Source organism: Malus sylvestris, chromosome 12 (genome assembly GCF_916048215.2).
Source record: "Malus sylvestris chromosome 12, drMalSylv7.2, whole genome shotgun sequence".
Taxonomy (NCBI): domain Eukaryota; kingdom Viridiplantae; phylum Streptophyta; class Magnoliopsida; order Rosales; family Rosaceae; genus Malus; species Malus sylvestris.
This window is the reverse complement of record NC_062271.1, coordinates 16,037,766-16,104,940: the sequence shown is the minus strand read 5'-3', so window position 1 is coordinate 16,104,940 and position 67,175 is coordinate 16,037,766. Positions and strand designations below refer to the sequence as shown.

General features: G+C 42.3%; 2 protein-coding genes across 3 annotated transcripts; one reads left to right on the top strand and one right to left on the bottom strand.

Moving 5' to 3' along the window:
- Positions 1 to 24,938: 24,938 nt before the first annotated feature.
- LOC126592184 (uncharacterized) lies at positions 24,939 to 26,747 on the top strand. Its single transcript, XM_050257917.1, has 2 exons — positions 24,939 to 25,512; positions 25,639 to 26,747. The coding sequence occupies exons 1-2, from the start codon at positions 24,939 to 24,941 to the stop codon at positions 26,745 to 26,747; spliced, it is 1,683 nt and encodes a 560-aa protein (XP_050113874.1).
- A 5,108-nt stretch (positions 26,748 to 31,855) lies between these two features.
- LOC126591747 (protein SHOOT GRAVITROPISM 6-like) lies at positions 31,856 to 44,056 on the bottom strand. Of its 2 annotated transcripts, none has more exons than XM_050257433.1 (15): positions 43,935 to 44,056; positions 43,754 to 43,833; positions 43,573 to 43,627; positions 36,378 to 36,507; positions 36,220 to 36,291; positions 35,203 to 35,293; positions 34,983 to 35,078; positions 34,166 to 34,244; positions 33,986 to 34,049; positions 33,401 to 33,504; positions 33,095 to 33,200; positions 32,686 to 32,775; positions 32,550 to 32,611; positions 32,366 to 32,465; positions 31,856 to 32,286 (listed from the first exon to the last, which is right to left on the bottom strand). In XM_050257433.1, exons 4-14 carry the CDS (start codon positions 36,423 to 36,425, stop codon positions 32,450 to 32,452), a joined length of 828 nt encoding a protein of 275 aa, XP_050113390.1. In that variant the 5' UTR covers positions 36,426 to 36,507; positions 43,573 to 43,627; positions 43,754 to 43,833; positions 43,935 to 44,056; the 3' UTR covers positions 31,856 to 32,286; positions 32,366 to 32,449. The 2 variants fall into 2 exon arrangements, with proteins under 2 accessions (XP_050113390.1, XP_050113389.1); XM_050257432.1 differs by having other exon boundaries at positions 31,856 to 32,283.
- Between the last annotated feature and the right edge of the window lie 23,119 nt (positions 44,057 to 67,175).

Below are 67,175 nucleotides of genomic sequence, written 5' to 3'. Positions count from 1 at the left end.
AATTTACTGGGTATTACCTTTTCCGAAACTTTCGCCCTCCATTATTATTGACGAACAATCACATGAGTCCTCCATCGTGCTTAAATTTAAATAACAACTACAATTGTAATCCGGGAAAAGGTTTGAGAAATATTGACAGTGAAACTGGTTATTTATAGAAAGCTTGGCCACTTTGCCCAGCGAACAATTCGCCGTGCAAAATCCCTCAATAAATGCCGCATTGATTTCTTTGATTCAATGGCATTGAATCCTTTGACTCAGATAACTGACCGTCTAAAGTAAAAAACTTGCGCGACGAACACTTTGTTGTGCCACACTTCAGCGGGAAATGTTTCGTTGCTGCATTGTTTTTTCTGCAAAAAGAAAAAAGAAGAAGAAGAAAAAAAGACTTCCCTGCGTTTTTTCCCGCAGTTTGCGCGACGATGTTTTTTCGTCGTGCAAAGATCTTTTTTGAGATGAAAATTGTCGTCGCACAATGTTTGATAATATTGCGCGATGGTGTCTCGCATTCTTCGCGCTTGACTATTTATAGCGACAAATTTTGCTTCGTCGCATAAAATTCTATTGCGCAAATAATTTTTTCTACCAGTGCCATGACAGTTGATGAAAACCAAAAGCCAAATGTTCCCTTTTCTCTGACAATTTAAAGAGCTGTGTTGGTCATGCAAAAGAAATAGTAAGGGGAAGCCATATTAAGATGTTCATGTGCTGATCATCCTTCCCGCATAACAAGGAAAATAGAAAAATAAAACTGTATCACACTGAAACCTAATGGCACATTCCCAAGCGACAGCGACGACATTGGCGATGCGTTCACTGGCAACAAGGTGGCGTGTGACTGTGCATGACATCCGTACGTCGGTGTGTGGGGACTCAAGACCTACCCTAATGTTTTTCCATGTCCCGAATCATGTGATGTACTACATTCTCACAAATCGGAGGAAATAAACGAGTTTACACTTAGAAAAAACCTTATTTGTTTAGTAAATTGACTAAAGGTGTTATTAAAGGTGCAAGCTCAACTAATCATAACAAAAGGAAGCCACATGTTGTGGAAGAACGATCCAAGTTTCTGTGACTGGATCCCTTTCCAAATGTTTTGATGAACATATTTTGTTAAACTTACATGTTTTTGGTAAGGTCTTGAACCATACTGGATTTGAAATCGTGATGAGTACATGACACTTAATTGATTTATATTTATATTGTGATTTATTTTCACCACATGGTTGTCATTTATTGAGTATAGATCTATCTACGACGCAGGATAATTAAATTTTTAATATATCTAGTAAATGCTAGATACACAAGTAGACACCTTGTACAGACATGTGCATGTATTTGCACTAGTAGATGCTAGTAATGTATTGCAGTTCCTCAGACAAGGGTGGATGGAAATAGGGACCAAATTTTTGGTACATATCTCTTTTTTTCTTACTAAATGTTTAATGTAATGCATGTTAGGCATATTTTGATAGCTTGCTTCAGTAGCACTTGATAAATTCTCTTTATATCACTTATTAGATTACTTTGGCATATGCCAATATATGTTGACATGTGCACAACATAGTTTAGCTGACGACAACAAGTCAATCAAGTGTTTGACGAAATGCCTCAACGAATAAACTAATTTTTTTTTTTTTTTTGTGTGCTCACGCTCTGTTCTTATAGAGAACACTTGTATTTAACACTGAGGCTCCCAAGGTTCAATCCTGGATTTGCCACTATTATCGGGCATGATTTTTTATTTATGACCGACTGTATTTTCTATATTATGGTTGAAACAATTATGTAGTTTTAAACTATGAGTTTTCAAAAATGGGGGTTAGTCAATTGAATTTTTTTTACTTGAAAAATGTTTATTATCCACTTACACTTCACCAGATAAATGTTTATCTAATTGTACTAATAAATAACCAAACTTACGGTTATAGTTAAACATCACTATTGCGAATACTGTTCGATTTACTGCTGCTATATGCGCAACTAATATGACAAGTAATAAAAGAGAAAAACCTTACAGAGTCTCCTGGGGGAGGTTATTTGTAGTTTGACTTTCCTTGCAAGATAATTTTAGTTATTTTAATAAATTGAGCTCGTTGGTTCTAATTGTCACACAGTTTTTAATCTTTACCTATGGCTTCATCACTACTTTTGTGATGGCTGGCACATCTAGTTTGACGGCTAATCGGGTTAGGGTGTCTCAAACACCCTTTGAATATTTTTTGGCCGCATCTAACAATTGGATGAGTAGATTGCCCACGCACACATCTTCATGAGGATCAAACCGTTGTAATCCATCTTAAAATTAAGGTATGGATCGATGATGAGTAAGAGTGATAAGCTAGAGCACTCTTGCTCAAGAGGGCTGTTGGCGAGTTTTGGTGGTGGTGGTGGTGTTTAGTCTTCTCTCATTGAAAACTAAAACTCAATCTCTTCACTCTAAGGATGAGTACTCTTCACTATAAAGAAGAGTGCTCTCATTCTCTCACTTTTCTTTCTCTTGGTTAGAGAAAATGCATGTGAGGATTGGATGTATATAACCAACCTTGAACTTGTCGAGGAAGTTTTATATTCTCCAAAGGATGAGTTACAAGGTGTAAACGGGAAAATGAGATTAAATCGAGTTTCAGGGAGCATAACAAAAAATAAGTGTTGCATACACTCTTGGTGGGCGAAACGAAAACGATCGTTAATGGCAAAACAAAAATGATCGGTCACGGTGAAACGAAAACAATCGGTAAAGGATGACGAAACGATCGGTAATGAACGGCGAAACCATTGGTAACGGCTTAATATAGAGGTACATTAAAGAAAAAAATGTGGCATAGGTAGATAAACACGAACAATTTCGCCATGATTTTCATTACGAATCAAGCAAGGATTAACTGCATATTTTTTAAAAATAAATAAACAAGGGAAACAAAGAAAGAAAAATCACCCTAATTAACTAAACGTACGGCAACCAACATAAGTTATAACCACATCTCTACTTGAAATGGACTGATATCGGATCATCCACGCATGCCCCCGACTGATCCATCGTTGTCAATGTCCCGGTCCAATTACCCGGTGAAAACCCGAACTCGACCCAGCTACAGAACACCCCAAACTCTAAGCTACGCCTAGTCAAATACCACCGCGTAGTGTTGACGTACCTATAATAACCTAGCATGCCGAACACGAATTTCACCGATCCACGAGCTCTCCCTTCGGAGATTTGATTGGCCACGTTATCGCCTACATAAGCGGACACCGTTTCCATCTTGAAGCTGTGAGCGGTCGAGGTTTCTGTATTTAAAGGCGAAGGAGGAGGAGGCACCGGCTTCGTTGTGAGCAAGACGTCTCTGCCTTTGTCGCCGGTGTCCGTTTTGTACGAGATGGTGACTTGCAGGCTGTCGAAGGAGATGGCAAGCACGCGATTAGGGTTCACCGCGACGACCGTCATGTCCCACGTGGCGGTTAACTCGGAGCCACTCGACTTGAGTTTGCACACGGTGGAAGAGTCGAGCCGTAAATAGGGCTCTACGGGAGTCAACTTATATTGGTCGTGGAAAAACAGGATTCCCAGCACCCAGATAGGGATACAGACGATGATAGCTATGATGTCAACTTTTCGGCACTGTTTGAGTCGAGAACAGACTCGTGTAGCCATTTTATATCTTTGATTAATGATCAATTGACTAGGGTGCATCTATTTATGGGTTTTGATTTTTGAATTTTGAGAAGGAGAAGAGGATGTGTTGGATTAGGCTATACAATAATTAACCTATAAGGGAACCAAATTTGTAGGAGTTGTTCTTATCGGAAACGGTTTGTAACTCCCTAACTTTTTTCTAATCCTTGGTTTTTAATTTTAATTTTAATTTTTTTATTTCCTGGTTATCCTTTTATTTTCCTGGCAGACATCACTTCTTTTTGGTGTGTTTTAGATAGAGGGATTGGGGTTTAGGCTATACAATGAAATAACGCAACATCAGAGGCTCTCTGATTCATATCGGAGCCCTCTTAGATTTGACATCATACCTACACGTTGAAATAAAGCGTACGCAGAGATTGGAGCCTTGAAATTCGATGGTTCCCGGCTATTTTTTGCCTATTCCGGCCAATCTCTCCGAATTTGGGTCTCGACTCAAGAGGGAAAATTACTCCTCTCTTGATGGGCTTCTAGAATATCTAAGTGGATATTCCAAATTCCAAGTTTCCAATTTTTTGAAAAGTTTGAGAGTCAAGCCTTTTAATTCGGATTTTGATTTGTATGTGAGAGACCTTTGTTCATAGTGAAAACGCAGAGGAAGTCGCAGGCTAGAGCAGCTAAGGTGTAGTGTGGATTGGAGACGTTGAGATAAAAATCGGAGAAAAACCCTAAACCCGTTAATTTTAAGAATTATTTACCTTGGCTGTGATTTTTGTCAAGTGACGTTGGAAGTTGTTAGTTAATTTTAAATAGTTGGCAGATTTATTGTTGTTGTGGATTTTGAAAATATGAACTTCTATGTGGGAATTGAGTGTATGCAGATGCTTTATGATAGGAGCATATTTATGCGACTTAATTGGCTTGTTCTTGTGCGTTTACGTTGTGTTTCTTTAGTTATTTTAGTGTTTAAAGCCATTTTCATTTGTTTGTAGGTCTTAATAACAACCTTGGCAAGAAAAGTGCATTTTGGTGCATGTTGGATCAATATTGGGCTCAAATGGATTGCATGCATGAGGATGGACGTTTTGGGCATATGTGTGTGCAAGTGTGTGTGTGTAATTGCAAGGATAAACAATGACAAATCATACACATGCAAAGAAGCCCACATGAAAAGTGAAAGACTCTAAGTACAAAGTATGCAAGAAGATGCATTTTGGAGGCCTTTGGAGCATGTTTCGGGCTTCGAATGGATAGCAAATGCATGGGCCAAAGTGGATGGACGAATTTGAGAACTAAAGAGGCCAAGAATGTGAAGAATTAGTGTCCAAAAGATAAAGAATTCAGCCCAAAAATTTGTCACTCCAAGTTGCACACTCCTTGCCATGCAAAACACATAGAATTCCCTTTGGATTCCCATGCCATGCTTGATCACTCTTGTCCCCTACATAATTTCTGATTTCATGCTTTAATTCATTTAATTATTTCACTCAATTGCTTGATACCTCTTGTTCCCTTCACCCATTAGATTTTAGACAACCTTTACATCCATTACATGCACCAATTGATGCTCCATCATTCACATTTGGAATCCAAGGGCATGTGTCACACATGTTGTTGCACCTTTGACCCATTTGTTGACACATTTCACCTCCCTTTCCATCTCTATGCAATGTACACAATCATTCATGCTCCCTAGCTGCAACACCACTCCATTTTACCCTTCACACTTTGCATCATCACTTCATTTTCACCCTTGGACCATTGCACACCACACACACCAACTTGCCATGCATTTCATCCCTAGCCTAACCTGATTTTCTAAGGTTTTTGGGGCCTATAAATACATGTTTACACCCCTTGGCCAAAGAACAATCCCCCATATTCATCATTTTATCACAGAAATTCGTCCATACCCTAGGAAGCAAAACACCCCAAAAACACCATTCTAGTGCCTAGAAAACATAACAGCCACTCCACCTTCTTCCACCCTCTTTGCCTAGTTCTCCACCACCTTCCAACCATCAAACACTCTTCCACACTCACCCTAAACCCCTCCATATCATTCCCCATCCATTCTACACCATAAATCCACCCAAAAATCTGTCCACAAGCTTCATGCCGCAACAAGGAGGAAGGGAGATCCATTGATGCACTTGCTTTCCAAGTTGGAGCATTTTAGGTGTTTTCTTTCCTTTGATTTTAATGTCTAATTTTATGTATCTTTGTATTGCAAGAATGAGGAACTAAACCCCCTTAGTTGGGGGGTGATTCGAAACCATGTACATGCTTGCAATATGATTTGATTACATTCAGTTGTTATTTCATAAGTTGCGGATTCAATTCGTTCATCTACTTGATTGATAACTTATTTGTGTATGTTGATTGAGAGTGCACGCTTAGTTTTCATGCATGAATATGATGCTAGATTATGAGGGAGTTTCACCTAATAGTTACAATCTTATAATCACAAGTAGTGAAGGTCGCTTGAAAACGATCGCGTTGAATGAATTCTTGGCACTAGTTTCATGCTCATCATAGTAACGAATGCCTCGTCAACACTTATAGTTCTCATTGTGCTTCATGATTCTTGATTGTATCTTTATTGTGCTCATCACGTAAGGAACCTTTGAGGAATGCTTTGAATTGTTGTATGCGCTTTTCCATCCAATTCATTAACTTAAGGAGAACTTGAAGGTTAATTTAAGCGTATCTAATTAACGTGGGGTGTTGAGTTTCATAATTTATTGAAAGAACAACTGAAAATCATTTTGTTTGCAAGTGTGTCATGTGTGGAGAAGAACCTCCTAACTAGCCTTTTATCCATCCTTTTCATCCAAAAACGTTTTACAATCTGTTTTGTTTTAAAGTTTCTGTTTTGTTTTCAATTTTCGTCCAAAACAAATCCCCCTTTATTTTGAAGTCTTAGATTAGTTAGAAAGTGTTTTGATTTGTGTTTCTAAGTGTTTTGATTCAAGTTTTCATCCAACTTCGTCCAAGTTCTTGTTAGGTTCTCAAAACTGCCCAGAAAGTGGTTTTTAGGCAGTTTTGAGTCATTAGGTTGCTGTTTTGAGTTTTATGTTTGTTTAAGTATTTTAAAGTATAGTTTTGCATTCTTTGAGTCTAGTTTAGTGTTTTAAATTTTGTTTTTATGTTTTTAAGTCAGTTTTCAAGTGTTTAGCAATCCCTCCTAATCCCCGGCCTAGAACGATCCCTACTTACATACTTTACTACATTTGATAAAAAGAGGGTTTAATTTTGTGTGTTAACTTATTTTACGCATCACTTTACGATAACGGAAAGGAAGTGCTAAGAAAAAGGGCAGATTCTTCCCATTGTCATTTCATTTCGTTTTGGGAATAACGCAAGTAGCTTACGTTGAAATTCTCTTATAGAAGGTGAGCTACAATTGGCTTTATCCATTCACAAAGTACGTAAGCAGTTTAACTTGAAAATTAGATGCAACCTGTTGACCCTAGAAACTACCAAGCCTACGTGGCGCGCAGGCTGAGTAATTAATGAGCTAACTACGTCCTTCGGTGAATGCGGGGCATGCCAACTCGTCGGCCGAGCTCGGCCGAGGAGTAAATTTGTTGATGTTGCGTTGGGTCGCGCTATTGACTTCTGCATCTTGCGATTGCGGCCGAGAAAGGAACACGTCTCGGCCTCTTGGGCTCTCGAACCTGAAGACAAGGTTACTATTCTTACGAAGTTCAATATCAAATTCGGCTTTCAATGTGCCGAATGTAATAACTGTAACACCTCACTTCGCCGAGAAGGCTGATGAGAGGACCTCGACCAATAAGGATTTAGAAACCCTTCTCGGCCGAGACTTGGATAGGTAATCAATCGTTCTCGCCGCAGTGCTGTTGATGCCAACAGAAGATACTGCGAGACCGACTGATTCTACGGTGACAGAGCTATCTATGTTGACTTAAGATATCACCGGTTGCTTCCACAGTGCTGTTGATGCCAACAGAAGATGTGTCAGCGAAAAAGGAAAAAGAAAAATCACAAGTTGTGAGAGTTTGCGCAGGGCAATTTTGTATTGATCTGCAGGGGCTTCGAATGATGTGCAACCTCTTCTATTTATAGCAATGGCTCCCCCCAAGGTCGAGTTAGAGACCTACTCGGACTAGGTTTTCTTCCCCTGATCAGCATCAACTCGACCAGTCCTACCTTCACTAAGACTGTGAACCTAGTCCTTAACTGAGCCAGATTCGCTTCCGGGTCCTGCCGAGACTCCTTATGGCACTAGGATTCGACCTCTTGTGTTACGACCTAGCCAACCTAGGTTTGGAGGCCCACGTACTGAACGATCAATGGTATTCTTGCCGCAAGGCCTTCCGGGCCGAGAATGACCCTACATTCGGCCCAAACTGTTATTTTGGGCCCAAACATTGCCCCCTCGCTTCTGAGGCCCTCGGCCTGAGTTCTTTGGCCGAGTTTCAGCCTTGAAGAAGCGAATCTACCACCCAGAACCCTAATGCCCGAGTTCCAAGGTGCATTTATTGAACACGATTGCACGATCCTGATCCTGCTAACCAAACTTGCCACGTGGCGTCCTTTAATACGGCCAACCCCAATGATGACGTCCAAGGCGTGCGGCTGCCTGAACCGTCGACATTATGACCACTATCTCAATCCGCGAGCCACTTTCTCAGTTCGTGAGCCCACTTGTCATCGTGCAGGCGTCGAAACATCTTCCGCCATTAATTTCGCCGTCACACGCAATCGTGCGCCCCCAATATCTGAAACCTTCGGTCTTCTCAACTGCATTTCCCAAATGTTCATCATGATCAACGATTCTTTCGGTCGATTTGGCCCCTTTGTTTTGAATTTCAAACGATTACCCTTCCTGCCAAAAGCCTATAAATACTGAAAATCTCTCATTCGCACTTTACGCTCCCAAAACTTTCTGAAAAAACTCTCGCTCTTATTCTCCAGCACCTTTCTTTTTCAAGTCTTCGTCTTCAAATCTTTGTTTTCAGATTTCCAAACCCAGAAAAACTCCATTCGCGTCGTGCTTTTCAATCTTCCTACAATGGCTTCCTTTATTTCCAAATTCTCCAAGGAATGCGACCAGTGCCAAAAAATTCTTGACCGAAGCTCAATCAAAACTATACGGTTTGAAAGTGACATGAGCACCATTCACCAAATCCTGGGCCCTCTCTTCAAAGCAACCGTACCATCAACTATCACCGAGCTTCTCCAGGAACACTGCTTGTCACCCTTGTTCCAAGGGTTTGAATGGTCAAGATGGGAGGCAGCGAAACCCCAAGGCTTCTGGCCTTCGACCACTACAACCTGGGCAGCCTGGGTCGTTCGAATGGAGAAGCTCTTCGGCGAGCAATGGAAAGTCCTCGGCATTTACGACGCCATTCTTCTTTCGTCTATGGACATCGTTCTCGACAAGGAGCTTCTCCTAGCCGCCCTATGCTTCTGGTGTTCGACCACCAACACCATGGTTCTCCCTCTTGGTCCTATCGGCCCCACCATTCTTGATGTTACTGCTATCTTGGGGACTTCAGCAACTGGAATCCCCATCGATGCTGCCCTCTCCGGATATCGGTCGAATCTCGACCTGAAGACGCTCTTCGACCGACGGGCTTTTGAGACGTTGAGCCGTGAGGGTCATATCCCCTCAAAAGAAGACGTTCAGAAACTCCACAAGAACTTCTTCAACTACAACACCCTCTATCTCCATTTCGCTGGCCGAGGAGAAGAGGCCCTGCGAGAAGGGGAACATGAAGCTTTCCTTTTCTACTGGTACAACAAGTACATTTGTTGTACCAAATCGAACAAATGCCTGGTCGAGAATATGCCAGTGGCCGAGGCCCTGGCTAGCGGTCACGTCCTGGCACTTGGCCCCAACATCTTGGCCCATCTCTTCCGTTGCCTGGCTGAGACGACCCTGCACAAAATTGACCCATACCAGAATGGTCCTCTCTAGGTCTTCCAACTCTGGCTCCAAGTGTATTTCGCCTCCCTTCGGCCCGCCATCGTCGATTTCTCACCCACAGAGGCGCTTGGACCTCAGCTGGCCTCTCGACCAATACCCCCTCACCGAGCTGAAGAAATATTTAAATTCTTTTTCGCCCTCGACGATCTCTCCAACGATGAGTTCCTGATATGTCGTCGTCGGGAATATCCTTCCTCTGTCAGGCTACCTATATCGGCGTGGAGCGCAGATGAAGACGCCGACCTTCGTCAGTCCTAAGGGTCATTCGTGCTTGCTCGCGACCTCCCCCTCGGCTGCGATGGAAAACGAGCGGGCTGGGAAGTGTATCATCCCAACTTCCTTGCTCGGCAGCTTGGCTACCTCCAAGGTTGCCCAGTCCCCCTTCTCTCCTCTCGGTCCGTCCTAAGTCGCGGACGCGAACCTGGCTCCTCAAAAAAGGAGTGCGCCGACGCCAAGAAGGAGTTCCAGGAACGGTGCCAGAAATTTCACCTTCGACCGGCCACTCCAGAAACCCTTTGCACCGACACCTTCGGTGATTGGTGGGACAGTTATACCCAACGGTTTTTTGGGGTCTCGGTCAATACCATTGTGGACACACTTTTTGGTGGTCGACCTAAAAAGTCTTCTGCCCCCCAAACCCAAGGTAATGGTTTATTTCTACCTTTTTCTTTCAATTTTGAACTACTGATCTACCTTGCTGACTTGCTTTTATCTTCTCAGGTAGTCGGCATTCGAGAAAAACAGAGGCTCTCACCGCGGCCACGGTCGAGAAAAAATCAGCCGTGGTTAAAAGGGATAAGGCTGCTGGTCGGGCCGTGCTGACCAAACGCCCTCGCCAAGAGGCCGAGCCGGTCGTCGAACCTCCGCCGCCTGCCAAGCGGGTAAAACAGCTGGCCAAGAAGGGCGCACGAGAGATCCACGTCATCTCCAGCCAAACTACAGGGGCGACGACTCCTAGTGTTTCCCTTTCTCCTGCCGTTGTTCAACCCTCGGTCGAGAAACAGCCCGCCCCGGCCGCTGCGACAGTTCGAACGCAGCCCATATCTGGGACTGGTACACCAGTTGTGCCTCCCTCCGTCAAGGAAACACCTGCTCCAAAAAAAATGGTTTCTGCCACCGAGGGAACCACCCTTGGAAATCCAAAACCCTCGGTCTTCATTCTGGAAGAGAGTGAGGGGAGGGACGAGGTCCCGCTGGCAGATCGTCCTCACTCTCGTTGGCAACCTCTCCCAAGGTCTGAGATGGTGGTTCAAACCGGCCCCTCCACGGCTGATCGTGGCAAGCGCCCGGTCGAGGAACCGACGGCGGTGGCCGAACCCTTCGCTCATTCTCAGGACCAGGATGTCCCTGCCTCCTCCGAAACGGCTGCCCCGGTCGGCCCATTTGCAGCAGACCGTGGCAAACACCCGCTCGAGGAGCCCGACGCAACGGCGGAATCGCCCGTTCATCCCCAAGACCAGGGCTTCCATATTCCTCCACAAGAGGTTACCTCGGCCTTCGTAAGTACCTTCGACCATCTTTCCTTGATTGCTTTTTTTTCTAGAATTCTAAACGAGGAAAATACTAAATGTCAGGTGCCTGTACATTCTTTTCACCGACAATTCTTCGCGCCGAAGGGCGTTATCTACATTTCTTGGCCGCCTCAGTGGCCATCAAACGTAGATAATCTCCATCGGCCGCGTGAACTGAGAAGCAATCTGAAACACTGGGCTCGGCCATTAAGTTCTTTAGGTTCGAGCAACGATCCTGGAGACATGGCCGAGGTCTCCTCTCGGCAGGTTAAAAAAAACACGAAACCTTCTTGCTATTCTTGTCACGACTTCTTTTAAACTTAACCTGATTTGTATGTGCAGGCTTCATGGGAGGTCGAATTCAAAGCCCTACTCTCCAGCACAACTGCAGAGTCCGGTCCTTCGGCTGCTACAACTGAAACTGCCAATCCAAGCGCCCTTACCCAGTTGCGAGAAGTCTTGTCGCTTTCAACATCGCAAGTACTTGAGCGCAACGGTCTTGATCTGCTCGGCGTATGCCTGAACGACCTTGGAGCCGACGGTCGCCTGAGCGGAGATGCCATAGTTCGGGCATCGTCTGCCTTGGAGCGTGTTCGGGAGACATTTAGTATCTTCCAGACCGCTCTAAAGGCCGAACAGGACCTACAAGCCGCCATGGCCGTTCAAGACACCCTCCGTCCGAAGATCGACGATCTACGGGCAAAAGGAGAAGCGTTAGCCGAGCTCGACCGTCAGATGGCCGAACTAGCAAAACGTCGGTTGGCCATTGCTTCCGAGCTCGCTAAAGACTTCGAGTCAGGCGGCAAGGATCGCTTAACTGAGTATGCGGCAACCAAAAAAGGGTCGAGCAGCTGAAGCTGGACAAAAAGAATCGGCAGGCCGACGTGCGGTGGTTGGAATTGAAAGCCCTGCTCAGCACTCTTCTACCCTCCTCTCCTTGAACGACTTTGAATGTAAACCAATCGACCCACTTATTTGTAAATGCTTATCAATCGTAATGGACTGGTTTTCTATTCCCGCATTTCCCATGTGACCGGATAGTATTTCTTCAAAAACTTCCCATTGATCGGTAATCTGTGAACTACACCGGTTCGGTCTTTAAGATGATACGCCCCTTTTCCGTATACTTTATGCACAATGAACGGCCCTTCCCAATTCGGCGACCACTTACCGAACCTAGGATCTTTTAGCCCTACGGGCAGCACCGTTTGCCACACTAATTCACCCTCGCCGAATGTTTTCTGTCGCACCTTTTTATTATAGGCCCGCTCAGCAATCTGTTTTTGTGCCACCAACAAGTTGTAAGCGTCAAGCCGCGCTTCTTCCAAATCTTCTAGTTCCTGTCTCATGGACTGATTATATTCGGCGCTAAACAAACTACTTTGTTCAATTAATCGCAACGAATTTATGCTCAACTCGACTGGTAACATTGCATCGTGTCCGTAGGTTAATGCGTATGGGGTTGTCGCGGTCGCCGACCGAGGCGTCGTTCGGTATGCCCATAATGCCTCGTTCAACTTCAAATGCCACATGCTAGGTCTTTCTTTTATTATTTTTTCGAGGATGCCGATCAACACTTTATTACTTGCCTCGGCCTGCCCATTCGCCTGTGGATAATACGGTGTGGACTGTTCCAGCCGAATTTTCAAATTTGCCGTGTATTCTTTAAACCTTTCGGCTGTGAAGATTGTTCCATTGTCGGTTATGATCGTTTCTGGTACACCGAACCGGGTCACAATGTGTTCCTCCACGAAGTCGCAAACCTCTTTAGATGTTAACTCGGCATATGATTTTACTTCGACCCATTTAGTAAAGTAATCAGTTGCGACTATTATCCATGCATGCTTAGCAGCTCCAGAAGTCGGCGTGATTTTGCCGATTACGTCCATGGCCCATCCTCTAAACGGCCACGGCTTAATGACCGAATGTAGTGACTCGGCCGGGACCCTTTGTATAGGCCCATGGATTTGGCACTGTATGCATCCTCGTGCAAACTCGATACAATCTTTCAGTATTCTCGGCCAAAAATAGCCGTGTCGTCGGAGTAGCCATCGCATTTTCCGTCCGGATTGATGAGCTCCGCATACCCCTTTCATGAACCTCTGCGATCGCCTGAGCATTCTCTTGGGGGCCGAGGCATAGTAATAACAAACCATCTTCACCCTTTCGGTATAACTCGTTCTGGTACGTGACATAGTTCGTGGCGTGAACCCGTGTCCTGCGACTATGTTTCCCGTTAGGATTGTCCAGGTACTGCATAATGGGTGTTCTCCAATCATCCGGTATCACCTCAGTCGTGCAAATCTCGACAGAGTCCTGCCGATCTAACAACGAAGGTAAGGACATAACCCTGGTGCGTATCACGTCGTCCCGTCGGAGGATTTGCTGGTTAAGCAAGGCTGGGTATAACTGCCGTATCACTGGTATCTCTTGGCCTAGTTTGCCCCCCAGGAGTTGTGCGCCGGAGGCAATTTGAGCCAATTCATCCGCGTCGGTATTATGACACCGGGAAATATGTTGAAATGTAATACCGTCGAAGGATTCGGCCAAATAGCTGGCGACCATATGGTAAGGTGCCAGGGTACAACTCATGCAACGAAAGGAACCATTAAGTTGGTTAATCACAAGCTCGGAGTCACCGAGGACGAGGGCGCGGGTTGCCCGCAGTTCATGGAGAATTCCAAGGCCGATGATTAGGGCTTCATATTCGGCCTGATTGTTGGTGCAGTCGAAGTCCAACTTAAGCGAAAAGAACCAATGATCGTGATTCGGGGATTGAATGACAATTCCCACGCCCGCCGAAGACGACGTACTGGAGCCGTCAAAATACATCGTCCAGTGGTTGTCGTGCGTCTGAACCATGCCGATGTCAACGTCGTTGCCCCCAAAACCGTATGGGGAGGGATGTTGAGCAAGGAAATCAGCCAATGCTTGGCCCTTGACGGCTTTCTGAGCTACATATTGCAAGCTAAACTCGGACAGTGCCATGGTCCATTTCCCAATGCGACCTTTTACGATCGGTCGAGTGAGCATGTAGCGGATGACGTCGGTCTACGCAATAACCTGGGTAACCGATGTGAGCATATAATGCCGAAGCTTGGAAGCGGTGAAAAAAATGGCTAGGCACAGCTTCTCGACGGCTGAATAATTGATCTCTGGTCGACTGAGATTGCGGCTGAGATAAAAAACAGCCTGTTCCCGTCCGGCGTCGTTATCTTGCGCGATGAGGCAGCCGATGGACTCTTCGACCGCCGAGATATAGAGCTTTAGAGGCTTATCGCGCCGGGGAAGAACCAAGACAGCCGGGTTCGTGAGGGAGACTTTGATTTGCGTAAACGCCGCCTGATGCGCGTCGTTCCACACAAATTTATCTGAGTCCTTGAGTTTTAAGAGTGTGGAAAACGCTTTCATTTTTCCTGCCGAGTTGGCAATAAATCGGCGGAGGAAATTGATCTGTCCGAGTAAAGACTGGAGCTGTTTCTTCGTCGTTGGGGGTGGGGCAGTGATGATTGCGCGTGCCTTATTTTCATCGACTTCAATCCCACGATGATGTACGAGGAAACCAAGAAAATTCCCGGCCGATACACCGAAGGCACACTTGGCAGGATTCATCTTGAGGTTGTGCTGACGCATGCGAAGGAAAGCCTGTCGGAGATCGTCCAGATGTGTCTGTCGGCGCTTAGATTTGACGACAACATCGTCGATGTAAACTTCGACGATGGTGCCAATTAACTCATGGAAGATGGTGTTCATCGCCCGTTGGTACGTGGCGCCGGCATTCTTGAGGCCGAATGGCATGACAACCCATTCGTAAGTGCCGAGTGCCCCCGAGCAACGGAAAGCAGTTTTGTGCACATCGGCTTCGGCAATAAATATTTGGTTGTACCCGGCATGTCCATACATAAAGGATAAGATCGCATGATTGGCCGCGGCATCGATTAACAGATCTGAAATCGGCATTGTATACTCATCTTTGGGAGTTGCCAAATTCAGATTTCGAAAATCGGTGCAGATGCGCAGTGCACCATTTTTCTTTAATACAGGAACGATATTCGCCAGCCATTCGACATATCGAGCTGTCCGAATGAATCCGGCTTTCAAAAGCCGAACTAGTTCGTCCTTGATACTGAGTTGTACTTCGGTCGAGAATCGACGAGGTGGCTGACGGAAAGGTTTTAATCCGGGCTTAATACGTAATTCATGCTCGACCAGAGTACGATCTAAGTCGGGCATTTCATGATAACTCCAAGCAAAACAATCTTTGAATTCCGTAAGCAAGGTACGAAACTCATCTTTCATTCGTTGGGGAAGTAAAGCACTAATAAACAAAAGCCGTGGGTCATCGGCCGTCCCAACATTAATTTTTTCTAAAGGGTCCTTAACGAGGGGCCGATGATCCTCGAGCTCGGCCGGGGCGGCTCGAATTTTATCAAAAGATAATACAGGCCCATTATCTCCCTCAGCAAGGAACTTGACGAGGTTGACGCCCGAATTTGGTTGTTTAGATATCGTATACCAATGGGCCAGCAGTCGTTCCATAGTAGTTGAAACCGCGGCCCTACGTGCTTCCCGATCGGTGTCAAACATCAGCTTCGGGGAGAAAGTTAGCTAATCCGAGTCTTGCCGAATCCTGCTGGACAGTCTCGGCGCCAACCTCGATAGCTTTCTGAACGGAAATCCGAGTCGGCCGTCCCTCTTCATTGAAGCCTTGCAAAGTAATGTAGCCGACGTGATCGTCATAATACCGTGCTTGGATCATGTTAGCTTCGAAGGGCTGGCTATCGGCCGGATGAACAATGACCGATTTGCCGTCCCAAAAGACAAGCACTTGGTACAATGAGGAAGGAATACAACTGGTTTGATGAATCCAATCTCGGCCGAGCAGTGCATTCTACTCGGTTTTGGAATCAACCACGAAAAAGGCGGTCATGTGGGTGCGACCGGCAATATTCACAGTTAACGGAAGTACACCTTTGGTGTGGGATTTGTCACCGATAAAACTACTCATTGTGATTCCTGACGGAATAAGCTCGTCATTTGAACGGCGTAAGACCTTCATGATGTTCAGAGGCATGATATTGACGGTAGCTCCACAGTCGACAAAAACTTTAGAAACTGGATATCCCTCGATGTGGGCCGTCACATACAATGGCTTTAAATGGTGGAGCTTGGCCGACGATGAACGAGGGAACAATTCGGCCAAAGCGGCCTTTAGACTATCATTTTTTGTTGTTGACTCACCTTCAGCAATCGATACAAAATCAACATGGCCGGGTTCCTCGGCAACCACATCTCCATCAAGGAAATTTGGTTGAGCCGTGCTTGATTGAAAATCGGCAGGTAACACATGGACCATACTGATTTTCATATTGTCCAGGACTGACGGGCCCATCTGGTCAAGACCCTCCTCATTCGGTTGATCGGCGACTACGGACTCAGTTGTCGCCAAAGTCGGACAACGAGACTCTTCTGTCCCTTCTTCAATAACATCACTCGGCGGAGCTGCTTCGGCGACTTGTTGGTTCTGCGTGACCGCCTCAGGTAGGGTTGAGATTGACAATGTACTTGGGATCAGGACCTGAACCTGCTCCTGGTAATATAGCCGAGCATCCCTAGTGTCGAGATAAGCATCCAGACGGGTAATACGTGCGATTTCATCGGTCGTAAGGCCGAAGAGAGAAACCGCCGAAAATACTTCAAAGTGATATCGTAAATACTGAAGGTCCTCCAGCGAGAAAGGAAGGTCGGCTGCATTGATATCGGTGTACGGGTCGACTTCAAATCCAAGGACACGGGCTTCTCGTATGTGCTGGAACCTTGCTTTCAATCCTGGATCTGAGGTCTTCTGGATGATCCGCTCAGCATCCGGACAAGTCAGGACCGGATCAATGGTGTCCTGGCATGCCTTCGGCAAACCATACATATCGTTGGCCGAATGTTTCTTATGAAACTCTCGCATATACTCCAAAGACTCCCCAAGGAACGGGGGATGCAAATTCCGTCGAATTTTGACCAAAGGTTCTTGTATAGCCAGCGGGGATAATTTGCTTTCGGCCTCTTGCCTGAAATGTTCAAGGCGTGCCTTCATTTCCCCTGGTCGAATGAGAAGTTTGATCCGTTTATCAGCTTCTTCAAACATGGTCTCGACATCTTGATCGACCAGCCGTTTCCCTTGAGCCAACTCTGTCATAATTGCTGGAGGTGGTCGCTCATCATCAATGGCAACTGTGTCCTTCGGCCGCCACTTAGGGGCCGAAGTTTCTTGGGCTGCTCGTCGGCGAGCCATGCAATCTATCCGTTGATGCCGGCGTTTCTGAGATTTGGACAACGCGGTGTAGACGCCCTTCGAAGAATGGTATGTATACCAACGTTGATCTCTGGGCTCGGGAGGCTTGAAGGTCTTTTGGCTCCGCGATGATTCTGAACTGCTAGAATTACGCTTATAGTAATCATCGTCATAGAATGAAGCATCAAAATCGAGGCGCCGCCTGACCGGGGGTGTCTCTTCCATCCGTACTTTATGACCGAGCCTCCCAAAAACCCCGGGGTGTTGGCCTTCATTGGCTACCCTTTGCCGAGTTGCAGCCACAGGTTGCGAAGAGGGCTTCTCCTCTAGTTCACTGTCGACCTTCGCTCTACATTTCCTGCACAAAACCGTAGTCCCACTGTCTTCGTCGGTGCTGTAATCCATCATAGGTTTGACAATAGCGGGCCCCGTTAAAGCTGTAGGTGGTTTATTTGAACGAAAATCGGCCATGAACCGTGGCCGAAAATTCTGATTCCGCGGGCGTTGTGTCTCAACCACTTCGGCCTTGCCTTTTCCTTTGTCCTTGGGTAGGTACGCGTCGACCATATTTACTGTTGCCGTGGGGAACGGATCAGTATCAACACTCATCCTCTTCTCGGGAAACTTCAGTTTGCCATTATCAATCCAGCTTTGGACGTTATCGCGAAATACAACGCAATTGTTTGTCGTATGTTTGCTCGAATTGTGGTATTTGCAATACACCTTTCCTTTAAGCTCTTCGGCCTTAGGAATGTTATGACCAGGCCGAAGCTTAATGATTCTTGCTGATAACAGTTGGTCAAAAATTGCGTCGGCCTTGGTAATATCAAAAGTATAAACCTTTGACGGTTTCAATGCTCCTTCAGTGGCCGAGCGACTTTTGGCTTCTCTAGAATCAACCTGAGTCAATGCCTTGCAAACATATGGCTTATCTATCACTATCTCAGCCGCATCCACACTAACGCATTCATCCTCGGTTGATGCATAATTGACAGTAGGGTTCTTGTAAATCGTTCCCCGAGTTGGAGTCTTCGAAGTTTTTTCCTCGCGGAGCAAATAATCATACTGCTCAACATGTTGGGCTAATTCGTACATATCCCGAAAATTTGCCCCCAAGAATTTCTTTTTGTATTCGACGTCAAGGCCGTTCAAAGCAAGCCTAACAAATTCGACTTCGGGTAAAGGCACTCGGCACCAATTCCTAGCTGATTTGAACCTGGTAAGATAATCCATTGGTGATTCATCAGATGCTTGAGCCATTCGTGCTAATGAAGAGACCGACATCGCCATCCCCGGCCGATAAAACTGCTCGTGGAATTTCTCGACCAACTCCTCCCAGTTTTGGACGGAATTAGGAGGGAGATTGATGTACCAGGCAAATGCCGAGCCGGTCAATGAAAAGTTGAACAGCCGTAACTTATGGAAATCACTATTAACATCTCCGCATTGCGCGGTGAAATAGGCCACGTGCTCCAACGAGGACATGGACGATTCACCGGCAAAAAGACTAAAATCTGGGATCTTGAAACCCTTCGGGTATCCAAACGTTTCCACGTAAGCTGGGTACGGATGAATAAACTTGGGAAACTTCGGCCCTTTCTTCATGGCCGAGTCGATCATCCGCTGAACTTCGGTCATATCAACAGGTGCTGCTTCGATCCTCTGGTCGGTCCCGTCTAACCTACTATTCGACCCTCCTCCTTTTTCCAAGTTAATTGGTTTGAGCGGAGCAGGAATAGGCTCGGCCGATACAATCGGCACCGGGTTGTTTCCTGGTGGACAATGTTGGAGAAGATCGAAAGGCCTGCTGCCACCAACTTTACTAACCAGCATTTCGAGTAACCTGGTTTGTCGATCATTGGAACTGAGTATCGCGTCATGTAGCTTGTCAATGCCTCGGCTGAACGTCTGCTCGACTGACCGAGACTGCTCGTCTAGTCGCTTTCGGAGAAACGACCTCGTTGGTGGGTCAGATCCTTCACCACCATCCTCGTCACACTCCTCTACTATTCCTTCATTGAGAACGCATGTGTTTCTGTTAGGGATTTCTAAACCACAGGGTTGACCGCCGAGATTAACTTCTCTCTCTCGGCGAGTCGCACTCGTGGACTCAGGTGTCGTAGTGCTAAGGGGATTCTGCGCCTGTGGCACACTCTGTCCTATGCTCTGACTCGGCAAATCGGCTGTCGACTTTCCCATAGTTGTTTTCTTTTTTACCGATCGTGTTTCAATTGGCATGAACTTCGTAGTTTAGCACTGGGTCCCACCGGGCGTGCCAAAATGTTGACCCTAGAAACTACCAAGCCTACGTGGCGCGCAGGCCGAGTAATTAATGAGCTAACTACGTCCTTCGGTAAATGCGGGGCGTGCCAACTCGTCGGCCGAGCTCGACCGAGGAGTAAATTTGTTGATGTTGCATTGGGTCGCGCTACTGACTTCTGCGTCTTGCGATTGCGGCCGAGAAAGGAACACGTCTCGGCCTCTTGGGCTCTCGAACCTGAAGACAAGGTTACTATTCTTACGAAGTTCAATATCAAATTCGGCTTTCAATGTGCCGAATGTAATAACTGTAACACCTCACTTCGCCGAGAAGGCTGATGAGAGGACCTCGACCAATAAGGATTTAGAAACCCTTCTCGGCCGAGACTTGGATAGGTAATCAATCGTTCTCGCCGCAGTGCTGTTGATGCCAACGGAAGATACTGTGAGACCGACTGATTCTACGGTGACAGAGCTATCTATGCCGACTTAAGATATCACCGGTTGCTTCCACAGTACTGTTGATGCCAACAGAAGATGTGTCAGCGAAAAAGGAAAAAGAAAAATCACAAGTTGTGAGAGTTTGCGCAGGGCAATTTTGTATTGATTTGCAGGGGCTTCGAATGATGTGCAACCTCTTCTATTTATAGCAATGGCTCCCCCCAAGGTCGAGTTAGAGACCTACTCGAACTAGGTTTTCTTCCCCTGATCAGCATCAACTCGACCAGTCCTACCTTCACTAGGACTGTGAACTTAGTCCTTAACTGAGCCAGATTCGCTTCCGGGTCCTGCCGAGACTCCTTATGGCACTAGGATTCGACCTCTTGTGTTACGACCTAGCCAACCTAGGTTTGGAGGCCCACGTACTGAACGATCAATGGTATTCTTGCCGCAAGGCCTTCCGGGCCGAGAATGACCCTACATTCGGCCCAAACTGTTATTTTGGGCCCAAACACAACCATAAAATTAAATAAAATTAAATGGTGTATCAGGTTTCCGAATTCAGGACGTGATATTATTATGATTCAGTCTAGATACAAAGTTAACCAAGATTGGTAAAGACTAGGCTATCAAGCGAGAGCTAGCTGGAGGTGAGTGGAAATTTAATTTCAAAAATGGTTTTCATTATATACATATATAAATGATTTTAAATATGATTATGATCATTCCTATACTTGGTTTACTGTTGGAAACATGATTTAGCTGATGAATTTTTATAAAAACGATTCTTTGAGATACTGCTTTCACTACTAGGCATGATCATGTATTTGGTAATCGTTTTGGATTATGATCTTATACATTACTTCGTAGGCATATGTACTCACATCATAGCACCTTACTCGTACGGCCGTATACATTATTGTCATGACGTACGTTAAATTTCAAACTCAACTATTATTTAGGGTTAGAGTCCCAACTTATTCATGTTTTGGGTTAGAATCCCAACTTATTCATGTTTTGGGTTAGAATCCCAACTTATTCATGTTTTGGGTTAGAGTCTCAACTTATTCATGTTTTGGTTTATAGTCCGAACTATTTTGTATTATGGCTTCAAGTTCCAACATTTCAGGTTAGAGTCCCAGCAAGGTACATATCATTAGGTTCGAGTCCTAAACCGTATCGAGTAGGACTACTCCCTAAAGTGCTTTTTGTTTGTATGAATGTCCATTCATGATAGGATGAGAGTTTCAGATTTCTTTGCACCTTCACCTCTTCCGTTTTTGTTGTAAAACATATGCCATGCTCTGAACAACTTATCATGCAAAGTAGTGGACGGTTGATAACCCATTCGATGTGGCCCTTAGGGGATGTTGTGTTAAAGTAATTATAATATTTTAAGCAGGTTTTAAATTTAGGCCAGAACCAAATTTCAAAGCAAACTCTACCGAATTTTTAGTAAATTATTCAAAGTTATTTTATTATTGTATTGACAGCATGTTGTGGCTACGTCAGATTCTGGGTGATGGTCATTACGCTTGGATTTTGGTGTTCACCTGGACATCGGGGTCAGGGTGTGTCATTGATAATTGATTTTTATGATCCTTAAAATAGACATGGGAATCCACCATTTTACATGACTAAGAGCCAGTTTGGAATTGCTATGCTTTAAAAAAAATTAAAAAATTAAAAAAAAACTGTTTCTATTGTGTTTTAAGAATAATCAACTGCAAAATGAAACAGTTGACCGTTTGATAACTGTATTTCTAAATGTTTTGTTTTGTTTTGTTTTGTTTCTTTTCTGGTTATCCTTTTATTTTCCTGGCAAACGTCACTTCTTTTAGGTGTGTTTAATTTAGAGTGTTACTAGTCCCATTCCATTGTCCTATTTTTCCACCCACCTTATAATTTCACCCATCATAAAAGTTAAAAATGAAAAACTCTCTTTTCCCACCCTCCCTTATTCCTAATATAACATTTTATATATCTCTAAATTCTGTTAAATTTTATTTGTTAGAATATATAGGATATATACATATACATATATATATATATATATATTTGTATATCTCTTTAACAAAAAAAAATGATAAAAATCTGTTAACCATCCCAATTCCAAAACCATCGAAGCAACAAACCTCCAAACCCCATTTGCACCACGATTCCCCAATACGGCAGCTGCACCAACATCCAGGCCTCACCCCATCCAACCTTCGCAGCACCACCATGGCCTCAAAACTGCCCACCTCCATCAGTTTACCCATCTTCCTTCGTTGTACACAATCTTTTTCACTGCCGGAATTGGATTGAGATTGGACACTATCATGAGAGAAAGGGAAAAGGGCGGAGTTGAAGAGAAGGTAGCCATCATCGAAGCCGTCGTGGGGGAGGCGTGTGGTTGTGCACTTATCGTGGTTATAATCAAGGTTCTAAAAAACGCTAGGCGCTAGTCGGGCGGCGGGCTAGCGCCTAGCGCCTAGGCGGCCTAGGCGGATTTAGGTAAATTTCTTATATATTTTATGAATTAATTAAATTTACTATATCAAATATAAATAATTATTGATTAATATGTTATTTCTTATTAAAGAACATATATATGTGAATGTTTTATGTACATATATGATATGCTTTCTTAGAAAAAAAATTATCTAAATAATTTATAATTTATATAAAATTTATATACACACACAATATATATAACAAATTTTTAAAAATATAAAAAACCCACGTGGTGGTTTTTATTATTAAAACCATCAACCTTTTCGCATCACATGTCCACATGTCCACATGTCCACCTTGGGTGGTTTTCATTATTAAAACCACTACAGTCCATGGTTTTCTTCATTAAAACCATCAGCTTTTGGCTGTAAACTTGGATTTGAGATCCACTCCCCGCACCACTACATTTGAAATGTCTCTCTCTCTCTCTCTCTCTCTCTCTCTCTCTTCGCACTTTCTCCTCTCATCTTCACAGATGAGCTCCACTTCTCTGATTGCTCTGCCAGCAACATTTTTTCTTCCTTCATCTTCAGTTCACAGAGACGAGCTCCACTTCTTCGATTGCTCCGCCCAATTCTCCATCGTCTTCTCCGCCTAATTCCCCATCTTCTTGTCCTGCAAAATTTCCCAAAACATATTCTAGCACAGCGAAGATCCTTGAAAACGTTGCTGGCTCCGGTGAAGAAATCCGAAGAGTCCAGGTCAAATTTTTCGTTTTTTTTTCCAGCAATTGCCTAGTTCACCGCCGAGACCGCCGAGACCGCCTAGCTCGCCGCCGCGACCGCCCAGCCCGCCCAGCACGCCCAGTCGGCATCCTAGACACCGCCTAATACCCTTGCCGATTTATTGAACGTTTTTGGAAAAATCGCGGCGGCGGTCCGACGCCCAGTGCCTAGGCGGCCGCCTTGACCGCGTTTTAGAACACTGGTTATAATAGTGAGAACGGGGTGGGGATTTTCTGATTTTTTTCGTTTTTTCTTTTTCTGCTATTTTTGTTTTTAATGAAAAAATCTAATGCTTACATGTCAAAATACAATTGGTTATTGTTTAGGTCCTTACGGTCATTCTCTAATACCTCATTTGACAGCTCGAACTGTACTGACTATTTCAGTCGGATATGATAATTTGTTATCGGATAGTACTGACTATTTAGTCGAGCATACTGACTATTTAATCGGGCATTTGGTGCAGTACCGGATTAAAAACTCAATTCATCAAAGATTATCATGTTCATTTACTTCCTCAAAAGGAGATTGAAGAACATTTATGGCACTGTGTTTCATAATTTAAAACTAGCAAGAGAGATGGAAAAAGAGCCAATTTGATTTTGTTTTCAGCGACCCGACTAATTAATACCTACGATTTGGAGTGTATAAGTTATCCGGTGTACGTCATATAAAATAGGCCGGACCGCATAAATAATATGGTGCTAATTTAATAAGGAATGGCACCAAACACTAGATAGTATTAAATAGTACTATCCAGTGTGTTATCCGGCATGCCAAACACGCCCTAAATTGACATAGTTGTCAATGGATTTTCACATTTAAGTGGGGTGGGGAAATAAGAAAAGGGGGTGGGTTTAACACTCCTCTTAATTTATTGTCTATTTTTATGTGTTTTAGGTAGAGGGATTGGGGTTTGGCTCATACTTGATAGTATTGTGCTTAGTATTCTAGCTTTCATTGCTAGAGTTTTAGTTTTTCACCTTTTCAAAATTTAGTTTGTTGGCTAATTTGGTTTGTTTGTTGCATACAGGGGCAGATCTATTAAGGGACCAGGGTGGTCCCGGGACCACCCGAAGCTCGAAAAAATGGCTGTGAGGATCTTCAAGGACCACCCAAGTCTGGGCAGTGATGGAGAAGAACAGCAGCCATGGCTGCTCTGGTCGCTGTGCATTTCTGAATGAGGAAGAAGAAAGCCAAATTTTTTTTTAAAATGACTTGGCCAAAACGACGTCGTTTTGAGCCAAGTCATTAAAAAAAATTTAAAACCTCACTGCTCACTCACATGAGAACCCTCAGACTCAGCTCCTTCACATAGCAATCAGAACTTCACTTTACCAAATCGTTCAACTCTCTTCGTTCTCGTTACCAAATATTTCACACAACAAGGTCCGGTCTCGTTCCTCTCTTCGTTCTCGTTACCAAATCTTTCACAAACAAGGTCCACTCTACTCTCGTTCCTTACGGCGTCGACATCAATCAACTTTCTTCTGCACTGCACTCTAGTTTCTGAATCTGAATCTGATTGCTTGCACTGCACCGCAATTAGAACTTCACTCTCTTCTCGCTCTCGTTCCTTTAGGTTTGTACTCTACTCTCTGCTCTCTTTAACTCTGTCCATTAAATGATTTTGCCATCCACTATCCATTACAAGCGAAAATCATCATCGATTAGTTCAGACAATCATATTCCAAATAGTTCATCTCCAAACTTGGATGGTTCCAATCCTATTCCGAACAATTCCCCTCCAATTCTAAGTAGTTCTAATCCAATTGGGGGTAATTCCACTCCACAACAAAATGAGTTAAAAGTTGATTTGGATAATCTTGAGAGAGATCCCGGAAAGAGAACTCCAATGAAGGATTATCCTCCAGATATTCGAGATGAGGTCCGAATAGCATATATATTAATGGAGCCTTTTAGAGCTAAAGATCATGATTTTCCCTTCACTTTGCATTCGAATAAAAAGCGACGGTTCGTTGATAATTGGTTGAAGGAATTTCATTGGTTGGAATATAATATATCTAAAGATGCTACATTTTGCTTTTATTGCTATCTATTCAAAGTCAACTTTGAACAATCAGGCAGTGACGTCTGTACTAAGGTAGGCTTTCAAAATTGGAAGCATGCAAGAGCCTGTTTTGAAAAACATGTGGGAGTGGTTGGTAGCTTTCACAATAAAGCTGTTGAAGCTGCTGGTAATCTAATGAATCAAAAGACACATATTGAAACAGTTTTGGTCAAACAGTCAGAAGAAGCTCGTATGGCTTATCGCACTTGCTTGAATGCGTCAATTGATTGCACTAAGTTTTTGTTGTGATAAGGTCTTTCATTTCGTGGTCATGATGAAAGTGACACTTCAAACAATAGAGGTAACTATTTGGAGCTCTTGCAATTCCTTGCAGATCATGATGAGAAAATAAAGGCCGTTGTGTTAGATAAAGCTCCGGGAAATCTCAAGCTAATAGCTCCTTCAATTCAAAAAGATCTTGTTCATTCATGTTCTATTGAAACCATTAAAACTATCATAAGTGATATGAAGAATGCTAGGTTCTTTTCTCTATTGGTTGATGAGGCACGTGATGTTTCTATAAAGGAGCAAATGGCGGTGGTTTTGCGTTATGTGGACAAAAATGGGAAAGTCATTGAAAGGTTTGTAGGAGTTCAACATGTTCCCGACACCACTTCAAACACATTAAAGGAGTCTATTGATGCCTTCTTTCATTTCAATGAGTTAAGCTTCTCCAATTTACGAGGGCAAGGTTATGATAGTGCTAGTAATATGAAAGGTGAGTTCAATGGACTCGAGACAAAGATTTTGAATGATCAACCTTGTGCATTCTATGTTCATTGCTTTGCTCATCAACTCCAATTAGCTCTTGTTGCCGTAACAAAGAATAATGTTGATGTTAACACATTCTTTCTATTGGCTAATAATGTGGTAAATAATATTGGAGCTTCATGTAAGCGTCGTGATGCGCTTAGAGAGATGCAACAAAAAGAACTTATGAAAGCTCTTGAAAATGATTCTCTTATGACGAGACAAGGCTTAAATCAAGAAACTAGTCTCAAATGTGCCGGAGCTACAAGATGGAATTCACATTATGGTACTTTGATTAGTTTGATTACTATGTTCTCATCTGTGGTCAATGTGCTTGAAATGATTGTTGATGATAATACCAACGATAGTGTGGCCAAAGCAAATAGGTTATTGAAAGACATACAATCTTTTGAGTTTGTGTTTCTCTTATTTTTTATGAAATCTATATTAGGAATCACGAATGATTTATCACAAGTATTACAAAGGGATGATCAAGAGATTGTGAATGCAATGGCTTTAGTCAACACATGTAAAGAACAACTACTCTACATGAGGAATGATGAGGGGTTTGACCTTTTGGTTGACAAAGTATTGTCATTTTGTGTCCATTGAGGTTATTAACATGGATGAGACATATGTAGCTCATGGGAGGTCACGGCGTAATACCCACAAAAAGACCAATCGTCATCGTTACAAAGTGGAGCTATTTTTTGTTGTCATTAATTCCCAACTTACAGAGTTAAATGATCGCTTCAATGAAACAAGTACCGAATTGCTCATTTGTTTGGCTAGTTTGAGTACAAATGATTCTTTTGTAGCTTTTGACAAAGAAAAGCTATTTCGCCTTGCTCAATTGTACCCTCAAGATTTTACGAAGCAAGACCTATTGGCACTTGAAGATCAACTCGATATTTATATTCATTCTATGCATTCGAGAAGTGACTTTTCTCAGTTGCAAAGCATTAGTGATCTTGCTAAGAAAATGGTCGAAAAAAGGTTGCATCGAGTATTTCATTATGTGTATTTACTTATTGAATTGGCTTTGGTTTTACCTATTGCAACTGCTTCAGTGGAGAGAGCATTTTCTGCCATGAATATCATTAAGTGTCCACTCTGCAACAGAATGGGGGATCAATGGTTAAATGATAGCTTAGTTGTTTATATTGAGAAAGATGTTTTTTCTTGTATTGACAATGAAACTATAATGACACGTTTTCAAAGTATGAGATCCCGTCGTGGACAAATTTAGTATTTCTAGCTTGTTTAGCACAAAGATTATGAATGAAATTTGTAGTTTGCCATTTATTTGTTCAATGATATTTTCGTCTTGTTTTTTTTTTTTTTTTTTGGGTCTTTTATATTGGGACCATCCTAAGTTAAAATCCTGGATCCGCCACTGGTTGCATATATAGTATTGTTTTTTTCTTCTTTGTTTTGTGTACATTTTATTTCATCTACTAACTTGGTTTATCCCTTTGCCGCATGTCTTAACAATATGTTGAGTAAACATTGAGGATGTTGTTATTGGTGCTTATGTCAAGATACCTCTGAGATGCCACGTAGGCTTTCCACATGGACCTCAATTTTTCTTTCACCTTTTTCAGTCTTATTTTACTATTTACGACTAGTACTCATTTTTACGAACACGTGGCTGCAGACGGAACTCAATTTAAAGTTATAACGAACCAGTTATGTCTGAAACTGTGTAAAACTACCGGGATAATTTCAAAATTTGAACTATGGCTTCATGCAGTAGGCTGCCTTGGTCTTGTCTGTCTGATGACCCTCGTGCAGACTAATGGCATGCAAGGGTTTGAAAAATTGAACATCACATGGGTTCAAGTGTGCTATTAAAATAATATTTATTTTGGGTTTTAGAAACCCACATTTGTTCCATCAGACGTATTACTTCATCATTTTCCTTCTTTTTAGTCTATCACCTCACATCTCTCATTCTCTCTCTCGTTGCTCCCTTTCTCTCTCACTTTTCACTTCATTCACATCTCTCTCTGCACATTCAGCTCTCCACATCACCTCTCTCAGTCACTTTCAATTCACTCCACTCACTTTCCTTCCCTTACCTTTATATCACTTCTCTCTTTCCTTCAAACTCTCTCTCTGTGCAGCACAGAGTAGCTGAGCACCAACACCACTCACTGCCTTCTCCGGTGAGCTTCGCCATACCACCACCATAACTCTCTATCTCTTAACCCTCTGTTTCTCCATCACTCATCCAAGCTCTCCGCTCATTTTCTGCCATTTGTTTTCTATCATCCCTCACTCCACCTTTCTCTCTCCTGTAAAACTCCTTTTCCTTTCTTCAGCTGCATGCATGCTTCATGATCATCATCATTCAGCACTCGCCATCTCAGTCAATACCAGCATTCAAACCTGAAACCAAATGGAATCATGTTTATGCAATTGTCCACCAGGCTAGGAAGAAACCCAGTGACGCGGGAACCACCATCACCACCTTGCTATTGCGACTCCGGCGAGTTACTCCACTCGATGACCCAGGCCGGCACCACCTTCGTCGTTTTCTCCCCCATGTCGAACCAGCACCACTCATTCTTTTACCTTGAAGCCACTATTCATGTTTTTCTTTTCCGATGACATTCATAGCGAGTTCTTGTCGTTCACGACGAAGGTAAGGTTCAAAAACCCCAAAATCTTCGTAGACCATGTTTTGTAGTACGATTAGGGTAAATTTTAGGGATTTTGGTGACATTGAACTCAGGAACTAACTGGGGAAATTTTTTTCCAGATTTTTTGGCGAGAAACCCGGCCTTTGCAGGCTTTTTCGATCGATCCTAACCTCGTCTCAACCTTAGTTTGGTATGCCCTAGTTCATAATCTCCCAAGCTTCAATTTGACGTTTATTTCATGAAAAATAGTTAAGAATCGAGCTCGAACGGAGCTCAGGGTGTTTCCTGGCCAAACTTGCCGGTTTCGGCTTTCTTCTTTGAAGAAACCGGTAACTGAATCTGAGGAAAAAAAAAGCCCAAACCCCAATCCATGAATAGGCCCAAACCCATGACATGTTCACTCTAACACGGATTCGACCCAGATCCGCGAGACCGACCTGCGAGTCCTAACGGGTCAACCCGACCAGGTATAGAAATAGAAAAAAAAAAAAAAAAAAAAGGCCTAAGCCCAAGTTCCTAAAAGGATTTGGAATATTCTGAGAATATTTTTTTTAATATTGTTTGGAATATTCTTGGAATATTCATTGTGTTGACTTTAACGAAATTTTCTCGGAAACCCTTCTAACCTAATCGACGTCTCGAGTCTTTTTTTTACATCCATTTAGTGAAATTCCTAAGTTTTAAAATAGTTGACCAACTCGGCGTCTTGGTTGACTTTTTAGGGTTGGCCGTTGACTTTTTGTTGACTTTTTACAAAATTTGCCTGGGACCCCTCTTAGCGTATTTCAACACTCTAATTCCAAATCCACACTCTGTTTTCCCAAATTTAATCGTTTAAGTTAAGTTTTACTAATAGGTCTCAATATTATGCTTAGGTGTGATTACTATCAGAGACTCCGCTTTTCCCAACTCGAATGGTTGTGACATCGCAAATATTTGTGAGTAGGTCTTTTCATTTTTTACACACACACACCCACACACACACACACACACACACATATATATATGTATATGTGATTTTGTCCCAACAACTGCTTTTATATACTATAATGTGACATGACATGTGTAGCTTTACAAATAAACTTTCCATACACTTTATGTTTATTATATTATTTGTGAGCATAAACTTATGGCATGACATCCTTACATTTTATCTGCTCATTATTACATGTTTGCACAGTGTCTCTTAGTTATTTGTATTGTCCTGGACCAAAAACCAACTTAACTTGTAGTTCACATGCACCATTTACATTCGCTTTGGATCCAGAGTTAAGTGACAACCTGTCCTTTTGTATGATGTGTTGGACTAGTATGTGCTGCGACCATGGTCTAAAATATCCATAATATCTCGATATTTCCATTGAAATTTCCGTGTTTTTGGACTACCGATATTTCCGATATCATCGATATTTTGGACATTGCCAAGTCACTCATGTATCTTACCATGCAATGTATAAAGTGTAAAATATTGTACTAATTCATTATATATAAATGATTATGGTGTGTTTAAACTTCTTTCATTAATTACTACATATTTTCTACACTCAATGTTTGCCAACTCGCTATATAATCAATTTAAATAAGTTATATCTATCATGCAATGCATTTCCTTCAAATTTTTTGTGATAAACTAATAGATAATTGACTAAATAAACATCCTTCAAAGTTTCAATAAAAAATTTCAAGTTTTTCTTACAATTTCCGTGGTTTTTATTCAATTTTTATCGATATCGATAATATCCCGATATTTCCATTGAAATTTCTATGTTTTTGGACTACTGATATTTCCGATATCATTGATATTTTATACCTTGGCTGCGACTAGTGCAGCTCATGTAATGTAGGACTAGAATGTAAAACCTACACTCAGCCTGTTCTATTGTCTGAATATCTCTAAAATGGACTTGTGTGGCTACATAAATTAATGAGCAGTGATTTCTTATAATATCGATTCAAGATTTAATGTTGAGGAAACTTGTTGTTGTACTCTACATCTTTTAACTCACTTTTGTTGCAGGGTACCGTATTACATACTAGTATTATAGTATTTTTTTAGGAAACTATATACTTGTTTTACTATAAGGGGTTACACCTTTCGAAAATATGTTACAAAACTTTATTTGTTAGGCCCACTCATTCTTGTTTTTCGCCCCTTTAGGATTTTAGTGGCAGAGGTTTCGTGACGACGAGGATTGTTGGCAAAAGCTATTATGTAGGAGACTTCTCCTTTTAGTATAAATGTCATTACCCTTCTTTTATTGCAATGTAGCTATGCTCTGACATCACTTGTGTAATATGGGTTCAATCCTCACTTACCTGCGCACTCTAAATTAGTCACTTTGAGGTTTTAATTTATTTACATTTTCCACATCACCACACTTTATGACTTCATCACCTTCTAGGTGTCGGCTAGCATATCGCGATTTAGGTGTCTGGGTGGTTGGTGAGATTTTATGTCATGAAAAGCCGCATAATATGCTTTTTATTAGTAAAAGCAAAAACATATCTCTCAATGTAAACAACATGCTACCACTCAACCATTTATCTCTCATTTTGTTATACATTGGTGTTTTCACAATATTGAAACCGACAACCCCGAAAGCCAATTAAAAAGCTTATACACATACTTGTAGCTTTCACTCATCTTGATCTTCCCAATTCTTTTCAAAGATCAATAATTCTTTTCAATGATGAAACTCACTATGCATCTTCATATCATGCTTATAATTGTCAAGTTGAATTAGAAGATTCATGAAATCCACACAATCATCTTAAGGATAAAATTTGGCAAAATGAACTTTTTTTCTTTTTTTCTTTTTTTTTTTTTGTCAAAAGGTGCAAATTTGTAGACCAGACTCAAACATCCATACACAGAAGTAAGTCGGTGTTCACCTCACTGAAGTAACCATTCAATTTTTTTAGATGCATATGATAATAATTGACGTTTGCAAGTCTTTTAGCTTTATGATTTGATTTTTTGGGTGCGAAATAGAAATATTCGATGTTAGGAACATTAATATCATTTTCCGCATAAAACGTTTATACATTATGAAACAAATCCTCAAAGTCATCATCTTTTAAGGATTGTAGTCTTTGTTTGCATTCCACTAACACAATTGCTTTCACAACGTCTCGGCCTTTCTTTTGTAATTCTTGTGATAACTCAATTGTAATTCCCAATATAAATCTCATAAAAAAAGATGAAACACAAACCAAAAGTTTGTAGGTCGTTGAACAACCTATTTGCTTCATCTAGATTATCTTGGTTGTGATAACCAATAATTCATTGAAGCACCTCCACCATAGGTTGAAACATTGGCCGCAAGCTTGCAAAACGTAATGCAGCAAAGCAGCACAACAATGACAATAGACTTGAATTTCATTCAAGCATTTCGTCAAATACCTTTCGTGTCGGTTCAGAGAGGTGGATTCCTTGCTCTGCATGGGGTTTTCCAACGGCCAAAGGGGCAGCTGCCCCTACTTGTACTACCATGTCTTCGGCACTGCTTCAAACAATAATAAACAATGTTAAGAGAGAAAGATGTACTTAAGTTACAAAGAAAACCATAAGTTCACACGACATACCTCTGAAAGTGCCTTTCGGACACCTAAATTTTGCTCATCTATCAAGAACAGTACAGCTTCAACAAGAAAAGGCCGTTTACTGTGCTAAGCTTCAGACAACCTCCAAATAAAATCATAAGAATGTTAGATCATGTAAGTCTGCCCAGAATGGAAACAACTCAAACATTGAGAAAAAGTAGAATACCAAATTAACAATGGAGTGCTGAAACGGTTAGCCATCAACATCTGCATACAACTACAGAAACTCTATGGACAAAGTCCATGAATCAAAATGCAGGAACTTGTGTTATTTGAACAAAAAATAAGGAACACATTTTAACCTTCAGTCCAACTGACGAATCTGAGTGTTCTTTGTTGTCATTATTGATGCAAACCACCAGCAGGAGTGTTGATAAAATAATTGTAAGCTCCTGAAAACCACCATGAGTACAAAACAACACAAAATAAACAATACTAGCATCGAAAAGAATATTAGTAGTATTCCGAAAGTAACTAAAGGTAATTCGGCCTATAGTGAATAATATGGCCATACTGATGGCCTCACTTTAACACAGATTAGGTGTTTCATTCCTTTAAAATTGTTCACAAGGTTGAATAGGAAAAAAAGCAGCAGTTATTAAAGATTAAAACCATCAACAAGCTCAACTTTTCTGAACAAGAACAATTTCTAAAACTTCAGCACCAACAAACTAAATAAGAAAAAAAAGAACACAATATGTTTTTCATTACCTCAAAATCAAGTAAAGGAGGACCACTTTCTGACAGTATAGAAGCATTTAAGAGACTGTGAAGACTGCATGTTGCCAAAAAGGTAATATCTTGATCTCTTTTATACCTGGTCGGCGGGATAAAGAAAAAGCTACAAACGTTACTGACGTGTAAAAAATTTAGTGAAGGTGTGTATATCCATGCATGCCTTTGAAAATATACAAGTGCAATACGGGTTTAGGAACTGTATCATCAAAGACTTGTCTACAGAACATTTATTTATAGTGCAGGAGCAGGAAGTACTGTTTCATGATAAATCAATCTTACAGTTCCAATATCGTGGGGACAAGTCTGGGTAAAGCCGCCTTTAATTGTGCCCGGGTAATAAGGCCAACCATCTGTCCTAATGCATCTACAGATGACATGCGAACCTATTCAAGAAAGAGTTTATTAAATTTATAGAAACCAGATTCCAATGCCATTAGTTCTCATGTCTATAAAAAAGAAAAAGTGTAAAGTATCATACATCCAGCAAGAAAGAGAGAGAGAGAATCAGAAACAAGGAATACACGACACTCATTACGTAGGAGTGTTACACTTCACCTAAGCATACAGTTAGGAAGAGAAAAATATACCACTAGGAAAACTCTTCACAAATTTATGCCTAACTAAGCATAGAAACATGATTCATCTTAAAGAAAATAGAAGGCAATTAAAACAATGAGGCGCCATTAAAGTGAAATAAGAAAGAAGACTAAAATGTGTTTCCCAAAATGAAGTATTTGACTGAGTTTAACTTTATTGTAATAACAACTACCTAGATGTAGTTGCAATTAAAGGTTGTAGGAAAACAAAATCACCATGGAAAATAGAAATTACAATAAGAAATAGAAACAACAATATTTTTCAAACCTTTAGATCGCGTGAAGCAGCCCAAACTTTCAATAAAAACTCAAAAACAGAATTCAAAAATGACCTGCACTAAATGATATTCATTCATTAAGACAAGAAGTATAAAATAGGCATAGGAATAAGAAAAGAACCAGGACTGAAGAAACTGTAATGCTAAGAACAACTAATAGTTTATCTCACATGATGTCAGCATCCAAAGGTGAATGCGAAGGGATATCCAGGCTATACTGCCAAACAGCCTGACACCAGCACTTAATAGCTGAAAAGAACAGGAAAGATGGTAAACATCGTCAGCAAACTTATTGAGTAAATTAGTATAATATATTTTATTGAACCTGTGTCAAAAAATAAGGGAAGAGAGAGAGAGAGAGAGAGAGAGAGAGAGAGAGAGAGAGAGACCGAGAGGTAAAAATATGTGCCTAATTGCAACTTCGAAACAAAACCATTTTACACATGAAGACACACAGATAGTTGAGAAGAGTTTATCCACATTTAAAAATGGAAGCATTGCCAGTATTTTAAAAGATCTTGGGCATCTCTATCCATTGCCAATTGGTTTTTGGTTGAATACTCTAATCCTATCATGGAAGTGTGTGGTAATTAACAGGTGACGAATGGCCAGAATTTCTCTGGAGACACTATTAATACAAACTTCCATAACCTTCTCAAGTCACTCTGAAATGTCAAATGAACAAATGTGTTAAGGGTTTGATTTGGTTAATCAATGTGGCAGCCAACACACAAACCTATTTTCCTTTGTTCTTGATTTTAGATGAAAGTATGAAATGGAACCAGTCTTTAAAGTTTGTAAGTTATACAGTGTGTTTTGATACAAACTTTCTTATGCAACTTTGACCGTGTTTGCTACAGCATTTAACAAATAGTTCCACAGTCTACCAAATAATCAAAACCTATTTACTCCAATTTCACTTCACAATATTAGAGGCAAAGATCAATTGAACAAGAAGGGAAAGAGGTCAATATCAATTCAGCATACCATTAGCAAAAATAGGCCGATGGGCATCTCGTACATTTCCAAGAATAGGTACAACCCGTGAAAGCACACCTTTCAATCGTGGGGTGAACTGCAATGCTTCAACAAAATTAAAGCAAAAAAGGTATGGCACATTTTAGTTTAATCCAAAATATAAAACCAAGTAACATGTGGGATCCCAAGGTGGAAGAGAAGCACAAAGAAAGGAAAGTTTAACACTAACCATCAGCATGAGCAAAGTCTGCTAGTATCTGAACCATAGCTGGTAAAGCTGAGTTTGGCCCAGGCAAATGAAGAAAAATTTCTTCCATCATCTGCCAAATCAAGAAAAGAAAAGAAAAAACCAAGTAAAAGAAGAGTTAATTAAGAATATCATGGAGAACTGGGAAGGAGCGAGGTAGGGAGGATGGGTAGAGGGAGAGGTAGTGTGTATGTGAAATCATAGTATAAGTGTAAATAGTCCATTTCTGCTAAAGATTGGGGTTGGCCCAACATCCCACAATCCAAAGAAAAGGGATGTGATCAGTCAAACAGAAATATGTGCTAATAAAATATTACATTATCAGCTTTACACAGAATTACTGAATGCTTCTCAATTATTTAAAAAATGGAAAAAGCCTGACAAAGCCCCACCTTAAACAATAAATAATACTGTAGATTTGGTTAATGCAAGAACTTTCTAAGAATATTGAGATAGCTTGCCCTAAACGGTAAACATCCAGGATCATTTAAGTCTGGGAAGACAATCATATTCAAAATGCAGAGGCAGTCAACCCTAACTAAGCCTCTTGTTATTTCTTTGCAAGGTCATTTTCTCCTTAAAAAACTGCCCAGCAAACAGCAAAAAGTATCCATACAAACCATTTTTACCATTTTATAGCCAAAATTGAAATTTTTACAAAAAAATAATTGCTAAATCCGTATCCTATAACATGGCATTCTAGTGTTAGATTTTAGTTACTTTGGTGAGTGACAACCAAGATTATGGAGAAACCATTTTTCCCATTGTACAATCTAAGCCTGAAAGGGGGCTTTGTAGATAAGTACCTTGGCAGTCAAGTCATGCATGATATTTCTGATTAAAACAAAATGTCACCTCTCACGGGCGCTTGAAAGAAAAAAAGAGAATATACTACTATTTTTCAGTTTATCCTAAGAGGTGTTGTAATAAAAAAGAAAGATAATTGGTTCTAAGATGTAAATGAAAACGTAAAGTTTGTTGTAAAACAACAAAACTTACTAGGTCTGGCAAATGTCTGCCGATTGAAACAAGAACGGCTGACGCAGCTCTTTGCCAGTCTGCATTGAGCTCCTAAATCAAAGAGAACAATTCAATCATGCAAGTAGTTCTACTATGAGATCAACAGAGCATCATCAGGACGAAGAACACAAAAGTACCTTCGAGGATATGATTTCGGCCGTTGCAATCTTAGCAAGCTTAGCCATGAAAGGAGGGTCGACATCATTCTTGTCCAAGGCTCGAACATCATATCATTACTTGGAAAACCCCAGCCATGCTACCAAAACGCTGAAACAAACATACAAAAGAAACCGAACGAAAACCTAAATCTCACTACACATTCAAATTGATACAACAACAACAAAGCCTTTTCCCACTAAGTGGGGTCGGCTATATGAATCCTAGAACGTCATTGCGCTCGGTTTTGTGTCATGTCCTCCGTTAGATCCAAGTACTCTAAGTCTTTTCTTAGGGTCTCTTCCAAAGTTTTCCTAGGTCTTCCTCTACCCCTTCAGCCCCAAACCTCTGTCCCGTAGTCACATCTTCGAACCGGAGCGTCAGTAGGCCTTCTTTGCACATGTCCAAACCACCGTAACCGATTTTCTCTCATCTTTCCTTCAACTTCGGCTACTCCTACTTTACCTCGGATATCCTCATTCCCAATCTTATCCTTTCTCGTGTGCCCACACATCCCACGAAGTACCTTATCTCCGCTACACTCATTTTGTGTACGTGTTGATGCTTCACCGCCCAACATTCTGTGCCATACAACATCGTTGGCCTTATTGCCGTCCTATAAAATTTTTCCTTGAGCTTCAGTGGCCTACGACGGTCACACAACACGCCGGATGCACTCTTACACTTCATCCATCCAGCTTGTATTCTATGGTTGAGATCTCCATCTAATTCTCCGTTCTCTTGCAAGATAGATCCTAGGTAGCGAAAACGGTCGCTTTTTGTGATCTTCGCTAGATTGCTCCGGTCATTAGTGTGGATAAGTATATAAATGGATAGAGATAGGAAAGCAAACAAAAGATGTATGTGGTTCACCCATATTGGCTACGTCCACGGAATAGAGGAGTTCTCATTAATTGTGAAGGGTTTACACAAGTACATAGGTTCAAGCTATCCTTTAGTGAGTACAAGTGAATGATTTAGTACAAATGACATTAGGAAATATTGTGGGAGAATGATCTCGTAATCACGAAACTTTTAAGTACCGGAGTGTGGTATCGTCTTGACTTGCCTTATCTGGGTGGTATCTTTAACTGGTGGAGATGCACAAGGTAATGTATCAATTTCACTTGAAGCTTACTTGTAGTTTCAGGCTTGGTCAAACGCGATACAAACCATGTAGTAGGAATCCCCTAAGTCGCCGAGCTAGAGGATCTGCTGAAAGAGGTGACAGACAAGGTAAGCAATCAGAGCTCCAAGCAATCAGTCCTAGATCAGAACTTTGATTTCGAGTTCCGGCTGATTGTTCACATTCTCCCTATCTTGCAGGCAGCATGAAGGATAAAGAGAAGAAAAATGAGAAGAGATGATATGGGATACTTTTGCTTTTGAAGAAGTAACTTTCCACAGGCTTATTCTTGAACTGGGCTGGAGGATTTTCTGGTTTCCTCCAGAGTATAAGGCCGACTGAAGAATTTGAGGGTCAAAACAAGTCCATCAAATCTATAGTACGTTCGACCTTGCTGATATGGGATACTTTTGCTTTTGACAGAGTAGTGGATGTATCGGCACGTGTGCTGTTACGCTTGTCTCCACATGCTTCCTTGTATCCTTCTCACTTGCCCTATCTGTTCCTCAGGCAGATGCGGTATCTTCCCTGGAAGCATAAGATGTTGAAGATGAGTACTCGAGAGCAATGCCAGGTAAGTAATCAAGTAAGGGGTTCCAGGCAGTCAGTTCCTGACTGGAAGCTTGATTCCAAGTGCTGACTGATTGCTCTCTTTCTCCTTGTCTTGCAGGTAAGAACAAGGCCAAAGGAAAAGACAGGAAAAAAGCATGATATGGGATACTCTTGCTTTTAACCCTGATGATATGAGATATTCTTGCTCTAGTATAGCTTGTTTGCAGAGGTATTATCGGGGGGAAAGAAAGCTGAATATTTCGAAAGGCTTCGTTGGGAGTGCCCTCTCAGATATGAGGAAAGGTTGAGCATTTTTGCAGGTCTGCCTGTCCGTTGGGGATGGAGGTCGACATATATAGGAGTCTCCCTAACAACAAGTAGTAATGCCATTCCTTTACCCTGCTTGGTCATAGCACGGTAGTCTGTCAGAGCACTTTGAAAAAGTGGTCTGTGGTATCTGGAAAGCTGATGTTGCGTGTGAAGATTACAGACAAGCTTTATCCAAGGAGATCCGGCTCTTGAAGTTGGGAAAGTGGTGCCTCTTCGGTTTTCGAACAAGCGATCCTGTCGGAGATCTGGCTCTCGAGATTCGGAAAACGATGCCTTTTCGATTTTTGAGAAAGCAATCCTGCTAGGGGTCTGGCTCTCGAGATTCGGAGAGCGGTGTCTCTTCGATTTTTGAGAAAGTAATCATGTTGGGAGTCTGGCTCTCGAGATTCGGAGGGCGGTGCCTCTTCGATTTTGGAGCAAGCAATCTTGTTGGGAGTGTTTTCTCGAATGTGAGAAAAGGTTGGGCATGTTTGCTAGTCTACCTTGCCACGAAGCACAGAGGTTGACACACAAGGACTTTCCAATTATCCAGCAGTGGTACTGTTCCTTTACCCTTGTGGATAATAATATGGTAACTAGACCTTCAAAATTTATGTGTCTAAACTTTGTTAGTGCTGTTTCTTTGCTATTCTTTTACCCTTCTTGGTCAGAGCGATGTAGTAGGAGCTGCAAGCTTCACGTGTCTCAACTTTGTCAGAGAACTTTGGCAAAGTTATCTGTGGTACCCATGAGCTAATGTTGCATGTGGGAAGTGGGTGATTGAACAATAAGATTCATGTGCTTTCTACTTCACCAGAAATCTTCGACATAATGCCCATAATTTCCGCAAAGCTGAGTGTGCATGTGACAGGTGCTGATAAGGCTGGAAAAGTAGGTGCTTCTTCGATTTCTGAGATCGGCCCTCGTGGTCTCTGAGCAGCCCAGCTTTTGAGAAAGCAAGCGCCTCTTCGATTTCTGAGATCGGCCTTCGTGGTCTTTGAGCAACCCAACTTTTGAGAAAGTAAACGTCTCTTCGATTTCTGAGATCGACCCTCGTGGTCTCTGAGCAGCCCAGCTTTTGAGAAAGCAAACGCCTCTTCGATTTCTGAAGCTCCGTCGAGTGCAGATTTTTATAGAGGCTGGCATTAAGTTCCAAAGCACACTTGAATCTCCACTAGTAAAGCTCCATTCTTGCACTTCTAAGATCTTGATTTGTCCGACCTTTTCTCTCTTCAACACCTTTGAAAATGTCTGGCCCCTCCGACCGTCGTTTTGACTTGAACCTTATTGAAGAGGCAGCCACGCCTTCTCCAGACAACATATGGCGCCCATCCTTCGTCTCCCCTACTGGTCCTCTTACCGTTGGAGATTTCGTGATGAAGAATGATATGACCGCTGCGGTAGTGGCCAGGAACCTTCTCACTCCCAAAGATAACAGACTACTTTCCAAACGGTCTGATGAGTTGGCTGTTAAGGATTCTCTAGCTCTCAATGTTCAGTGTGCAGGTTCTGTGTCTAACATGGCCCAACGCCTATTTGCTCGAACCCGCCAAGTTGAATCATTGGCGGCTGAAGTGATGAGTCTCAAACAGGAGATTAGAGGGCTCAAGCATGAGAATAAACAGTTGCACCGGCTCGCACATGACTATGCTACAAACATGAAGAGGAAGCTTGACCAAATGAAGGAATCTGATGGTCAGGTTTTACTTGATCATCAGAGATTTGTGGGTTTGTTCCAAAGGCATTTATTGCCTTCGTCTTCTGGGGCTGTACCGCATAATGAAGCTCCAAATGATCAACCTCTGCTGCCTCCTTCTTCTAGGGTTCTGTCCAGTACTGAGGCTCCAAATGATCCCCCTCCAGTGCCTGCTCTTTCTGGGGCTCTACCGACTGCTGAGACTTCTCCTAAGCAACCTTTGTGAAGGCTCCCTCTTGTTTGTTTATTTTGACTCATGTATATGTACATATTTATAACTTATCGGGGATATCAATAAATAGCTTTCTTTCATTTCAACGTATTGTGTTAAATACACCAAAGCCTTCTTCGCTAAGTTCTTTGAATTTTCTTTTGTTGAAGCTTGTATGTTAAAGCTTTGTGAGTGGAGCATGTAGGTTGAGGTAATATTCCCTTAATTTCCCGAGTGAGGAAAACTTCTCGGTTGGAGACTTGGAAAATCCAAGTCACTGAGTGGGATCGGCTATATGAATCTTTGAACGCCATTGTGCTCGGTCCTGTGTCATGTCCTCCGTTAGATCCAAGTACTCTAAGTCTTTTCTTAGAGTCTCTTCCAAAGTTTTCCTAGGTCTTCCTCTACCCCTTCGGCCTTGAACCTCTGTCTCATAGTCACATCTTCTAATCGGAGCGTCAGTAAGCCTTCTTTGCACATGTCCAAACCACCGTAACCGATTTTCTCTCATCTTTCCTTTAATTTCGGCTACTCCTACTTTACCCCGGATATCATCATTCCTAATCTTATCCTTTCTTGTGTGCCCACACATCCAACGAAGCATCCTCATCTCCGCTACACCCATTTTGTGTACGTGTTGATGCTTCACCGCCTAACATTATGTGCCATACAGCATCGCCGGCCTTATTGCCGTCCTATAAAAATTTCCCTTGAGCTTCAGTGGCATATGGCGGTCACACAACACGCCGGATGCACTCTTCCACTTCAACCATCCAGCTTGTATTCTATGGTTGAGATCTCCATCTAATTCTCCGTTCTTTTACAAGATAGATCCTAGGTAACGAAAATGGTCGCTCTTTGGTATTTCTTGATCTCCGATCCTCACCCCTAACTCGCTTTGGCCTCCATTTGCACTGAACTTGCACTCCATATATTCTGTCTTTGATCGGCTTAGGCGAAGACCTTTAGATTCCAACACTTCTCTCCAAAGGTTAAGCTTTGCATTTACCCCTTCTGGGTTTCATCTATCAACACTATATCGTCTGCGAAAAGCATACACCAAGGAATATCATCTTGAATATGTCATGTTAACTCATCCATTACCAACGCAAAAAGGTAAGGACTTAAGGATGAGCCTTGATGTAATCCTACAGTTATGGGAAAGCTTTCAGTTTGTCCTTCATGAGTTCTTACGGCAGTCTTTGCTCCTTCATACATATCCTTTATAGCTTGGATATATGCTACTCGTACTTCTTTCTTCTCTAAAATCCTCCAAAGAATGTCTCTTGAGACCCTATTATACCCTTTTTCCCATCTCTATATCTTTCCATCAATCTTCGTAAGAGATAGATTGCCTCCATGGTTGAGCGCCCTGGCATGAACCCGAATTGGTTGTCCAAAACTCGTGTCTCTTGCCTCAATCTATGCTCAATGACTCTCTCCCAGAGCTTCATTGTATGACTCATTAGCTTAATACCCCTATAGTTCATGCAATTTTGTACGTCGCCCTTATTCTTGTAGATAGGCACCAAAGTGCTCGTTCGCCACTCATTTGGCATCTTCTTCGTTTTCAAAATCCTATTGAAAAGGTCAATGAGCCATGTTATACCTGTCTCTCCCAAAACTTTCCACACTTCAATTGGTATATCGTCTGGGCCTACTGCTTTTCTATGCTTCATCTTCTTCAAAGCTACAACCACTTCTTCCTTTCGGATTCGACGATAAAAATAGTAGTTTCTATACTCTTCTGAGTTACTCAACTCCCCTAAAGAAGCACTCATTTCATGTCCTTCATTGAAAAGATTATGAAAATAACCTCTCCATCTGTCTTTAACCGCGTTCTCTGTAGCAAGAACCTTTCCATCCTCATCCTTGATGCACCTCACTTGGTTTAGGTCCCTTGTCTTCTTTTCCCTTACTCTAGCTAGTTTATAGATATCCAACTCTCCTTCTTTGGTATCTAGTCGCATATACATATCGTCATAAGCCGCTAACTTAGCTTCTCTCACAGCTTTCTTCGCCTCTTGCTTCGCCTTTCTATATCTTTCACCATTTTCATCGGTCCTATCCTTGTATAAGGCTTTACAACATTCCTTCTTAGCCTTCACCTTTGTTTGTACCTCCTCATTCCACCACCAAGATTCCTTTTGGTGTGGGGCAAAACCCTTGGACTCTCCTAATACCTCTTTTGCTACTTTTCGGATACAACTAGCCATGGAATCCCACATTTGGCTAGCTTCCCCCTCTCTATCCCACACACACTGGGTGATTACTTTCTCTTTGAAAATGGCTTGTTTTTCTTCTTTTAGATTCCACCATCTAGTCATTGGGCACTTCCAAGTCTTGTTCTTTTTTCTCACTCTTTTGATATGTACATCCATCACCAACAAGCGATGTTGATTAGCCACGCTCTCTCCTGGTATAACTTTGCAATTCTTACAAGTTATACGATCCCCTTTCCTCATTAGAAGAAAATCTATTTGTGTTTTTGACGACCCACTCTTGTAGGTGATCACATGTTCTTCTCTCTTCTTAAAGAAGGTGTTGGCTAAGAAGAGATCATATGCCATTGCAAAATCCAAGATAGCTTCCCCATCCTCGTTTCTCTCCCCAAAACCATGGCCACCATGAAAACCTCCATAGTTGCCTGTCTCCCTGCCCACGTGTCCATTTAAATCTCCTCTTATAAATAACTTCTTTGTCTGAGCAATTCCTTGCACCAAGTCTCCAAGGTCTTCCCAAAATTTCTCCTTCGAACTCATATCCAACCCTACTTGAGGTGCGTACGCACTAATCACATTGATAAGTTCTTGTTCTATTACAATCTTGATTGCCATGATTCTATCTCCTACCCTCTTGACATCTACAACATCTTGTGTCAAGGTCTTGTCCACGATGATGCCAACACCGTTTCTCGTTCTATTTGTGCCCGAATACCAAAGTTTAAACCCTGAGTTTTCTAGATCATTTGCCTTACGACCAACCCACTTAGTTTATTGTAGGTACATAATATTTATCCTTCTCCTCACCATAACTTCCACTACTTGCATAGATTTTCCCGTTAAGGTTCCTATATTCCACGTTCCTAAGCGCATTTTGCTCTCTTGAACTCTACCCTTCTGTCCTAGCTTCTTCACCTTCCCCCGTCTAATAGGATCAAAGTACTTATTTTGTGTGTCCCGTGTAAAGTTGATAGGAGCATATGCTCCCAAACAACTTTATAAAAACAAACCATAACAAATGCAATTCCAAAAAAAATAGACACAAAGGACTGAACTTTACCTGACGCCCTCCTCTCAAAATGGCCGAGCAACAATCAAGCACTAGAAGAGGGTTTCTGCAAAATATCAATTGCAGTTCAATATATATATCAGTGTACACATATAAACTCAACATACATACATACATACATACATACATACATACATATATATATATATATATATATACAGAGAGAGAGTACAGGGTAACAACGTCCTTGAGGGAGGCAATGGAAGATGGGAGATTCATCAGCGAGTAACGAAACCAAAACTTGAACAGCCTCTGAGATCAGAGCTCACCAAACAGTCAAAATTACAATATCAGAGAGTCTCAATTCGGAGAAAAATTTAATATTTGATTGTTCAATTGGCAACTGAAAGTACCTGAAGCGGGAATTGAACTTCCAGAGCTCGAAGACGCCATTGAAGAAGCAGAAGAAGAAGGGGAAAAAATAGGGATGGATGTTCGAGAAGAATACAGAGAGTTTTAAGAGCCTGTGGCAATTTTATTTCCCCCACAAATTTTTGAACGTAAACGGTAAATTGTTTTGCCGCACCAGATCTAAACTCCAGTCGGTGACACTTTTCGTTACGTGAAAAGGTAGCTGTGGGCTTTTTTTTACTCAATCGTCGACGTAAACGAGCCCAATGGTATGTGTGTGTATAACAAAGGAGACCCACATTGCAAATTGAATCTAGCTCAGAGCTGATTTTCACACGCCTATTTTCTCTTTTTTATACGTTTTTATTTTTTATTTTTTATATTATGACCATCAAATTTGATAGATCAAACAAATTAACGGAACAATATTTAGCAAGCGTTTGTGAGTAGCTGAAAATAAAATATTTACCATTTTTCATGCAACTATCTAAAGTTTTCAGCAACTATCTAAAGTTTTCAGCATCAATCTGCCATAACTTTTGGCATGATTCTACCGAAGTAGTGTTTCAGTAAGTGCTTACAGAAATTCTTTAAACATTAGTAGATACCAAAGGAAAAAAACCTCCACCTTTTCGGTAAATCTACAGAACCATGCTTGGTTTTTTTTTTAAGAGGTATTCATCAATTTCCCCCTGAACTTGTGATTATTGGCCAATTCCCCCCCTCAACTTTAATTTGGCCAATTTCCCCCCTCAACTCTCATAATTAGTCAATTTGCAGCATACTGTTAATTTTTTAATTTGATTATAATTAAACAAGTAACTCCGCCTATGTCTTACATGGCCGGTCCCAAGCCCGGATAAAGGAGGAGGGGGAGGGCGTCAGGTAGTCGACAGCCGGCACTCCATGATCACGTCGAATCCTTATGAAAATGAATCCAGAACAAAATCGCGCTAAAGCTAGGGCGTCACCCGTAAGTGGCGGGCTGTGTGGCCTGAGCACAGTGATAAGTGAGCAAGGGTCGCTGTATCTCCATCGGCACCCAGATGCAGTGTTAAATGAGCAAGGGGGCCATAGAAACTTCTTTTCGAACGACTCCACTCAAAGTTGTTTGGGAGCATATGCTCCTATCAACTTTACCCGGGACACACAAAAGAAGTACTTTGATCCTATTAGACGGGGGAGGGTGAAGAAGCTAGGACAGAAGGGTAGAGTTCAAGAGAGCAAAATGCGTTTAGGAACGTGGAATATAGGAACCTTAACGGGAAAATCTATGGAAGTAGTGGAAGTTATGGTGAGGAGAAGGATAAATATTATGTGCCTACAAGAAACTAAGTGGGTTGGTAGTAAGGCAAAGGATCTAGAAAACTCAGGGTTTAAACTTTGGTATTCGGGCACAAATAGAACGAGAAACGGTGTTGGCATCATCGTGGACAAGACCTTGGTACAAGATGTTGTAGATGTCAAGAGGGTAGGAGATAGAATCATGGCAATCAAGATTGTAATAGGACAAGAACTTATCAATGTGATTAGTGCGTACGCACCTCAAGTAGGGTTGGATACGAGTTCGAAGGAGAAATTTTGGGAAGATCTTGGAGACTTGGTGCAAGGAATTGCTCAGACGGAGAAGTTATTTATAGGAGGAGATTTAAATGGACACGTGGGCAGGGAGACAGGCAACTATGGAGGTTTTCATGGTGGCCATGGTTTTGGGGAGAGAAACGAGGATGGGGAAGCTATCTTGGATTTTGCAATGGCATATGATCTCTTCTTAGCCAACACCTTCTTTAAGAAGAGAGAAGAACATGTGATCACCTACAAGAGTGGGTCGTCAAAAACACAAATAGATTTTCTTCTAATGAGGAAAGGGGATCGTATAACTTGTAAGGATTGCAAAGTTATACCAGGAGAGAGCGTGGCTAATCAACATCGCTTGTTGGTGATGGATGTACATATCAAAAGAGTAAGACAAAAGAACAAGACTTGGAAGTGCCCAAGGACTAGATGGTGGAATCTAAAAGAAGAAAAACAAATCTATCTCTTACGAAGATTAATGGAAAGATATAGAGATGGGAAAAAGGATTTACACATGGTCTTTATAGATTTGGAAAAAGCGTATGATAGGGTCCCAAGAGACATTCTTTGGAGGATTTTAGAGAAGAAAGGAGTACGAGTAGCATATATCCAAGCTATAAAGGATATGTATGAAGGAGCAAAGACTGCCGTAAGAACTCATGAAGGACAAACCGAAAGCTTTCCCATAACTGTAGGATTAGATCAAGGCTCATCCTTAAGTCCTTACCTTTTTGCGTTGGTAATGGATGAGTTAACACGACATATTCAAGATGATATTCCTTGGTGTATGCTTTTCGCAGACGATATAGTGTTGATAGATGAAACTCAGGAAATGGTAAATGCAAAGCTTAACCTTTGGAGAGAAGTGTTGGAATCTAAAGGTCTTCGCCTAAGCCGATCAAAGACAAAATATATGGAGTGCAAGTTCAGTGCAAATGGAGGCCAAAACGAGTTAGGGGTGAGGATCGGAGATCAAGAAATACCAAAGAGCGACCGTTTTCGTTACCTAGGATCTATCTTGCAAAAGAACGGAGAATTAGATGGAGATCTCAACCATAGAATACAAGCTGGATGGATGAAGTGGAAGAGTGCATCCGGCGTGTTGTGTGACCGCCGTATGCCACTGAAGCTCAAGGGAAAATTTTATAGGACGGCAATAAGGCCGGCGATGCTGTATGGCACAGAATGTTGGGCGGTGAAACATCAACACGTACACAAAATGGGTGTAGCGGAGATGAGGATGCTTCGTTGGATGTGTGGGCACACGAGAAAGGATAAGATTAGGAATGAGGATATTCGGGGTAAAGTAGGAGTAGCCGAAATTGAAGGAAAGATGAGAGAAAATCGGTTACGGTGGTTTGGACATGTGCAAAGAAGGCCTACTGACGTTCCGATTAGAAGATGCGACTATGGGACAGAGGTTCAGGGCCGAAGGGGTAGAGGAAGACCTAGGAAAACTTTGGAAGAGACTCTAAGAAAAGACTTAGAGTACTTGGATCTAACGAAGGACATGACACAGGATCGAGCACAATGGCGTTCTAAGATTCATATAGCCGATCCCACTCAGTGACTTGGATTTTCCAAGTCTCCAACCGAGAAGTTTTCCTCATTCGGGAAATTAAGAGAACACTACCCCAACCTATATGCTCCACTCAGAAAGCTTCAACATACAAGCTTTAACAAAAGAAAATTCAAAGAACTTAGCGAAGAAGGCTTTGGTGTATTTAACACAATACGTTGAAATGAAGGAAAGCTTATTTATTGATATCCCCGATAAGCTACAAATATGTACATATACATGAGTCAAAATAAGCACACAAGAGGGAGCCTTCACAAAGGTTGCTTAGGAGAAGTCTCAGCAGTCGGTAGAGCCCCAGAAAGAGAAGGCACCGGAGGGGGATCATTTGGAGCCTCAGTACTGGACAGAACCCTAGAAGGAGGAGGCATCAGAGGTTGATCATTTGGAGCTTCATTACGCGGTACAACCCCAGAAGACGAAGGCAATAAATGCCTTTGGAACAAACCCACAAATCTCTGATGATCAAGTAAAACCTGACCATCAGTTTCCTTCATCTGGTCAAGCTTCCTCTTCATGTTTGTAGCATAGTCATGTGCGAGCCGGTGCAACTGTTTATTCTCATGCTTGAGCCCTCTAATCTCCTGTTTGAGACTCATCACTTCAGCCGCCAATGATTCAACTTGGCGGGTTCGAGCAAATAGGCGTTGGGCCATATTAGACACAGAACCTGCACACTGAACACTGAGAGCCAGCGAATCCTTAACAGCTAACTCATCAGACCGTTTGGAAAGTAGTCTGTTATCTTTGGGAGTGAGAAGGTTCCTGGCCACCACCGCAGCGGTCATATCATTCTTCATCACGGAATCCCCAACGGTAAGAGGACCAGTAGGGGAGACGAAGGATGGGCGCCATATGTTGTCTGGAGAAGGCGGGGCTGCCTCTTCAACAAGGTTCAAGTCAAAACGACGGTCGGAGGGGCCAGACATTTTCAAAGGTGTTGAAGAGAGAAGAGGTCGGACATATCAAGATCTTAGAAGTGCAAGAATGAAGCTTCTACTGGTGGAGATTCAAGTGTGCTTTGGAACTTAATGCCAGCCCCTATAAAAATCTGCACTCGACGAAGCTTCAGAAATCGAAGAGGCGCCTGCTCAGAAATCGAAGAGGCGTTTGCTTTCTCAAAAGCTGGGCTGCTTAGAGATCACGAGGGTTGATCTCAGAAATCGAAAAGGCGTTTGCTTTCTCAAAAGTTGGGCTGCTCAAAGACCACGAAGGCCGATCTCAAAAATCGAAGAGGCGCTCGCTTTCTCAAAAGCTGGGCTCCCCAGAGACCACGAGGGCCGATATCAGAAATCGAAGAGGCACCTACTTTTCCAGCCTTTTCCAGCCTTGTCAGCACCTGTCACACGCACACTCAGTTTTGCGGAAATTATGGGCATTCTGTCAAAGACTTCTGGGGAAGTAGAAAACACATGAATCTTACTATTCAATCACCCACTTCCCACACGCAACAATAGCTCATGGGTACCACAGATAACTTTGCCAAAGTTCTCTGCCAAAGTTGAGCACGTGAAGCTTGCAGCTCCCACTACATCGCTCTGACCAAGAAGGGTAAAAGAATAGCAAAGAAACAGCACTAACAAAGTTTAGACCCATAAATTTTGAAGGTCTAGCTACCATATTATTACCCACAAGGGTAAAGGAACAGTACCACTGCTGGATAATTGGAAAGTCCCTGTGTGTCAACCTCTGTGCTTCGTGGCAAGGTAGACTAGCAAACATGCCCAACCTTTACTCACATTCGAGAAAACACTCCCAATAAGATTGCTTGCTCCAAAATCGAAGAGGCACCGTCCTCCGAATCTCGAGAGCCAGACTCCCAACATGACTACTTTCTTAAAAATCGAAGAGAGGGTAAAGGAACAGTACCATTGCTGGATAATTGGAAAGTCCCTGTGTGTCAACCTCTGTGCTTCGTGGCAAGGTAGACTAGCAAACATGCCCAACCTTTACTCACATTCGAGAAAACACTCCCAACAAGATTGCTTGCTCCAAAATCGAAGAGGCACCGCCCTCCGAATCTCGAGAGCCAGACTCCCAACATGATTACTTTCTAAAAAATCGAAGAGACACTGCTCCCCGAATCTCGAGAGCCAGACCCCAGCATGATTGCTTTCTCAAAAATCGATGAGGCATCGTTCTCCGAATCAATCGAAGAGGCGCTCGCTTTCTCAAAAGCTGGGCTGCTCAGAGACCACGAGGGCCGATCTCAGAAATCGAAGAGGCACCTACTTTTCTAGCCTTGTCAACACCTGTCACACGCACACTCAGCTTTGCAGAAATTATGGGCATTCTGTCGAAGACTTTTGGTGAAGTAGAAAGCACATGAATCTTACTGTTCAATCACCCACTTCCCAGACGCAACAATAGCTCATGGGTACCACAAATAACTTTGCCAAAGTTCTCTGCCAAAGTTGAGCACGTGAAGCTTGCAGCTCCCACTACATCGCTCTGACCAAGAAAGGTAAAAGAATAGCAAAGAAACAGCACTAACAAAAGTTTAGACACATAAATTTTGAAGGTCTAGCTACCATATTATTACCCACAACTGTAAAGGAACAGTACCACTGCTGGATAATTGGAAAGTCCCTGTGTGTCAACCTCTGTGCTTCGTGGCAAGGTAGACTAGCAAACATGCCCAACCTTTACTCACATTCGAGAAAACACTCCCAATAAGATTGCTTGCTCCAAAATCGAAGAGGCACCGTCCTCCGAATCTCGAGAGCCAGACTCCCAACATGACTACTTTCTCAAAATCGAAGAGAGGGTAAAGGAACTGTACCATTGCTGGATAATTGGAAAGTCCCTGTGTGTCAACCTTTGTGCTTCGTGGCAAGGTAGACTAGCAAACATGCCCAACCTTTACTCACATTCGAGACAACACTCCCAACAAGATTGCTTGCTCCAAAATCGAAGAGGCACCACCCTCCGAATCTCGAGAGCCAGACTCCCAACATGATTAATTCCTCAAAAATCGAAGAGACACTGCTCTCCGAATCTCGAGAGTCATACCCCCAGCATGATTGCTTTCTCAAAAATCGAAGAGGCATCGTTCTCCGAATCTCGAGAGCCAGATACCACAGACCACTTTTTCAAAGTGCTCTGACAGAGTTAAAACATGTGAAACTGGCAGCTCCCACTACCGTGCTATGACCAAGCAGGGTAAAGGAATAGCATTACTACTTGTTGTTAGGGAGACTCCTATATATGTCGACCTCCATCCCCAACGGACAGGCATACCTACAAAAATGCTCAACCCTTCATCATATCTGAGAGGGCACTCCCAACGAAGCCTTTTGAAATATTCAGCTTTCTTTCCCCCCGATAATACCTCTGCAAACAAGCTATACTAGAGCAAGAATATCTCATATCATCAGGGTTAAAAGCAAGAGTATCCCATATCATGCTTTTTCCCTGTCTTTTCTTTTGGCCTTGTTTTTACCTGCAAGACAAGGAGAAAGAGAGCAATCAGTCAGCACTTGGAATCAAGCTTCCAGCCAGGAACTGACCGCCTGGAACCCCTTACCTGATTACTTACCTGGCATTGCTCTTGAGTACTCATCTTCAACATCTTATGTTTCCAGGGAAGATTCCGCATCTGCTTAAGGAACAGATAGGGCAAGTGCGAAGGATACAAGGAAGCATGTGGAGACAAGCGTAACAGCACACGTGCCGATACATTCATTACTCTGTCAAAAGCAAAAGTATCCCATATCAGCAGGGTGGAACGTACTCTAGATTTGATGGACTTGTTTTGACCCTCAAATTCTTCAGTCGGCCTTATACTCTGGAGGAAACCAGAAAACCCTTCAGCTCAGTTCAAGAATAAGCCTGTGGAAAGTTACTTCTTCAAAAGCAAAAGTATCTCATATCATCTCTTCTCATTTTTCTTCTCTTTATCCTTCATGCTGCTGCAAGATGGGGAGAAGGTGAACAATCAGTCGGAGCTCTGATTGCTTACCTTGTCTGTCACCTCTTTCAGCAGACCCCCTAGCTCGGCGACTTGGGGGACTCCTACTACATGGTTTGTATCGCGCTTGACCAAGCCTGAAACTACAAGTAAGCTTCAAGTGAAATTGATACATTACCTTGTGCATCTCCACCAGTTAAAGATACCACCCCTGGATGGAGGAAGAGTACTTCCAGAGAAGATGCCACATCTACCTATGAGACAGATAAGGCAAGTCAAGACGACACCATACTCCGATACTTAGAAGTTTCGTGATTACGAGATCATTCTCCCACAATATTTCCTAATGTCATTTGTACTAAATCATTCACTTGTACTCACTAAATGAGAGCTTGAACCTATGTACTTGTGTAAACCCTTCACAATTAATGAGAACTCTTCTATTCCGTGGACGTAGCCAATCTGGGTGAACCACGTACATCTTGTGTTTGCTTTCCTATCTCTATCCATTTATATACTTATCCACACTAATGACCGGAGCAATCTAGCGAAGATCACAAAAAGCGATCGTTTTCGCTACCTAGGATCTATCTTGCAAGAGAACGGAGAATTAGATGGAGATCTCAACCATAGAATACGAGCTGGATGGAAAGAGTGCATCCGGCATGTTGTGTGACCGTCGTAGGCCACTGAAGCTCAAGGGAAAATTTTATAGGACGGCAATAAGGCTAGCGATGTTGTATGGCACAGAATGTTGGGTGGTGAAGCATCAACACGTACACAAAATGGGTGTAGCGGAGATGAGGATACTTCGTGGGATGTGTGGGCACACGAGAAAGGATAAGATTGGGAATGAGGATATCCGAGGTAAAGTAGGAGTAGCCGAAATTGTAGGAAAGATGAGAGAAAATCGGCTCCGGTGATTTTGAACATGTGCAAAGAAGGCCGACTGACGCTCCGGTTCGAAGATGTGACTACGGGACAGAGGTTCAGGGCCGAAGGGGTAGAGGAAGACCTAGGACAACTTTGGAAGAGACTCTAAGAAAAGACTTAGAGTACTTGGATCTAACGGAGGACATGACACAAAACCGAGCGCAATGGCATTCTAGGATTCATATAGCCGACCCCACTTAGTGGGAAAAGGCTTTGTTGTTGTTGTTGTTGTTGTTGTTGTTGTTGATTATAATTAAACAAGTGTGTGTAAGAAACTAAATAAGATGTATGTTAATCATTTTCCTATGTCTTTATCCTATTACAAATAGATTAAAATTTAGAATTTTACAATTTATCATAGATAGTATTATTAGTCCAAATAAATCAGTATGGAGTAATTTTATTTGATTTTTTTTACTATACAAAATTGATAACGAAAAGGATTGATGTGTTCATTTTTGTATGTGAATACAATTTTCTTTATAAAAGTGAAAGCTAAGTTCAAGTAAATTGCAGAGAATCGAGCTTTAGTGCAAAAATGGCTAGTCAATTCATAATTTTCGACTCCTTATTAAGAATAACCCATTTTATTGAAATAGGTCTGATCCATGAGTTTAGGATTATTATTTCTTCTTCTACATGCTTTAAACCCGATTCATAACTTTTTCTTATAATCAACCCATATCACATACTAATTGTATTATGTTTTTGTACATTTTACCCTATATTATGCAGATGAGTTTATGTTAATTTTAGTACTTTGTTGGAAGTTATTAGAAAGATTGAAAGAAAAAACAAAGAATAGATGGAAAATTAAAAAAAATTAACAGTAGGGTGCAAATTGACTAATTATGAGAGTTAAGGAGGGAAATTGGCCAAATTAAAGTTCAGGGGGGAAATTGACTAATTATGAGAGTTGAGGGGGGAAATTGACCAAAATTAAAGTTGATGGGGGAAATTGGCCAATGGTCACAAGTTCAGGGGGGGGAATTGATGAATACCTCTTTTTTTAAACATCTGTTGGACATTTAATAATGTTATTTTAGCATTAAATTTATTAATTGAATGGGAATTAGAAGTGGTGCCTTTTGGTGAAAGATATGTCTATCCTAAAATGAAATTCATATGAAAAGTTGCAACTTTTGACTTATGAATAGTCACATACTTTTCAAAAAGACGTCTCAACTTTTATAAATAGGAAAGCTCTCTTATAGTTGTAGATTCACTTTTTCGTCATTTGCATAATCATACATGTAGCGCACTACATATTAGAGTGTCGCATTGAGTCTATATGAGAAAGTATTCAATACAATCATGGTTCATTGGAGCCTTGTAATTTGGAATGCTACTATTACAAGGATGTGGTCATTGTATCCTGTAAGATGAGTCATGAGCATCATAGTGTGGCGTAAACTTGTTTTAAGAACAAAATATCAAACATTTACCCCAACCAATTCAGGTGTTTCTAACCTAATTCTCTTAACATTGTTTATTATTTTTTGAAGCAGTGCCGAAGACATGGTAGTACAAGTAGGGGCAGCTGCCCCTTTGGCCGTTGGAAAACCCCATGCAGAGCAAGGAATCCACCTCTCTGAACCGACACGAAAGGTATTTGACGAAATGCTTGAATGAAATTCAAGTCTATTGTCATTGTTGTGCTGCTTTGCTGCATTACGTTTTGCAAGCTTGCGGCCAATGTTTCAACCTATGGTGGAGGTGATTCAATGAATTATTGATTATCACAACCAAGATAATCTAGATGAAGCAAATAGGTTGTTCAACGAACTACAAACTTTTGGTTTGTGTTTCATCTTGTTTTATGAGATTTATATTGGGAATTACAATTGAATTATCACAAGAATTACAAAAGAAAGGCTGAGACGTTGTGAAAGCAATTGTGTTAGTGGAATGCAAACAAAGACTACAATCCTTAAAAGATGATGACTTTGAGGATTTGTTTCATGATGTATAAACGTTTTATGCGGAAAATGATATTAATGTTCCTAACATCGAATATTTCTATTTCGCACCCAAAAAATCAAATCATATAGCTAAAAGACTTGCAAACGTCAATTATTATCATGTGGCCCTCTATTTTCAAGTCATTGATATGCATCTAAAAAAATTGAATGGTCACTTCAGTGAGGTGAACACTGACTTACTTCTGTGTATGGATGTTTGAGTCTGGTCTACAAATTTGCACCTTTTGACAAAAAAAAGAAAAAAAGAAAAAAGAAAAAAAGTTCATGTAAACACGGAAATTCCTGCGATGAACGAGACAAGAAACACGTGTACAAAATAATATTTGTATTGATGATTTAGGGGTTACAATCTCTTCTACAAATTTAGCCTCTGATTCTATCTTTGCAGTGGGTGAATTTGATGTTGTTGGTCCAAAGGGCCGTCGGGGCTTGATCTTGGGATAAACAGTTGTGCAAATTTGTTGACGTCGTGGATCCAAAGGGCCGTCGGGGCTTGATCTCGGGATGAACGAATGATGAACGATGGACACTTTCTTCAAGGGCCGTCGGGGCTTGATCTTGAATCAGCGGAAGTTCTTCAAGGGCGGTTGGGGATTGATTTTGAATGAGGATTTGACGAAGAACGAAGAGAGCTTTCTTGATCCTTCGGGATTTGCTTGGGAGCTTTTGAGTTTCAAAGCTTCAAGGTTGTGGTATGAGGTGAATTGGTTATGAATTGGTGTCCTTAAAATGAATGCCTTGGCCTCCTATTTATAGAAATCCAAAACTTGATTTTTTGGATTTAAATAATTAGATGAAATAAATCATTTCTGCCAGGTGTTGACACGTGTCCCGTTTGATGACTTTTTCGATTTATTTTGATTTTTTCGTTTATTCACATGCTATGTGTAAAATTTATGTGACACATAAACATTGAAATTTTAATTATTGATCAACATTTATTTTACCGAAATTTCGATGTCTACAAATGCCCCCACTTCAAGGCGCGTCGTATACATGTGCTTGTCACGTGTAGAAGATGCGTTTTGAAGTCCCTTATTGCAGATGTTGATCCAAGGGCTGTTGAGGCTTGATCTTGAACTGGGTTGGTGATTTCTTCAAGGGCCGTTGAGGCTTGATCTTGAACTTTGTTTGAAATTTCTTTTCAAAGGCCGTTGAGGCTTGATCTTGAAGGTTGAAATTGGACCACAAGGAGCTTCATGTGGTAGATGATCTTTTGCTTTGGTAGTGGGTGAATCGGCACGTATTTTGTTACGCTTATTGACTTTCCACAGCTTTGATCTTGAACTGGTTTGGAGGATTTTCTGGTTTCCCCCAATTGTTGACTTTCCACAGCTTTGATCTTGAACTGGTTCGGAGGACTTTTTGGTTTCCTCCAATTGTTGACTTTCCACAGGCTATTCTTGAACTAGGTTTTGATTTAAGGGTGGTAGACACTTAATCTTGAATCGGACTTGTGATTTCCTCAAGGGCCGTCGAGGCTTGATCTTGAATTTGGCTGGAAACTTCTTCAAGGGCCGTTGAGGCTTGATTCTTGAAGGTTGACTCGAACATATTGCAAGCAAGCACGAGGTGAAAGTGACGACTTGTTGCTTTGTTCAATCTTTCTAATTCACACCTAAGCAGTTTGGTCAACGGTATGATCTTCAAGATTGATGAGCTTTTCTTCCAGTTGGTGACTTGATCTTTAAGGATTTGATTCAAGGGTGGTAAATCAGCACGTGTAGCTCACAACGTCTAGCGGGTCGACCCAAGAATTTGAGGGTCAAAACAGGTCCACCAAACCCAGAGTGATTGAAACCCTAATGATATGAGATACTTTTGATTTTGAAGAAGTAACAGATGAATCGACTCGTGTTTTGTTGTGCTTGTCTCTACATGCTTCAAGGTATCATTTTCCCTTGCCTTATCTGTTCTTCAGGCAGATGTGGTATTTTCTCTAGAAGCATAAGATGTTGAAACAATGGGTATTTCGAGGGCAGTGCTAGGTAAGCAATCAGGGAAGGGTTCCAAGCAGTTGATTCCAGATCAGAAGTTTGATACCAAGTGCTGTCTGATTGCTTTCTTTCTCCTTGTCCCGCAGGTAAAAAACAAGGACAAAGAAAAGGATAGGGAGAAAGCATGATATGAAATACTCTTGCTTTCGAAGAAGTGGTGGCGATTTGACAGCGTTGCACATCGAGGCTTTGTTCTTCGACGATGGTGCCGCCAATATGTTTGTTGAAACTTCTCGAGCTCTTGGATTCAACTCAGACTCCTTCTGCTGGGTTGGTTGATTGTGCAAGGAAGGGGAGATTTGATCTTGAAGGAAATCAGCACGTTGTCTCCACATGCTTCAAGGTATCATTTTCACTTGCCTTATCTGTTCTCCGGGAAAATATGGCATCTTCTTCGGAAGTACGTCAGCAACTGAAGACGAGTACTCAAGAGCAAAGCCAGGTAAGCAACCGGGCAAAGGTTCCCGGTAGTCGGTTCCTTGCCCGGAGTTTGAGTGGAGGTTCCGACATATTGCTTTCTTTATCCTTGTCTTTGCAGGTAAGAACAAGGATAAAGGAAAGGACAGGGAGAAAGCATGATATGAGATACTCTTGCTTTCTACCCTGGTGATATGAGATACTTTTGCTTTGGGTGTCATTTGTTTGCAGAGGTACTCCAGAAGATGAAGAAAACTGGGTATTTCGAGAGGCTCTGCTGAGAGTGTACTCTCGAACATGAGGAAGGGTTAGGCATTTTTGCAGGTCTGCCTTGCTATGGACGGTGAAGGTGGACAGTTATAGGAAGTTCTTTAATACCTGTAGAGGTACTATTCTTTCACTCGTGTTGGCAACCATTGAGTGATTGATCAGTATGGCTCTACGCGCTTTCTTCTTCGTCAGAAATCTTCGACAAATTGCCCGTAATTTCCGCAAAGCTAAGTGTGCATGTGACAGGTGCTGACGAGGCTTGAAAAAGACTGGTGCCTCTTCGATATCTGAGATTGGCGCTTCGACAAATTATCCGTGATTTTCGCAAAGTTGAGTGTGCATGTGATAGGTGCTGACGAGACTGAAAAAGACTGGCGCCTCTTCAATATAAGATCGGCCCGTGGTTTCTGAGCAGCCCAGCTTTTGAGAAAGCATACGTCTCTTCGATCTCTGAGCTTGCCTCTTCGATTTCTGAACTCGCCTCTTCGATTTCTGAAAGTGCTGATTTTAAAAGAAAGGCACGCATCACATTCCAAAGCACACTTGAATTTTCCGCCTGTAGAAGCTCCCTACTCGCACTTCTAAGAACTTGATTTGTCCGACCTTTTTTTTTTTTTTTTTTTTCACACCTTTGAAAATGTCTTGCCCTTCTGACCTTCGTCTTAACTTGAATGTCGGGGAAGATAATGACATATCTTCTTCAAACAACATTTGGCAGCCGTCATTCGTATCTCCCAATGGTCCTCTTACAGTTGGGGATTCTATGATGATGAACGATACAACTGCTTCGGTGGTGGCCAGAAATCTTCTCACTCCTAGAGACACTAGGATGCTTTCCAGGCGGTCCGACGAGCTGGCTGTTCAGGACTTTCTGGCCTACAGCGTCCGATGTGCAGGTTCAGTTTCAAACATGGGCCAACGCCTTCTTGCTCGATCTCGTCAGGTTGAGTCGTTGATGGCTGAGGTGGCCAGTCTTCGGCAAGAGGTCAGGGTGCTTAGGCACGAGAATAAAGAGTTGCACATGCTCGCAACTAATTACTCAACAAGCATGAAGAGGAAGCTTGACCAACTGCAGGAGTCCGAAGTTCGGATTCAGAGTGATCATCAGAGGTTTGTGACGTTACTCCAGCAGCAACTTCTGCCTTCGTCCTCTGGCGCTTCACCAAGTGTTGAAGCTCCGGATAATCAATCTCTGGTGCTTCGTCTTTCTGGAGCTCCGCCGAGTGAGGAGGCGCCACCTGATCATCCTTGAAGATCCCTTCCTGTAAATTTGATTTGACTTTTTTTTTTTTTTTACGCACTTGTAATTTTTTATTTTTTTTTGGAGATATCAATGGACATGCTTTATTTTATTCAGTATGTTGTGCTAAATACAAATAAAATGTATATCTGACTAAAATGCGTTACTTCCTTCTTTTTTTTATTTATTTATTTATTTATTTTATTTTTTATTTTTTTTATTTTTTATTTTTTTTATTTTTTTATTTTTTATTTTTTTATTTTTTTATTTTTTTTATTTTTTTTTTAGATGGTGCTTAACACATCCATTTCCTTTTAGATGGTGACTAATGCACTATTCTTTCACCCTTTTTTTTATTATTATTTTTTCTTTTATTATTTTTTTTTTACTTAACAGTAGCTGTCACTTTTTTTTAGTTGGCACTTTCTTTTTTTTGTACACAAACAATCATATTTTCCCAATGCACTTGGCACTTTCTTTTTTGTACACACACGATCATATTTTCCCAATGCACTTGGCACTTTCTTTCTTGTACACAATCATATTCCCAATGCACTTGGCACTTTCTTTTTTGTACACAATCATATTTTCCCAATGCACTTGGCACTTTCTTTTTTGCACACAATCATATTCCCAATGCACTTGGCACTTTCTTTTTTGTACACAACCATATTTTCCCAATGCACTTCATATCACCTCTCATTTTGGTTTTTTCTTTTCCAGGCACGGGTGGTCATTTGCACAGTTTGCATAGTCACGGACCTTCGTTTTGAATAACCACCGTATTTCATTTGCTTCTCCTGGGACCTTTATATATATATATATATGGGATTGCTCATTTGCTTGTACACTCATTACACAGCTTCAGCCACTGCGTTGCTTGTTGCCTTGCATAACCATTCCACCATTGTCCAGCAATCCTGCGCTGCTGCTTTTACTTGGTGAGTCACTTGAGTATATATATGTGTATATATATATATATATATCTTTTGAGCCGTGCATACCATTTCCATCTTTTGAGCCATGCATATATGTATATATATATATATATATATTTGTCCCATCACCATCACCATGCACACATATGTCTATATATATATATAACGTACAATATGTGTGTCCCCATTGATGGATTTCTTTGTTTGTAATGTCAGGAATTTTTTTTTTATTTTTTATTTTTTTTTCTTGAGAAGGCAGAGCTTGACGCCAGGATCTTCGCAAAGCTTTTAGAGCCGTGGTAGCAGGCCGTGGGTGTGCTTGTGTAAAAGACTGCAACGAGGTTTCGCTGTGTAGTGCGATTGCGTAGCATTTTGGTTTCTTTTGCCACTGTAACGTGCCTTGAAGGACCATCTTGTAGCCGCCATCTTTGTCGTGTTGCTCAAGTTTTGTGGCTGATTTGTGGTCATGGTATTTTTCAAATGTTTTAGGAACAACACCATCACCATTCTTGCAAAGGAAGGCGATTCACAAGATGAGGGAACAACGTTGAAGCTTTACCCGCCTCTAACTGGTCCTAAGGCGTTTGCTTTTCCCGTGAAAGACAATTCCATGCATATTAAGTCATGGTCTTCTGAAGTATCTTGGGATGTGGTAGACGCTGTTCAACCAAATATGAAGAAAAAGGCGTGCACATTGAGGGTTCTTATTTTGAATCATTCGCACCATGCTCGTGACCATCACCCGGCCTTGTTTAAGCTTCTTGGTGATCACATTCGTAGCGGAGCCATGGCTTGGAATGGTACCCTGTCGACTACTGGAGAAGCCGTCTTTGATGAGCTTTATTGGGAGTGGCTTGAAGATGTCTTAAGCCGATCTAAAGATGTGCTTACTAAAGTGGGCCTTTACCACGCTGTGTACGCATCTTTGTTTAGTTATGATTGTCATCCTTCCGTCCTTCGAGCGTTCTTTGAGCATTGGTGTTCAGTGACCAACACACTTCACACGGCGCAAGGGGAGATGTCAATTTCACTGTGGGATCTTCACAGGATAGGAGGCTTGCCGATCCATGGTAAGTTTTATGACGAGGTCGTTCCCAGCGCGGAGGAACTTTCTCTTTGCAATAGCCGAGGATTACCTGCGAGTTGCCGCTTTTTGTTTTGGGCGTATCACAAGCTTTTCCAGGATGCTTAAGGTAAATCAGGCGTGAGGATTTATTCATGGATCCGATTTTGGTACCGGGAGGCCATGAGGTATAAGAGGTCTTCGAAGAAAAGTTGTCGTAACAAGACCACTAGGCCAAATGGAGACTCAGACCCGTCCGGTGTTATTGGCTCAACCAGACGTCGCTCTTCTGACGAGTTGAGAGCGTTTGAGGATCTTGGCATAGTATCAGAACATGTGGATGAGTCTTACCTAGCTGCTTTTTTAGCTTGTTGGCTTTGTAAGTTTGTTTTCCCGTCAGGCGACGTCAACTTAGTTCGTCCTGGAGTTTTCAAAATTGCTAGCAAGATGGCTGCAGGTGAGTCTTTTAGTCTTGCTATTCCGGTTTTAGCCAACATTTACAATGGCTTGAGCATTGTTTCGAACTCGGCAAGCACTGAAGATCGTGCTGCGGTGCTTCCTTACCACTATGTGTATGGTTGGTTGGGTGAATATTTTGGCACTCACTTTTCTTTGACGACTCTAGACAAGTCAAGGCCTTCTTCATCGACTGCAGCCAAGATGGGGCCTTTGATGACGAAGTATTCTGGCATGCTTTCCGCGAAAGGCCTTGATGATTTGCAGGCACGAGCGCTATTTGAAAGTTATGAAGATTTGAGGATAGACCCCTTAGCGAGAGTTGGCTCGGCGCGGCGAGGCATCGTAGACAATTCACATCTCCGCTTGTCAGACTTGTCTTATCTTATAAGTCTTCGTTCGGGGTTTGTTTCTTTGCGGCAAGAACACCGGTGCATTGTTCAGCCATATAGTCCTCACCGTTTCAGCAGGCAATTTGGTTTTGTCCAAAACTTGCCAGGCAAGCTGAAGGAAAAGAACCAATCAGCATCCTTGCAGGCCGTGTATATGCATTGGGAGTCTTGTACCCGCGCACGTACAAATGCTGTTATCACGCTGCCAGTCAAGGACGAGTTCAAAAGTAATCCAGTGACCCGTGTTTATGCTCATTGGTGGTCAAAGGTATATTATAAGAACTTGGGGATGGCAAGTGGTACCAATTATTCTTACTCGGGTAATGATATGTCGAGAAAGGGCTGTCATGTGGTTCCTATGCAAGCGGTAGCTCTTGATTGCACCAGTGCGGCTCCCTTACAAGATAGACCTGTAGCTTTAGCTCCTCAACGTCCATGCTTGTCTCCCCGACATCCGGATGCTTCTGAAGAGGCGGGAGATGAAGTTGACTCACACGAAGATGGATTTATTTTGCAACAGTGTCAACAAGTTTCAAACAAGCGACCACTTGAGGATGCTCAGGTAGACAGCGATATCAATTTTCGTCATAAGAAGATAGAAGTGTTTAGACCTCCTCTACTCGATGATTGTGTGCCATTTGAGAGAGATGTATGTACTTCATTCCCTCTCGTGATTTCTTATGCTTTCATTATTTTGCTTTCATTTCTAACATCTTTCTTTGTCTTCTTTAGGTTGGGCCTTTTCGTTCTTTTGATTTGGCAACTGCAGATATTTATTCCTATACGGAGATGCTATTTGCAGGCAAACTACCTACAGACAGGGAGATCGGGGATCCGCCTGGTGCAGAGCTTGTTCCAAATCCGCCGAACTTCCTAAGTTTGCCATGTGTAGGTGAAGGTATGCAAGAACCCGTCATGTGTCCAACACCTTTACCAGCTAGCTCTGAAATCTCTTTGAGAGGGCCGAACCTTAGTGGTACTGAGCAAGTCATCCATCGCATCAGTCTCAGTGCGGCAATGGATGTCAAGAGCCATATAGAGGAGAGGATTTCTAAGTGCCCGTTGGAAGACCTCATTTTGCTTAATGAGGATTTGTCGAAGCTTGTTTCTGTTATTGACAACCTTAACATTGACTCTTCATCCTTGAAGATCAAGATTGCCGAGCTTATGGCCTCCTCGACTGAGTATGCTTCCTTGCGTGCCATTTCCTTGGAGAAGTTGAATCCAGATGTTAAAGCTCATCAGCTAGCAATAATAAACTCATCACTGGCTCAAGTCCAGTCTTCTCAGCAAGCTGCTTCGGGAGATTATCAAGTTACAGAGACTTCTTTATCTCATGTCCAGGTGCGTTTAGATACGTTGGCGAGAGAGAGAGAGCAGTTGGCAATCGAAGCATCGCAACTTGAAAGTGTTCTTGCGGAGCAAGGAACTACACTTTCTCAGTACCAGGAGGAGATTTCACGCCTAGAACGAGAGAAATGCATGACTATGGAGTTGCCCATCTTGTCTTCCACCGAGGCAGAGACTTTAAAGACTTTGGAAAGCTTGCTTGAAGATCGTCTTCGTAGTTTTGGGGACATAGTTTTCAAGTAGTATCTTTTTTTTTTTTTTTTTTTTTTTTTTTTTGTAATATGGCTTTTGAAGCCGACTCCTTCTTTCAAAGAAATAAAGTATTTACATTCTTGAATTTACTCTTCATTCTTTAAAGTGTGTTTTTTTTTTTAGATGGTGTGACTGTACTTGAAGTTTTGACGTTTCAAGTTGCCTACGTACCCTCTGTTGAGGAGAGATCAAGTCATAACGTAGTTCCAATGCATTTTTTTTTTTCTGATGATTTTGCCGTACACAGTTTATGCTCTTGCGGGCCAGGAGCTTTGGCTGTCGCCTTTTAGGGGTAGTAGCGCTTCAAGAATCTTCCATTGATAGGACCAATCTTCAAGCCGTCTTCTGCCATGATTAAGTAGGCGCCGTTGGTGTAAACCTCTTGTATTACGTATGGTCCATCCCACTTTGATGTGAACTTGCTTTTCGTCTTGTGAGTTGTGATGATAGGCCTACGCAATGCGAGGACGAGATCTCCAGTTTGGAAAGACCTTGGGCGGACCTTCTTGTTGAATGCCTTGGATAGCCGTGCTTGGTAGCATTCCAAGTGTTGTTGAGCTTCGAGCCTTCTTTCGTCAAGTGCTTCCAACTCTTGAAGGCGCAACTTTGCATTCTTTTTCTCAGTCAAGCCTTCTTGTATAGCCATTCTCAGTGAGGGGATTTGACTTTCGAGCGGTAGAACAGCTTCCACGCCATATACAAGAGAATAAGGCATAGCTTGGGTATGAGTCCTATGTGTCGTCCGATATGCCCAAAGTGCTTCGCTTATTCTTTCGTGCCAGTCTCTCTTTGTTCGGCCGATCACTTTCTTTAAGAGATTGCACAATGTTTTGTTGAATGCTTCTGCAAGTCCGTTGGCCGGGGCATGATACATGGAAGACTTATGCTGCTTGAACTTGTATTTCTCACATAGCTCATCCACGAGTCGGTTGGAGAATTGCTTTCCGTTGTCAGTGATGATGTAGCGAGGCACCCCATATCGGTGGATGATGTGCTCCTTGATGAAACGGACGACAGTTTCCTTCTTTACTTCCCTTAGAGGTATGGCTTCAGCCCACTTGGAGAAGTAATCTGTTGCAGCTAGGATGTAAGCTTTTCCTGCAGATGATTTTGGAGTAATTGGTCCTACGACGTCCAATCCCCATGCATCGAATGGCCATGAAGCAGCTGTAGGGTGTAATGGCTCAGGTGGTTGGTGTATGAAGTTTGCGTGGAATTGGCAGGCTTGGCACCTTTTGGCATATTCCAAGCAGTCCTTCACCATGCTTAGCCAGTAGTAGCCCATTCTTTTGAGCTGGAAATGTAGTTTTGGTCCAGATTGATGCGCCCCGCATACGCCTGAGTGTGCTTCTTCCATGGCTTGATTAACTTCTTCCTCACCTAGGCATCTCAGAAGTACTCCTTCGAAAGAGCGTCGGTAGAGTGTTTCTTTGTAATAGAGGAAGCGAGGTGCTCGTCGACGTATTTCGAAGCGGTGTCTAGGATCATCTGGAAGTTTTCCATGCTCTAAGTAATCGATCAGCGGTTGTCTCCACTCTTCAACATCGACTGGAAGTACTGAGATGACATTTGTATCATCTAGTAGCATTTCAGTGACGAGGGGGATCACCCATCTTTGGCAGACTGGCACGTCTGCAGCTTCATCTTCTCCTAATGTCATGCTTGAGGCTAGGTTGGCAAGAGCGTCTGCCATTTGATTTTCTTTTCTTGGCACATGCTCTAGTGTCACAGTTTCAAACTCTTGTAGCAGTTGAGTTACCAGCCGAAAGTATGGGATGAGATCATCTTTCTTCACCTCATATTCAGTTAAGAGTTGATTGATTATGAGCTTGGAGTCGCCAAATATCTCAAGGGCTGTGATTCCCATATTGATCGCCATTTGGAGTCTGATGATCAGTGCTTGGTACTCGGCGACATTGTTGGAGCATAATTCGCTTAGTTGAAAGGAATAAGGTAATATATGCCTTTGCGGCGACATGAATACTACTCCTGCCCCCGCTCCGTCTGCTCGTGCAGATCCGTCGAAGAACATCGTCCATGTCGGGAAGATGTCGATGTAGAACACTTCCTCGTCAGGCAAGTCGTCTAAGATTTTCCAATCAGCTGGGATGGGGTGATCGGCAAGAAAGTCTGCCAGCGCTTGTCCCTTTACGGCTTTAGCTGGGACGTAGATGATCTCATATTGGTTAAGAAGCAACGCCCATTTAGCGAGTCGCTCTGTCAAGACGGGTTTGGACATGACGTATTTGACCGGGTCAGCTTTTGCAACCAAGTGGATGGTGTACGCATGCATGTAATGCCTGAGTTTCTGGATGGCGAACACCAAGGCAAGGCACATCTTTTCTATTGGGGAGTAGTTCAACTCGGCGCCGGTGAGGGTTCGGCTGAGGTAGTAAAGCGCTCATTCTTTCTGGGATTCATTCTCTTGCGCCAAGAGTGCTCCAACTGAACTTTCTTGAGCGGCGATGTACAATATGAGTGGTTTCCCGGGCACAAGCGCCCCCAAGACAGGTGGACTTGACAAATACTTTTTTATGCTTTCAAAAGCTTTGTGGCATGCTTCGTCCCATACAAACGGAACATCCTTCTTCATGAGTCGGCTGAACGGTTGACAACGCCCTGCAAGGTTAGAGATGAAGCGTCTGATGAAGGCTAGCCGTCCTTGTAGACTTTTCAGCTCGTGCAGGTTTCTTGGCTCAGGCATGCTTTGAATGGCCTTGATTTTTGATTGGTCAACTTCAATACCACGGTGCTTGACAATGAAGCCGAGGAACTTTCCAGAGGAGACGCCAAACGCACATTTTAACGGGTTCATCTTGAGGTTGTATTTTCGCAGCCTTTCGAACACTACTCGCAAATCCTTCAAGTGATCTGATATTTTCTTTGTTTTGACCACCACATCGTCCACATAACATTCTACGTTCTTGTGTAGCATGTCATTGAAGATTTTCTGCATTGCGCGTTGATATGTAGCTACAGCGTTCTTTAGACCAAAGGGCATCACCTTGTAACAGTAGATACCTTTTGGAGTGCAGAATGCTGTTAGTTCCTCGTCTTCGAGAGCCATACGAATTTGATTGTATCCAGAAGAGCCGTCCATGAATGACAGTGCCTCGTGGCCAGTGGTTGCGTCCATCATGATTTCGATGATTGGCAAGGGGAAGTCGTCCTTCGGACAAGCGTCGTTGAGGTCCCGGAAGTCTACGCAAACACGTATTTGTCCAGATTTCTTAAGAACGATGACGATGTTGGAGATCCACTTGGGGTATTGCACCTCTCGAATGAATCCTGCTTCGATTAGCTTGTCAATCTCTGCCTCGATTTGTGGAATGAGCTCGGATCAATAGCGCCTTTGAGTTTGCTTTATTGGTCGTGTTCCAGGCTTGACTGCAAGATGATGCACAGCGATGACAGGGTCAAGGCCGGGCATTTCTTTGTAAGTCCAGGCAAAGACGTCTTTGTACTCTGATAACAGTTGGTAGTACTCATCTATCTCGTCTGCTCTTAGCAGTGCACTTACAAAGATAGGTTTTTGCTCCTCTTCTGTGCCCAAGTTGAGCTCCTTGAGATCGTCAACCGTGGCTTGCCCCCCATCCTCAAGTTGTGGTGGTGCAGCAGTGACATCTTCTTCAGGGGTCTCGTCTTCTTTGCCTTCTTGGATCGTGATGTGGAAGACATCTTGGACTTCCTCTTAAGTGTCGTCCTCTTGGGTTTGTTGGTATGCAGATTGTCCAGTATGGATTATGGTGCGCCTTCTTACTATCAGTGGTCCATTTGCGTCAACCTCCAAGATTGCTTGACGCTTCATCCTTGAAGGAATCGAGCTTCGAATATCGCCTTTTCCTGCTAGCCTGTCGAGCTTTTCTTCCTTTGACGTTGTTTCCCTATTTCCAGAAAACTTCATGTTGTCTTCAAGTCTTTCTAAAGCTGATTGACGAGGAGGAGAGCTAGCCGTGGTGCTTTGCTTATTAGGTTTTGACAACCTTTCAAAAATAGAGATTCGAGATGTTGGCCTGTTAAGCCTCTTGAAGACGGAGGTTCGGTTTTGACCACCAATGTGAGCAAAGGCTGACGTTCTGGGTCTTGAACGTTTCATCCTATTGAAAATTGGCGTTTGAGGGGTGGATTTAGGCTCCTCTCGATCTTGTTCAATGCTTACGCTAATGTGTTGAGTGCTAGCATTTTTCGCTTTGCTTGAAATCTTCACGGGTGCATTTGGTGTGAAGCCAAGTCCAGCTTTGTTGTTGTTAACTCCGTAACCATGCTTCTTCAACTTCTTTTGAGTCTCGGTGAGGTCACGTTCTTTATTGTTGACGGTGTTTGAAACCTTTTTTTCAGGATTCGAAGCAGAAGCGAAGTCGTACCCAGCTTTTGACATGAGTTTGTAGGCGTTCGGATCAAAACCTTCTTCAGTCATCTTGGTTGGGAGAAAACTTGGTTCCGCTCTCTTTGGTAGAGCTTTTACGAAGCCTTGTGGTAATCTTTCAACCTTAGCGTTGCTTAGCTGTGTCAGAGGTAGGATTGCATTCGTCTTGAGCAACTTTACATTATCCATGTACCGTTGTGCATCGGCTTTGCTTGCTTCAGTTTCGAATGGGGATTGACCATTCTTTCTTCTCGACATCGGGATGTATCGGAAAACGGGTGTGTTTAGTACATTTGAAGGCGTCTTACTCCCTTTGGTTGTTGCAGGTTTAGCAAGCTCATCATTGTTCTTGCTTGAAGACGACATGGCTTCTTCTTCTTGCTTTTTGGGCATGGTTTGCCACTCCTGCTTTTTAGGTGTTGCTTTACCCATGGATTTGATCTCTTTTGGAAGAGCTTCGAGCACCATGTTTTCATCCATGTAGAACTTGGCGTCTGCGAAATGTGATTCGGCTTCGGTGAATGGT

Bases quoted from the DNA above. Each gene is read 5' to 3' on its own strand.
- LOC126592184 (XM_050257917.1), top strand. From the start codon at position 24,939: ATGATTTTGCCATCCACTATCCATTACAAGCGAAAATCATCATCGATT. The intron at 25,513-25,638 runs GTAATCTAATGA...TGTTGTGATAAG, and splicing joins TAAAGCTGTTGAAGCTGCTG to GTCTTTCATTTCGTGGTCAT.
- LOC126591747 (XM_050257433.1), bottom strand. From the start codon at position 36,425: ATGGCTAAGCTTGCTAAGATTGCAACGGCCGAAATCATATCCTCGAAG. The intron at 34,245-34,982 runs GTATGCTGAATT...TGTTCTTTTCAG, and splicing joins TCGGCCTATTTTTGCTAATG to CTATTAAGTGCTGGTGTCAG. The intron at 32,612-32,685 runs GTTAAAATGTGT...CTTTGTCCATAG, and splicing joins ATTCGTCAGTTGGACTGAAG to AGTTTCTGTAGTTGTATGCA.